General features: G+C 43.0%; 1 long non-coding RNA gene across 4 annotated transcripts; it reads right to left on the bottom strand.

The window, feature by feature from the left end:
- Positions 1-13266: 13266 nt before the first annotated feature.
- LOC127294959 (uncharacterized) lies at positions 13267-55627 on the bottom strand. Of its 4 annotated transcripts, none has more exons than XR_011743361.1 (6): positions 55377-55627; positions 54491-54559; positions 53506-53564; positions 14294-14352; positions 13656-14001; positions 13267-13465 (listed from the first exon to the last, which is right to left on the bottom strand). It is a non-coding gene; the product is annotated as an uncharacterized lncRNA (long non-coding RNA). The 4 variants fall into 4 exon arrangements; XR_011743362.1 differs by having other exon boundaries at positions 13656-13966; XR_011743360.1 differs by lacking the exons at positions 53506-53564; positions 54491-54559; positions 55377-55627 and having other exon boundaries at positions 14294-15659.
- Positions 55628-72089: the final 16462 nt, after the last annotated feature.

Here is a 72089-nt window from a genome sequence, read left to right as displayed (position 1 = left end):
CCTTCAGCGTTCTCCTCAATCCGATCAAGAAGATCCCACCTAGCTTCAACCTCCTTGCTTGTGAAAGATCCCTCCGAACAGGCATCCAGATAGTCCTTGTGTTGTCCTGAAAGCCTCGCATAAAAATCATTAACAATAACATTACGGGGGAGCTCATGAATGGGACATTTGAGCATTAGTGACTTCAATCTCCCCCACGCTTGAGAAATACTCTCTCCATCACGAGGATAAAAGTTATAAATATAATTCCTATCAATATGCACTTCATAAGGAGGGTAAAATTTAGAATAAAAGAGAGATGCAATTTCCTCCCAACCAAGAGAATGACTATTCTCCAACAATTTATACCAATGCGCCGCTTTACCAGTCAGCGAGAAAGAGAATAGCTTCTTCTTCACTTCATCCATAGAGATACCTGCACACTTGAATAACCCGCATAATTCATGCAAAAACTGTAAATGATCTCCAGGATGGACAGTTCCATCCCCTTTATAGCGGTTATCCATAACACGTTCAATAATTTTCATGGGTATCTTGAAAGAAGTACTTGCAGTTGGTGGATTTAAAGTATCACAAGCATTATTAGAGTTATCGCATATGGGAGATAAAGCATTATCAGAACAAAATTTCTCCCCTAAAGATGGGAAGCCAAAAAGATCATAGAAACTAGCTTCCCCAAGCTTAGACTTATTCATAGCATTAGCAGTGATTGCGTTCATACTAATAACATTGCTACTAGCATGCAATTGAGGCTCCATAGGTTCTTTAATTTTCGCATCACACAATTCATGTCCTAACTTAGGAAATAAATCAAAAAGCTCATAGTTGTATTCCATTATGCCTAACTAGTGTAAACAAGAAACAAAAAGTTGCAATTGCAGGATCTAAAGGAAATAGCTTCGAGCACAAACACAATGGCGCCGTAAAAAGTACTGTTACACGGAACCGAAGTATGAGTGCCTTTTACCTTTCCTCCCCGGCAACGGCGCCAGAAAATAGCTTGATGTCTACGCCCCCTCCTTTTCCTGTAGACAGTGTTGGGCCTCCAAGAGCAGAGGTTTGTAGAACAGCAGCAAGTTTTCCCTTAAGTGGATCACCCAGGGTTTATCGAACTCAGGGAGGAAGAGGTCAAAGATATCCCTCTCATGCAACCCTGCAACCACAAAGCAAGAAGTCTCTTGTGTCCCCAACACACCTAATAGGTGCACTAGTTCGGCGAAGAGATAGTGAAATACAGGTGGTATGAATAAGTATGAGCAGTAGCAACGGCACCAGAAAAGTGCTTTGCCCAGGACAGTAAACAAGCAGTAGTAACGCAGCAGTAGTAACGCAGTAAAACAGTAAACAAGCAGCGATAGCAGTATTTAGGAACAAGGCCTAGGGATCATACTTTCACTAGTGGACACTCTCAACATTGATCACATAACAGAATAGATAAATGCATACTCTACACTCTTTTGTTGGATGATGAACACCATTGCGTAGGATTACACGAACCCTCAATGCCGGAGTTAACAAGCTCCACAATTCAATGTTCATATTTAAATAACCTTAGAGTGTAAGATAGATCAACACAATTACACCAAGAACTAACATAGCATGCACACTGTCACCATCACACTATGTAGGAGGAATAGATCATATCAATACCATCATAGCAATAGTTAACTTCATAATCTACAAGAGATCATAATCATAGCCTACGCCAAGTACTAACACGGATGCACACACTGTCACCATTACACCGTGCAGGAGGAATAAAACTACTTTAATAACATCACTAGAGTAGCACATAGAATAGTAGTGATACAAAACTCATATGAATCTCAATCATGTAAAGCAGCTCATGAGATTATTGTATTGAGGTACATGGGAGAGAGATGAACCACATAGCTACAGCGGAGCCCTTAGCGTCGGGGGTGGATTACTCCCTCCTCATCATGGAGGCAGCGATGGCGGTGAAGATGGCGGTGAAGACGGCGGTGGAGATGGCTCCGGGGGCAATTCCCCGTCCCGGCAGGGTGCCGGAACAGAGAGTTCTGTCCCCCGAATTGGACTTTCGCGATGGCGGCGGCTCTGGATGGTTTTCTCTGTTTTTCGTCGGACTCCCCGATGTTTTTAGGTCCAGGGGCTTTATATAGGCGAAGAGGCGGCGTCAGGAGGTCGAAGGGGCGACCACAATATAGGGGGGCGCGGCCCCCCCTTGGCCGCGCCGGCCTAGGGTTTGGTGGGCCTGTGCCCCCTCTCTGGCGGTTCTCGTGTGTTCTGGATGCTTCCGGGCAAAATAGGAACCTGGGCGTTGATTTCGTCCAATTCCGAGAATATTTCTTTACTAGGATTTCTGAAACCAAAAACAGCAGAAAACAGCAACTGGCACTTCGGCATCTTGTCAATAGGTTAGTTTCAGAAAACGCATAAATATGACATAAAATGTGCATATAACATGTAGATATCATCAATAATGTGGCATGAAACATAAGAAATTATCGATACGTCGGAGACGTATCAGATGACAGGATGGAGAAGCTAGAACAAGAGGTCTTCAATTACAAGAAGATGGCTGAGCGTGAAGTGGACATCTTCCACAAGATTGTGTCTGAACTTATTGATGCACACAAGAAGGAGACTGCAAGGTTGTGGGACGACATCCTCTCGCTTCACGACACCACCAACAAACTCCAAGCTCAACTCTATGACGTTCAGAATCAGAACTGTGAGTATGAAAACAGGTTTAAACACATAAGCTATGCTGCTAGTTTCAGGATTCCCGAGACCAAGATGTCGTTTGTCGATGGAGAGCCTCTTCCTTGGAAGTCTGATGATGGGAATTCATCACCACCACCGCCGAAGGAGTAATTCATCATCAGTATTGGCATCCCCTTGGTTTGTTCCAAGCTTGGGGGAGTGCCGCGGTATCACATCATCACTATCTTTTACTTTTTACTATCAAGTAGTGTCATATCATGAGTAGGGAAGTTATCATATAAGATGGGTTGCAGTATGGAAGTATCTCTCCTTTAGTTGGTTGTCTATGTATCCCTTGGTGTGAGTTATCGTTATGAAATATTAATGAGAAGTCTTATCATTTACATATTACACATCTTATTTTAGTTTGCAATCTCTATTATATGATTGATCTTGTTATTAGTATTGGTATCACTTTGGGAGCATTGAGTAAATCTATTTGGTTTTGGCAAACTTAGCATTGGTCAATAGAAACAACACTTTGAGGTTTAAGTAGAAAAGAGAAATACATGTAGTTGTTTCATTGTCTTCCTTTCTTGTTAGCTCATAGTTTATTATTCTGAAGTTAAAATTGTTTGTGCTTACAAGGAAGGTGCATGATTGTTTCTATCACATGTATATTTGTTTGTTTCCCTCAACTCTTATGCTTGCTAATTAACCTTGCTAGCCAAAAACCTGCACTGAGAGGGAATGCTTCTCGTGCATCCAAACTTTAACCCAAACCTATGCCATTTGTGTCCACCATAACTACCTACTACATGGTATTTCCTGCCATTCCAAGTAAATACTTCGTGTGCTACCTTTAAACAATTCAAAAGTTATTACCTCTTATTTGTGTCAATGTTTTATAGCTCATGAGGAAGTATGTGGTGTTTTATCTTTCGATCTTGTTGGGCAACTTTCACCAACGGACTAGTGGCTTCATCCACTTATCCAATAACTTTGCAAAAAGAGCTAGCAATGGGGTTCCCAGTCCCAAATTAATTAACTTTCATAATTTTACAAATAGACACTCCTCCATGCTATGTGATTGTTGGACGGCACCCGAGGATTCGGTTAGCCATGGCTTGAGAAAGCAAAGGTGGGGAGGAGTGTCATATAAATAAAACTAAAATAAAAAGACACTCCTTCATGGTATGAGATTGATTGGAAGGCACTCGAGGATTCGGTTAGCCGTGGTTTGTGAAAGCAAAGGTTGGAAGGAGTGTCAAGCAAAAATAAAACTTTATGGGAGCCGCTCTTCGAGAGTTTGTCTGGCAAGGGGGTTAGAGAACCCGCTACCATTCGTTGACAACAACAAACACTTCTGAAAATGTTACTTTTATTCTCTTCATATGATTTCAAAACTGAAAAAGCTCTAGCACATGATTTAATCCCTGCTTCCCTCTGCGAAGGGCCTGTCTTTTACTTTATGTTGAGTCAGTAAACCTATTTCCCTCCATCTTAAGCAAGCATTTGAGTTGTTGTGATCAAACCATTATATTGTGATTTACTTCATCATGTCTTTTACTCTTCCTTGTTTAGTACAAGTTTTATCTGAATGAATATAGCTTTGAAAGTTATCAATGATTATGAGGAGATCATTATAATTGAGTATGCAAGTTGTGCCTTATAAGCTTTAACATAATATGTTAATTGTTCTCTGACTAAGAACGAAGTTTGCCATCACCAATTATGATTTCTTATGCACCTTTATTTGTGATTACCTTTTACTTGTTTCAAGTTGAATTATTTGAGGAAGTTGTGTACTAGAATGTCTTGTGTGAATTGGTATGATGCTTCTTGTCCGTATTTTATTTATCGACTCTTCACTCCATAAAAATGAGGTCCTGTTTACCGAGTTCAGTTTCGCTTGGGGACAAGCGAAGTCTAAGCTTGGGGGGAGTTGATACGTCCATTTCCCATCACTATTTTATATCATAATTTGCTGTTATTCATTGATATATTTCATATTTGGAGATGATACTTATGTTATTTCATCTATTTTGCATGTTTCATGATTATTGGAGGATCGCGCACCAGAGTCAGGATTCTGCTGGAAAAAGCGCCGTCAGAATGCAATATTTCGGAAGATCAACAATTGACGGAAATTATATGAAAAAATCCTATTTTTCCAGAAGACGACGAGAGCCAAAAGGAGGAGCCGAGGAGGGTCGCCATGGGCCCCCCTCATAGGCCGGCGCGGGCCCTGCCCTGGTCGCGCCGCCCTGTGAGGAGGGGGCCCACAGCTCCCTCTGGCCTCCTCTCTTTCGCGTACATCTTCGTCCCGAAAACCTAAGCTCCAGAGGATAGTCGCGAAGAGTCACAGCCGCCTCTGCGGGGCGGAAAACACCAGAGAGAAAAGAGCTCTCCGGCAGGCTGAAATCTGCCGGGGAAATTCCCTCCCGGAGGGGGAAATCGACGCCATCGTCACCAACATCGAGCTGGACATCACCTCCATCGTCATCATCATCATCTCCATCATCATAACCGCCGTTTCCACCGCTGCACATCGTCACCGCTGTAACAATTTGGGTTGGATCTTGATTGTTTGATAGGGGAAACTCTCCCGGTGTTGATTTCTACTTGTTATTGATGCTATTGAGTGAAACCATTGAACCAAGGTTTATATTCAGATTGTTATTCATCATCATATCACCTCTGATCATGTTCCATATGATTTCTCGTGAGTAGTTCGTTTAGTTCTTGAGGACATGGGTGAAGTCTAAATGTTAGTAGTGAATTATGGTTGAGTAATATTCAATGTTATGATATTTAAGTTGTGGTGTTATTCTTCTAGTGGTGTCATGTGAACGTCGACTACATGATACTTCACCTTTATGGGCCTAGGGGAATACATCTTGTATTCGTTTGCCAATTGCGGGGTTACCGGAGTGACAGAAACCTAAACCCCCGTTGGTATATCGATGCAGGAGGGATAGCAGGATCTCAGAGTTTAAGGCTGTGGTTAGATTTATCTTAATTACTTTCTTGTAGTTGCAGATGCTTGCAAGGGGTATAATCACAAGTACGTATTAGTCCTAGGAAGGGCGGTGCATTAGCATAGGTTCACCCACACAACACTTATCAAAACAATGAAGATTAATTAGCTATATGAAGCGAAAGCACTAGACTAAATTCCCGTGTGTCCTCAAGAACGTTTGGTCATTATAAGTAAACAAACCGGCTTGTCCTTTGTGCTAAAAAGGATTGGGCCACTCGCTGCAATTATTTCTCTCGCACTTTACTTACTCGTATTTTGTTCAACTGCTACATCAAAACCCCCTGAATACTTGTCTGTGAGCATTTACAGTGAATCCTTCATCGAAACTTCTTGTCAACACCTTCTGCTCCTCGTTGGGTTCGACACTCTTACTTATTGAAAATACTACGATACACCCCCTATACTTGTGGGTCATCAATTAGCCACTCCTTCAATCCACACACCATTTACATCCTTCAGTTTTTTCACCATATTCTTCTTCCTTCGTTGATTTGCAAAATTATGAAAGTAAGACGTATTTTTATCCCCATGTTGTAACCAATTCAGTCTACTTCTTTGAGCCCAATGTATCTCTTCTTTTTATAACATGGATTCGATTTCTTTTGCTATCTCTCGCTGTTCAGCAATGTTTGCATCAGTCAAGGAGTCTTCCGCAACCTGTTCCAAATCACGCTGCGCTTTTCGAATTTTTTTCTTTGTTTTCTGTAGAACAGCTCTATCCCACTTATGTAATTGATCATGAACAAAGGCGAGTTTTCCCGCCAGCGTGCTATTTTGAACCATGGGCCCGGCCCGCTCCCATGCATCCTCGACAACCTGTCGGAACTGGGCCTCCTTCAGCCACTTCGCCTCAAACCGGAGTACTGTAGACACAGTAGCAGTATAGTTTTCTTCCTTGTCAAATTCCATCATAATTGGGCGATTATCAAAATGACTATATTCCATGTTTAGCAGAGCTGCATCCCCAAATTTTGTATTCCAAGCTTCATTTGTCAATGCCCGATCCAAATGTTCTCGAATTTTTCCTCTATGCCATATAAACTTAGGTCCAGTATACCCAAAGTCTGACAAGTTACACTCCTCCATCGCATCTCTGAAAGCCTTAATATAATGTTGAGGTCTCGGATTTCCTCCCTCCTTCTCAAAAGAATACATAATCTCATTAATATCACCCATCACTAGCCAAGGCAAGTTCGCCGCTGCATGGAGATCATAGAAATACTGCCAAGTAAGTTGCTTATCCTGCCATCTTGGTTCTCCATAGAAACCAATAAAACGCTACACATTCTCTGCCCCAACCCCAACCATAACATCAATATAATTGCTTGCTTTATAAAGAAGTGAAATAATAATTTCTTTCTTCCACAACAGAAGCAGTCCACCACTTCGTCCATCGCTACGTACGACCTCCTTGCAGTCCATCTGCAACCTTCTCTTCAGACATTCTGCCGGCCACTCCTCTAGGTGAGTTTCAGACAGAAATAAAACATCCGGGCGACTCCGCTGCGTGAAGTTCAGCAGAGCCCGGACGGCCGCGTCCCTTTGGAGGCCGCGACCGTTATATCCTATGATTTTCATTGCTCCCGGCGATCCTCCAACACGGAGGTCGCCGATCTCAAATTATCATCCATATCCACTCTTTCATCACCGTTCATCCTTATTCTTTTTGTAACTTGCACCTTCTGCGGGGTTGTCATACCGAGGCCCCGTATTCCAACATCTTAATTTTGTCAGCAACAGTAGCATTGTCCTTCTCCACCTGACTACTAGATGGGGAGATAATCTGACCATTGGCATTAAACAGTCTTTTACGGAAAGCTAGTCGTTTTTTACCTTCATCATCAAGGTCATCAAACCCTACATCCATGCCTTCTGTTTCGTATGTGTTTGGATCTCCAGGTCTTCCTCCAGCCCCACGACCCCTGCCTCCAAAACCTCCACGAGAGCCTCTTCCCCTACCATCTGCAGCAACCACTGGTTCATATTTTACCAGCAGATTATCACCCCCACTCACATTTATCAGGCTCATGAATTCCATCACCGCAATCAGTTACAATATGCCCCATCAGACCACAGAAGTGACAAAATTCTAGAAGTCTCTCATAGTATACAGGATATTTCTTCCTCTCCTTCAGATTTATTGGGACAAACCGCACAAGCGGTTTATTCAGATCCAGATGTACCCTAGCTCTCAGGTATTTTGAGGTGTTAATTCTCCCTTCATTGACGATAACATTGAACGGTGGTTCACCCACTTTCTTAGCAACCTTTTCCGCTAGGTCCTTCTTCTTCATCAGCCCATCGGGAATTCCTTGGATCCTAGACCAGACCGGGAGTTTGCCGAGTTTATAGTCTTGAACGTTTGAGAATCCATCATATTCAGCGAGAACAATAGCAGAGGCACGGAAAAGCCACGGACCACCATCCATGACTCGATTCCAGTCTCCCAAACACTGAAATTGGACGAGAAAGAGGTTCGTCCCCATCGCTTTGAAAGTAACATCCTGGGCAGACGCCCACGCATTGCGCATCTGCTTAAACATGGCGGCATGGCTGAAATCTTTTGTTGTATGAACCCTAAAAAGCGCTAGCCAGCGAAGATCTCCAATCAGATCATCTAGCTCCTCAGAGAAATCTAGATCAATCTCTTCTTCTCCACACAACTTCAGGCCATCAAAACGATCCTCTAATTCATCCTGGGAACAAGCCTTCGACCCACTCCCTTCATCCTCTACCAGTGGCGTCACCGGCGGGATAGCCAATGGATCGCGTGGATCCTCCATGCAGCAACAGGAACGGGGACTCTAGCAAACTTTGATCTTACCTCGATAGTCTAGATCGATTGTTTCTACGACAATCGGTGGACTCCAGCGGCGGTGCCGTCAGAGGAAAAAACGGGAACCCTAGAGGCCTAGGGGAAAAAACTACTCTCTGGTGGTGTACTTGTCACGAGCACAACAATCTATCCAATCGACCCTATTTTGCTAAAAGGCTAACAAAATGAATAATTTAAAATATTTTTAAAAAAATACAAAAAGTATTTTGCTTTATACGGGGATTTGATACCTGGTCTCCAATAGCAGCAGGGGAGCTGACACCACTACGGTATGTCGCTTTGAAAGGGTGTAGCGACGGTTCCATGTACACAGCATATGGACAACGCTAGAGTTCTAACTGCTAGGCAGTTATCCTAATGAAAATCCTAACTTCCTAATTACTCCCTCCGTCCAGGATTAGTAGGCCTCTAGTGGAAATCTATTTGTCCAGAAACTCCACCTCCACAAGGCTTGTTAGAATTAATTGCTCCTAAATCAGTGGGCCTAATTATGGCTAATCTCCTCCACCACCGCATGGTTTCCTCTCTCTCCCTTAATTCTCTCCACCGCATGCATGTGAGTCCATGTGAGACACAAACCGTGGAGGTTCCTGCCATGGAGGAGGTGCAAGGCGTGCTCAAGGTTCCTGGCGTGGAGGTGGTGCAAGAGCAAGATGGCGTCCATGGCGATGTCGATGGCGTACAAGGCGAGGTGGAGAATGTCGATGACGATGTGGAGGTCACAGAAGAACTAGAGGATGAATTTGAGAGGCTTCATACAAACATCCAAGATCTTTTTGAGAGAGTGGATCGTGCAACCAATGTTGGAGCTACAGAGGCAAGGATTTCAGCTACTCCAAGGTATATCCGCACTACTAACCTTGCACAAGATGTGGATTCATCCGGCTTCATCAGAACCTACTCCAACCCGAGCTCAACTTGCGAGGTGTGCATTCATCCGGCTTTGTGCCTCAAGTGTGGCGTCCGCGGTGAGCTCAAATTAAAACAGATTTCATCTAATCTCAAACAGAATTCATCTAAATTAAAATAGAATTCATCTAAATTAAAACAGAATTCATCTAAATTAAAACAGATTTCATCTAAAACAGATTTCATGTAAAACAGATTTCATCTAAAACCCTAAAATAGTAAAATAGAAATCATGTAAAAAGGAATCATGCACATGAACTTGATGTTAACAGTAAAACCCTAAACCATCTAGCTCTCAACAAAGTACGTACATGAACTTGATACCAGGGAGTGCATCATGTACAGAATCATCTAAAACAGAAACTGCCAGGGAGTGCATCATCTACACAATCATCTAAAACAGAAACTACCAGGGAGTGCATCATCTAAAACAGAAACTACAGTGATCAAGTACCTCTAGTGTTGAAGAAGCTGGAGTGCATGTCGACGCAGAAACCCCCTCCGAAGTTCAGAGGAGGGTCCACGGCGACAGGGACGACGTTGTTTGCCCTAGTTTCTTCACGGCGACGTCGACATGGTCCGCGCGTCCCTGTTCGGCTCGCACTGCCTTGTCCGCTGCCGCTCCCTTGTCCACCGCCGCTCCCTTGTCCATTGCCGCTGCCGCTCCCTTGTCCCGCCGAAGGAAAAGAAAAAGGACTGCCGCTGCCGCCGATGAGAGAAGAGCCGTGCGGGCGCATCAGGCCGACACGCAGCACAGGAATCGACGGTGGAGCGCCTGTACGGCGAACGGGCCTCTCCAGCAAGGATCCATTGACGAACGGCGCCGCTGATCGTAGACCAGACAACCCGAGGGTTCCAGTACTCCGCCGCGACGAGCTCTCTGGTGGTTGTTCGGCCATTGGGGACGGGAGAGGAAGCGAGAGGAGAGGACGCGATGAGATGCAGAAGAGAGGAGACGAGGAGATGCCGTATATAACAGCGATCGATTTGGAAATCAAAACAAAAAGTGCCGCCATGATTTTCGGCAGACTGCGCGCGGAAGGAAAGCTCAGCTCCGCGGGGAAGGAAGTTCTGCCTCGCGGGGAAGGAAGGAGAGACCGAAAAAATCCAAACTGCCAATGCATGCCACGAAAAAATAGCGCCAGAAATTTCTCTCGCCCGCGCAGATTTCGTTCGGGTTTTTTCCTGCATCGATGCGACGATTTGCATGGCCGTAATTATTGGGCTTGTATGGAGAAAATATGGAAACTGACGCTGATTGGTTGAAACTGCTGATTTTGGCTCCAGGAAACGAACCACTAATCTGCTGCCTTGGTGGCGCTGTTTTTCCTTAGAAGCCTAGTTATTCTGGATGGAGGGAGTAGCTTAATTGTAACGCTAATTTATTCCTAACAGATTCCTCTTACCTGATGTTTTATAAACAAATCTAGAAACCAAAACAGCCAGCGCCTCTTTCAGCCAAACTGCGTCACAACGGTTGTTGTTTCGCCCGAGAACGAGCGAGATGGGCCCACAATGCTCATTGGTTTTTTGCATTGGCGAGTTTGACTTTGGAGCAGAAGGTGCTCTGTTTATTAATTTTTTTATGGCACCGGTTGGATAGTGTAGGGCATCAGTGGTAAAACAACAAAAGAAAAAGAATATGGCGCCAACAAAACCATATGGTGTGGAAGGCCTAATTGCATTGAGTTAGATGGCGGTCCTATTTCTTTCGCTGAAATGTCAACCAAGTCCTAAATCTTTGAAAATGTACATCACATTACTAATTGCTTTTAAGTTGTTCCTCTGAGGTTCTATTTTACTATTAACCGTGAATCTTGAGGTCGTGGGAAACAGGGTCTTGGAGGCACGATTGCCATCACAACGTACTCAAGGTCTTGGTAGAGCTACTCGAGGACATGGTGTAAACATTTGTACACCCATTATTTTTGGGAAACAATCTTGATTGCCTATGTATAGTTCACATATGTAGAATGATACACATCAAAGAAACTAGAAACTCTTAGTAAAACAACGATTTTAGTATGATATGTATACACATTATTTTGATGTTGGCTCCGCCGCAGCTCGAGGAGGTTCCCTATGATGGTAGGGTGACTCGGGAATGCATGGCGACGAGGCCATGAATGACGATAGTGGTGTCGGATCCGACCATGGTGGCGGTTTGTAGGGGTTCGCAGTAGAAAACAAAAAATTCTAACTTAACGCAAATCCTAATATGCCCAAGATATATCCCTCGAGTAATGCATTAACGGAGATGATATCAGTAACGTACCATCGTACACCGATATTGGTTAACGTTCCGCTAGAACATGGTTGATGTAGACGTGCTTCCGTCGCCGACCTCAGGGTCATGTAGAAATCCTCTCCCACGACATCGAGTTCCGTAGGTGCAACACCTCGTAGTTTCGCACACGTACGGTGCTCAACGACGCTCCCGTCTCCGATCCAGGGAAGTTGCGGAAGTAGATCTTCTGGATACGGATCCCAGCTGCGCTCACACGTACTGGGTGGAGTTGTCTTCCTCATGTGCAGTTTTTCGGGGAACCGCACGGAGAAGAAAACTAGAGAGAGATATTTCTCTATTTAATTGTGTACTTAATTTGCCTCTATGAGTCTCTTTATATAGGGGGCAAAGGGGGGCAATACTTTATAAGTGTGCAAGGTGGGACAAAAGGAGGAGGTTGGAATTGGGGAGGCAGCAAGCCGGCCAAGGCCTACCCCCACTGATGCAGCCCGACCTTCGGTCTCCACCGCATCATGTACATCAACGACAAGAACCACACTCAAGACCAAGGTCACGGAGACATGGAAGAGAAGAAGGAAGAAGAGCGCCCAAGGTCGCCAAGAAGAGACGATGCATGAAGCACGACTGCTAGGACGGATTATCTGCCCCACTAAGGCCGGACAATCCGCCCCTATGCGTCCAAGCATTTTCGTGCCAAGTCCCAGGTATCCCTATGTATGCCTAAACTACCCCTCCTTTAGTGGCTCCCTATATATAGGCTCCCACCTCCCCCTTCATTAGTTAGAGTTGTTGAACTTGAGAGAATTTGGCTCATGCCTCCACCATTCCTTTGGGATTAGGGAAACCCCCTCCTTAGATTATCACATCTATTGTATCAAGGCACTCCTTATATGATTTATCTTTCGCACTTGTGATTCTACCGCGGCCTCTCACATGTGTGACTCTATAGATCGTATACCGGTAATTCTCTCGGGGATTCTACCTCGTGTCTCTCCCTTGAGAGATTCTATCGGGATAGTGGTTCGGGCTATCGGGAGTAAACCGAAATTGTATCGGGTTGGTGTGTGTTTGCGTGCGTTCATCGTATGTTCGTCGTGTTCTTCGCTGTGTTCTTTGTGTTCTTCCTCTCCCCCGCCTTTCACTCGGTCAATTCGTGAGATCGGGCAACCCACGTGACCTTAGGCCTCATCATATGGTATCAGAGCAAAGGTTGCCACGAATTTGACCCTCCAATTCCACCAATTTCACCCAAAACATTCCCAAAAATTTTTGCCCCAAAAATAGCTCGAAATATGATCTGCGAATTTGTTGAGTTTTTTGTGATTTTGATCCAGATCTGGTGTTATTGTGGTTGATCTACCTTTTCCTCATCTTTTCCCATCAATTCCTTCCAATTTGGTGCGAATTTGAGCGATTCCACGGGAGTGTCTAACTGTCATCTAGCTGAAATTGCAATTCGGCATAAGTCAGATTTTGACTTCATTATTCATTAACTCATTCATGCCCCGCTTCAATATTCATACCGATCAGTTTAGAGACGTGACAAAATCAATCCGTTCATTATCATTAAGTCTGGTTTTTTTTGCTTTGTTTTTTGACCGCGAATAACCAGCTCCCAATCAGTTCAGTCTTAAACAGGATGGCTGCATATAGGTACTTTTCGGCTTTACAAAAAAAATAGAAAATTGGGCCTTGTATATCTTGGCCCTCAACTGCCCCACACAGCCACACGTCTCTCTTCTTCCTGGACACGCAAAGATGACAGCAGCCACCACACCTGCTCAGGACACACATGAAAACGAGGGAAAAACAAGAGGATTGTAAGAAAAGAGAGGGTAGAACAAGAAATCGATCCACCGAGCAAAAAAGGAGGCGATGGAAGGCAGTGAGGAAGAAGACATCAGGACGAAGAAGGAAGTACGAGATGGGAAAACCTTTGGATCTCGTAAAGCATAGCATAGAATGTCCCCCACTTTTCACTCTTATCTCTCTTCTAGCTCTGTCTTGATCAAGCAAGTAGATAGGTAACCTCTCCCCTTTGTATGTCCATGCCTATTTTTACTGCAGCAAAAATGGTCAAGTATTAGAAAACAAATAGAAAACATGAGAACTGAAGATTTCATTTAGCTGAACTTTTCGGCTTGTGATCTCTAGGCATTAATCATGTAAATGTCGAGTGCTAAGAACCTATACTGTGATTACATCAGCTTCCAAGTTTATTAGGGTCTACCTCCACTACACCAGACTGCACCAAACATACACGCACAATGAGATACATACCTGCACATCATGTATGAAAAACGAAGATAGTAGCAGTGGCCAAAACTAGAAGAAATAAAGCCGACTCTAAAGCAAAACTCGAGATCAATTGACAAATGAGTTAAAAATACACTTGCAATAGCTATGGTTCGTCATTGGCTAATTAATGTAAGACTAGAGTAAAGGGATGGCAAGATAATATCACCACGCCACTAGAACTAAATGTTGTGATACAGATTTGCAGTGTGCTACTAGTACAGAGCAGGATTGTCAGTTATAATCCATGAAAAAAAGAGCGGTGGCATGTCCATACCAGAGAATGGACTTGAAAATATCTTCTAAAGGAGTAGCAGTCCGATGCAAGAAAACATCCTACCAGTAAGAAACAATTGCGTTCAGACTCACACCACAATTCCCTATGTCAGAAACTCTATGCTGTAAGACAAAAGTACATTCAGACATGCATGTAAATTAAGCTAGCAACAAGCAAATGAATTCATTGGAAGCTACACTAAACTGTAAGTTGCCTGACAGTTTCAGTTTAACCTAAATCCATTGGAAGCGGCAACAAAATTCTACTGAATTTGCATAGTTCATGTAAAATATGTGTACAATATAGATAGCGTAAGAAAAGAGTGATAGAAAAACAATAGGAGTGAGGAAAGAAGAAGACAGAGTATTGAGAGAAAGGGGAAATGAGAGAATTGAAGCCTGTAATAAAGAAAGAAGAAGAAAGGAATGACCAAAACAGAATTAGCTCAAGAAACAAACACCTATACTTGAAAACCAATAACAAGAAAGAGTGACAAAAACTAAAGAAAGAGAAGACAATTGAGTTGAATCATCAGCTTGTTCATCCTATGGTCTCTTGAGTTGAACATCAGCTTGACCAGCCTTCTATGGTCTCTTGTTCTGCCCTCCATACAAGTCCGCGCCGAATCCACTGGCTTCTTCCACCTCCTCAGTATACTATGATCAAAACGGGCCCAAACACCTCATCCAACATGTGCGGACACAGGGAAAATACATGCAAATTTATTCGGCCAAACACCTAAATAGGATATCACTTGTATGCCACCAGCCGAATACTTACTCAGATAATACATCAGCACTACAATGAGAAACTAAGAGACTAAGAGACACAGAGCAACCGAGAAAAATGCTAACATAGACAAGACAAAATGAAAAAGACTAAACTGCAGAAAAAAATAAGGACTGGAAATTAATAAGGGCGGAGATGAATGAAGAAAGAGACTGCTTGGGTAATGAAAAAAGGAAGAAGAAAAGGATTGGCGGAAGAGAAAAAAACTTAAGAAATAGTAAAAGAAGAAACAACAAGACACCTTGGAAACTGAAGAAAGAGCAAAGATAAAGTAATGATAAGACTGAAGACGGAGACTTAAGATAAACTGAGAGAATTAAGATAAACTAAATAAGGGAGAAAGAGTCAAAGAATACCGAGAACAGAGAATTAAGATAAACTTATGAACTGAGAAAATCTAACTGAAAGCTGAGACTGAAGAAATAGTTAAAGAAACAAAACAAATGGTGAAAGAAAAATAAGAAAAGGAAAGAGAGACAGAGAATGAAACAGTAAGGCTGAAGAAACAAGACAAAGAGTTAAAGAGGAACTGAGAAAGAGAGGAGAGAGAAAATAAAATACTGAAATAATGAAGAATTAAGAATCAAGAAAAATAAAATTGAACAGAAAGGACTCAACAATGAAGTTGGACAATGAAATACTAATGTCTAAAGGCTAACGAAAGAGAAAACCAAACTGAAACCTGAGACTGAAGAAAGAGTGAAAGAAAAAAAGACAAAGAGTGAAACAAAAAAAAAGAGACGAAGCATGAAACACTATGACTGAAGAAAGACTCAAAGAAACAAGATAAAAGTTAAAAGAGGAACTGAGAAAAAAGAGAGAGGGAGCGACAAAAAATTATAATAAAATACTTAAATAATGAAGAACTGGGAAAAATAAAAATAAACTGAGATAGTGAGCAAAATGACTGAAGTAATGACTAAAGAATAATACTTTCACATTTATGTAGATGTGCGTTGTCGGGCTGGTAAACAAGGACCGAAGAAAGAGGCAACAACATTGCAACTTGAAGCACATTTGGTCAAAACAAATATCTGGCAGGAAAAACAAGCAGTTAAATGAATGACTTGCTAGCAAAAGAAATAGAAAAAATGATATCAGAGGACCTCTACAGTATTACCAAAGAGTTAGCAAGTGTTGACTAGAACCAGGGTTGCAAAGTGTTGATTGGCAGTGCATGCAGTAAAACATCCACAAATGCGAGTAGAGGTATGAGGGAGAGGACTAGCTAACTGATGACCCACAAGTATAGGGGGTGTATCGTAGTATTTTCAATAAGTAAGAGTGTCGAACCCAACGAGGAGCAGAAGGTGTTGACAAGCAGTTTCGATGAAGGATTCACTGTAAATGCTCACAGACAAGTATTCAGGGGGTTTTGATGTAGCAGTTGAATAAAGTACGAGTAAGTAAAGTGCGAGAGAAATAATTGCAGCGAGTGGCCCAATCCTGTTTAGCACAAAGGACAAGCCGGTTTGTTTACTTATAATGACCAAACGTTTTTGAGGACACACGGGAATTTAGTCTAGTGCTTTCGCTTCATATGGCTAATTAATCTTCATTGTTTTGATAAGTGTTGTGTGGGTGAACCTATGCTAATGCACCGCCCTTCCTAGGACTAATACATACTTGTGATTATACCCCTTGCAAGCATCCGCAACTACAAGAAAGTAATTAAGATAAATCTAACCACAGCCTTAAACTCTGAGATCCTGCTATCCCTCCTGCATCGATATACCAACGGGGGTTTAGGTTTCTGTCACTCCGGCAACCCCGCAATTGGCAAACGAATACAAGATGTATTCCCCTAGGCCCATAAAGGTGAAGTATCATGTAGTCGACGTTCACATGACACCACTAGAAGAATAACACCACAACTTAAATATCATAACATTGAATATTACTCAACCATAATTCACTACTAACATTTAGACTTCACCCATGTCCTCAAGAACTAAACGAACTACTCACGAGACATCATATGGAACATGATCAGAGGTGATATGATGATGAATAACAATCTGAACATAAACCTTGGTTCAATGGTTTCACTCAATAGCATCAATAACAAGTAGAAATCAATACCGGGAGAGTTTCCCCTATCAAACAATCAAGATCCAACCCAAATTGTTACAGCACTGACGATGTGCAGCGGTGGAGACGGTGGTGATGATGATGGAGATAATGATGATGGTGATGGAGATGATGTCCAGTGTCGCCACCCCGGAGGTCAGGGCTAGACAAACCCAGATATCACATCTGGCATAAGCCTAACCTAGATCTCTAGGGCCTACAGGGTGAGAATCGGTAACACAACAGTGACTCTACGACTCAAAGCAAATATATTACAACTCTTAGCAGAGTTAAGATCCAAATTTATTACACGCAGAGGTCACTGACCACAATCCAACAAGCAACGGAAAGCAAATTATGTTATCTATATAACAAGACTGCAAAGGGCCTAAGAGGCCATAACATAAGGCGACGTCCCAGCCCATAATTCTCAGGCTGCCGCCTGAGGAACTCCGAACTACTAGTCGACGTCGAGGTAGAAGCCACCATCAGTTGGAAGGATTTCCTCTGAAACAAAACATGCAAGGCTGAGTACAGGGACTCAGCAAGACTTAGTACAACCTGTTAGCAAAGCGGGTATGCGAGGCTTTATGTGGAGCTTATTTTGCGGAAAGCCAGTTTTCCTTTGTAAACAGGAGGGAGCAGAAGCTCGTCTATTCAGATCATTTTAAAAAGAGGTAAGAGAGCGATATCAACTCTAGCTCTAAGATCATCATGTTGAATCCACCGAATCTTCATCATTACCTGAACCTATCACCTAGGATCACCCCCTCGACACCCTGAGAAGAGATCCTTATTCACACATAGATATCAAGTTTTACGATTAGGTTCAAGTTGTCTATGATCACAGAATCCATCACCAAGTCGTCCGTAACCGTGGACACGGCTTTTCGAAAAGATTTACCCTGCAGGGGTGTACAACTTTACCCACACGCGCCGACCGACTCTTAGTGCCACTAGATTAACACACTTCCTTGGTGTGCCAGCAGAGGGTGGTCGACCAAAACCTTCCCCTTACTTCGCCTATTCCATGAGTAAAACTAACTGGGGAGCTCCGTCATCGTAGGTAGCCATTCTCCGAGGCGGTCCTGGTCATTGTGTGCAGGGGATCCAGTTCAATGCCTCCAGCATCCTTCACCCTAGCCACGCCCTGTATGATGCACTTTGAAAACCTTTTCCACCTTTCCCCCATGCGTATGGCAAATGGAACTTGCAAACTAATTGACTCATGGGTAAGCTAGGTAAGTTAGGGCCAAGGGGTTCCCATGGGCCCCGTGTGGTTGTACGCTCAGTCTTGGTTCCGAAGGCGAGAACTCAGGTCCTAGTATCGGCGAGAATGAGTCAAATCACCACATCCCCATGTGGCGGCCCATCCAAGCCTTTAGCATCTTTATTAACATCATCACTGATCTTACCACGTCATCCTATCAAACTAGGTTCATTCGTAGCTCTGATTCATCAACCGGATGGATCAGACTTCAATAGCTAAGCATGGCTAAGCATAACACATATACGGCTCTAGCGATGCGAACAAGCTCAGACCTAGTTTTGCTGGGAGCGGTGGATCAGTAACTCTTGGCTACAAGGATGGAATATGCACACATAGGATATCTAGAACTGCCGATAAAACATATTTGAAGCGGATGCAATATGTAAGAACCAGAAGTAAAGCATTTCGAAACCATATATGAACCAGGTTAGGGCTTGCCTTGTCCCTCGTTGTTCGGGTGCTGCTCTTCGGGGGCGTTGATCTCAGGCTCGCGTTCGGTCCCTATCGAGAAGAACCAAATACCGGAAAGGAAGAGCACAATCAAGACAAGGTACAATGTAATGCACCTAAAATATGATGACATGTCATATTAAAGGGGTTTGGGTAACCCTAGGTGCATCGATGGAAATTAAAGGGGTTCGGCTTCGAACCCCGACATATGAGAGGGGTCAAATTAGGGTTTCTACTAAGGCTCATATTTAATTGGTTCAAAGATGTATGAAACATGGATAAACAACTAGGATTTGTTTTTCTGATCATTTTGATATATAATTTTATATTTTTCTGATTTAAAATGAATTATTTATGAATTTCCCAAGTTTAATTCATTTTAAATCAATTTCAGAAAATTATATAAATAATAATAAAGTTGGACCCACATGTCATAATATTATTCTTTTCTAAAATATTTATGAAATTATTAAAATCCTGACCAGGGGACCCACATGTCAATTTATTTCTATTTACTGAAATTACAGAAATAGAAAAAAGGAATTACAGAAAATAAGAAAAGTAAATATGGCGTCATGCTGACGTCATGCTGACGTCAGCATGGCCATGAGCTCACAATTGAGCTCGGCCGGGATGCAATCCGGCGATTGGGCGGGTTGCAGGGGCGCGCGCGTGGGGGAAAAGTAGCGGGCCGACGCAGGGAGCCTTTTGGGGGCGGCGCCGCCTCGAATTGGTCGCCGGAGCTTCGCCGGAGACGAAGCTCGACGGCGGCCGGGGCAGGTGGTGCGGCGTGGCGGCGATAGAGGGGGCTAGGGGGCGAGGCGAGGGTGCAGGAAGATGGAGCGGCTCACCCTGAGCGCCTTGGCGTGGTCGGCGACGGTCGGGGGAGCTCGCCGGCGCCGGAATCGATGGTGGCCGGCCGGCTACTGCAAGGTTAGGGTTAGGGTTCTTGGGGCGCCAGGGATCGTGGGGAGGGGAGAAATGGGGAATTAGTGTTAGGGCGGCGGCCGGCGGGGTACTTGTAGGCGCTAGGGGGCGGCGGCGGCGATCTTGGCGCGGCCGAGCTCGCAGCTGCTGCCAGCGAGCTGCTTGCTCGAACGGAGGAAGGGGATGACCCCGACTATTTTGCAGATACCCCCTTGGAAAGATTTCAGGATGGTTTGGGCTGTGGTGGGTTGATGTTGGACCGAGTTGGGCTGCGGCCAGTGAGAGGAGAGAGGGAAGGAGAGGTGGGCTGCGGCCCAGGGGAGAGAGAGAGAGGTTTCTCTCCTTTTTTTTCTGGTTTCCTTTTTCTATTGTTTATTTCTCCAAATCTAAACCAAATTCAAATCTGTTTTTGAATAGTGTTTGAAAACTCAAATTTCCAGAGCACAATAGAAAACACACATGGGTTTATTGAGTAACAACAAAACCATGCATGTGGTTTAGTTTAGAAAATCTTGTTTGAATTTGAGACAAGAAATAGAGAAGGACTTTGCATAATTAGAAAATGCAAATGCAAATTTTTGCTCAAATGCAATCTAAATGCATGAAATGCACATGATCACTCCTTTATTTAGATAAACAAGGTTGGGATGTTACAACTCTGCCCCCCTTACAAGAATCTCGTCCTCGAGATTCCTAGATTTTAGAAAAGAAGGAAGGGTACTCAGATCGTAAACGATCTTCGCGTTCCCAGGTTGCTTCTTGCTCAGAATGATTAGACCACTGAACTTTCAGGAACTTGATGCTCTGACGTCGAGTTTTACGCTCGGCTTCATCAAGGATACGAACAGGATGTTCTCGATAAGTCAGATCCTCTTGAAGGTCAAGAGTCTCGTGATCAACACCACGGATAGGATCTTTGAAGCAACGCTTGAGTTGGGACACATGGAAGACATCATGAACTTCAGGAAAATTGGAAGGTAACTCCAACTTGTAGGAAACATTACCACGTTTGGAAAGGACGCGGAAAGGACCAACATAGCGAGGTGCTAGTTTGCCTTTGATACCGAAGGGACGGACACCCTTGAGAGGAGTGACCCGAAGATAAGCTTGATCACCAATTTCATACTTCACTTCTTGATGATGGCGATCATAGTAGCTCTTTTGACGTGACTGAGCAGTTTTCAGACGCTCGCGAATGATGCGAACTTGATCTTCTGCTTCATTGATTATATCTGGTCCAAAGAACTTTCTTTCTCCAGTTTCGGACCAGTTCAAAGGAGTTCTACACCTTCTGCCATACAAAGCTTCAAAAGGTGCCATGCCCAGGCTAGATTGGAAGCTGTTGTTATAGGTGAACTCGGCAAATGGAAGGCACTTTTCCCAATCTTTACCGAAGGATATAACACATGCCCTGAGCATGTCTTCAAGTATTTGATTCACTCTTTCGGTTTGACCACCGGTTTGAGGATGATAGGCTGTGCTGAAGGAAAGACGAGTTCCCATAGCTTGTTGAAAGCTAGACCAGAACTTTGAGGTGAAAAGACTTCCACGATCAGAGACGATCTTCTTAGGAACACCATGGAGAGTGACTATCCGTGAGATGTATAGATCTGCTAGTTGACTAGCTTTTATGTCTTCTCGGATAGGAAGGAAGTGAGCAACCTTGGATAGACGGTCAATGACTACCCATATAGCATCTCTTCCATTTTTGGTCTTGGGGAGACCAGTAATGAAATCCATGCCAATTTCATCCCATTTCCACTCTGGAATTGATAGAGGTTGTAGAGTGCCAGCAGGTCTTTGATGTTAAGCTTTTACGCGACGACAAACGTCGCATTCAGCAACAAACTTAGCGATCTCTTGTTTCATCCCAGACCACCAGAATCTTTGGCGGAGATCCCGATACATCTTGGTACCACCAGGATGGATGGAGAGTGGTGATTCATGAGCTTCTTTAAGGATTAGCTCCTTGAGATTCGATTTATCCGGCACGACTAGACGCTTACCGAAATAAACGGTACCTTGATCATCAATGGAGAAACATTTAGCAACTCCGCTAACAATGTTCTTCTTGATCTCGGTAATGCCAGAATCTTGCTTCTGAGCCTCAGTGATCTGGTCTTCAAGAGAGGGCTTCACCTCTAGATTAGCAAGGTATCCACTAGGAACAATCTCAAGGTTGAGTTTTGCAAGTTCCTCATAGAGAGAAGGTTGCGCTTGCTTAACCATCAGATTGTTGCAATAGGACTTCCGACTTAGCGCATCAGCAACGACATTGGCTTTGCCGGGCTTATAGTTGAGACCCAAGTCATAATCTTTGATGACTTCCAGCCATCTTCTCTGTCTGATATTCAGATCTGGCTGGGTGAAAAGATACTTCAGACTTTGATGATCTGTGTACAACTCGCAACGATTACCATAAAGGTAAGGTCGCCATTGCTTAAGAGCATGGATCACAGCTGCAAGCTCGAGATCATGAGTAGGATAATTGAGCTCATGTGGTTTCAACTGTCGAGAGGCATAGGCCACCACATGACCATCTTGCATCAACACACATCCGAGCCCTTGGAGAGAGGCATCGCAATAGACAACGAAGTCTTTGCTGGTGTCCGGAAGGACGAGCACAGGAGCAGTAGTCAGCTTGGTTTTCAAAACCTGGAAACTCTCTTCAGCCTTTTCTGACCATTCGAACTTCTTATCTTTCTTGAGAAGATCGGTCATTGGTTTGGCAATCTTGGAGAAATTTTCAATGAATCGGCGGTAATAACCCGCCAGACCGAGAAAACTCTGAATCTCCTTAGCTGACTTAGGTGTCTTCCAGTCAAGAACGGCTTGAACTTTATCTGGAATGACTGCAACACCTTTTTCAGAGATAACATGACCAAGGAATATGAGCTCTTTTAACCAGAACTCACATTTGGAAAATTTGGCGTAGAGACGGTGCTAACGAAGTTTGGTTAGCACCAGACGGAGATGCTCCTCATGTTCATTTTCAGTTTTGGAGTAGATCAGAATATCGTCGATGTAGACCACGTCGAACTTGTCAAGATACTCCATGAAAACAGAGTTCATGAGCCGCATAAATGTGGCTGGAGCATTTGTAAGGCCAAAGGACATGACAGTGTACTCGTAAAGACCATAACGAGTTGTGAACGCTGTCTTTGGAATGTCCTCCTTGCGGATTTTGATTTTATGGTACCCTGATCTCAAATCCATCTTTGAGAACACTGTGGCACCGGACAACTGATCAAAAAGATCATTGATGATAGGAAGAGGGTATTTGTTCTTGATTGTCACTGCGTTGAGCGGACGGTAATCAACAACCAGCCGCGGAATGTTGGTATCTCTCTTCTTGACAAAGAGGGCAGGGCAACCCCAGGAAGAAGTACTGGGTTGTATGAAGTTCTTCTCTTCTAACTCCTCTAACTGCTTCTTCAGTTCAACCAACTCTTCCGGAGGCATACGATATGGTCTCCGGGAAACAGGGGCAGTTCCAGGAACCAGCTCAATGACAAAGTCCACACTTCGATCAGGTGGCATGCCAGGTAACTCTTCAGGGAAGACATCTGGAAAGTCACGGACTACCCAGACATCGGAGATTTCTGGCTTAGGTAGGGCTTCAATGGCATATAACTCGGCTTCAGGGGTAAACCTTGCCGACAGAGGTATTGCGGATGGAGCCCAGTACAAAACACTTTTGCCAGAAAGATTGGTCAGCACAATAGACCTAGCTGCGCAATCAATGACTGCCTTATGCTTTACTAACCAATCCATGCCCAAGATGATATCAATGTCAGTTGACTTGAGGGCAATGAGAGAGGTGGGGAACCACACTGGCCCTATAATGATTATAACCTCAGGGGTAATCCAGATAGTTTGCCAATGAGAACCAGGAGTTGTGATCTCTAGCGGGGAGGCCATTGTCTCGAAGGGTATATCATGCTTTTGTGCAAACTCTTGAGATATGAATGTATGCGATGCTCCGGAATCAAACAAAACTGTAGCTAGGATTGAGTTTATGTAGAGCGTACCCACTAGGACGCTTGGATCCTCTTCAGCCTCATCAGCAGAGACATGGGTCAGACGGGCACGACCAGAGGAGTATTTGTCATTCTTCTTGGGCTGGGAATATCCACGACCAGCAGGCTTATGGGGGCACTCCTTTGAGTAGTGGCCAGGCTGACCACAAGAGTAGCAAGCACCACTAGGCACAGTACCCATAGCAGGACGATAGCTTGAACCACCAGAGGGTGGCTTTGAGTTATTTCCAGAAGACCTTGGTGCATAGGGAGCACGAGGTACAGCACTGTAAGGGATCCAGACTCGGCGCTTCTTGTTGTGAGAGGAAGACGCACGAGAATCACCTTCTTCACGCTTCTTGGATTTTTCCATATCCTTCCTCCCGTTCTCCATCAGAAGAGCACGGTTATGCAGGTCTTGGAATGACTGGAAGGTGAAAGGCAGCATCTCATATCGAAGCTCAGGGTTAAGTCCCTTGCGGAACAGATCTTGCTTATCAGCATCATCAACCACATCACGGGGTGCATAGCGAGACAGCTGAGTGAACTCACGTCCATATGTCTCCACATCCAGCTTCCCCTGAGAAAAGTCCAGGAATTCCCTCCTTTTGATGTCCATGACAGTCTTGGGGATATAGGCTGCACGGAAAGCTGTGACGAACTCCTCCCTGGTAACATCATGTCCTGGCGCTTGAAGAGCCAGAAAACCTTCCCACCAAGAACCAGCGGCACCTTCTAACTGGTAGGTGGCAAAGTTCACGCGTTCACCTGGTGGAACATGAAGAGCGTTGAACTTGCGCTCGATGGTGCGAAGCCAATCATCAGCATCAAGAGGCTCCTTGGGGTGGGTGAAGACAGGAGGCAGTGCACGGATGAAGTCCCCAAGTGTGACACAGTTGTCGGGACGACGCTCTGTGTTTTGAGCTACACGCTCCAGGAGTTGTTCATTCCTCAGGCGGTTTGTCTCAATGTTGTTAAGAACCTGCGCCATTGTGGGAGGTGGCGGCAGTTCCTGTTCAGCATTGTTTTGTCCACGTCGGTTACGACCACGACCACGACCAGCCATCCTGAAGAGAAAGATAAAGACCATGAGAAACAAATTCCTTGGAAAGAGTTCAACGGACTGATAACATTCACTGAATGGAAGGAGCAAGATTCATATCAACTGATGTAACTTTAGGAACACTCAGTTAAGCAACCAAGTACGGAGTACTTTTAGTGAAAACAACCCAAACCCGTAGATCCTATAAGTTTGGAAATAACAGGGTAGAGGTAAACCTTTTTCAATCAAAGCAAGGTAAGATGACTCAGCATTAGAGTGACACCAGATAAGGAGTAAAAAGAATCCTATTCAGAATTTCAGATATTTTTGCAAATACATTTAGGTTTCAAATAGTTTTCACAACTACTAGACTCAACATCGACCAGTCGAAAGGGTTTCCTATAGGCAGTCCTGCTCTAATACCAAAACCTGTCGCCACCCCGGAGGTCAGGGCTAGACAAACTGTAACACCCCAAATTTCAATAAAAAGAAAGTTAGAGAATTCCAGAAAACAAAATTTCAAACCAACAAAAACTTTTTAATTTGCATATAGTACCATGCATAGGACTTGTGCATTTGATTGATATGCCATGATGATTGTTATTACTTGTATTTGATATGCTCTAAAACCCTAATGTGATCATATGAAGATCACCAACCAAATAAATCAAAGAGGAAGAAATTCCATAAAATGCAAAACCCTAAAAACCCTCACATATGCCCTATGGCATTTGTATAAATTTTGACCCTAGACCTATTTGGTCTCCACCATTTGTTGAGTAATGTTATTAAACACTTACTACAACTTTTGGAATCAAAGATTCACAATTCAAATGGAATTCAAACACAAATCTAGCTCACATATGATAATGGTCAAATTGGACAATTCTAGTCTGATCACCACTTTGAGCCCTTGCCATTCAATTTTCCCAAACCAACTCTTGCTAACTCTTTGCACCATTTCAAAGTCAACATCAAGGTGAACAATTTTGGTGAAGAGCACCATGCCAAAATCATCTTGGATCATGAGCAAGGCTCATCCCAAGTCACAACTTTTTCACATATGCAACATTCTACACTTAGCCATTTTGGCCAATTCTTGAATTCTAATTTTTCCATCACCACCTCAAATCCTCTCTGGTCATTGACAACTTATATCAACACTCACATTTCAAAAACTTTCACCATTTGAATTATTTCAAATTTGGTTATTTTTGCATTTTACAAATTCGGGCACTATTTGCAACTATTGCAAATAGTGAATCTACCTCACCTAAACTACCCTAACCTATCACATTGTGTTCCCTGGTCCCCTTAAACCTTAATTGAGGCATAGTGATGCTAAGGGAGAGAGAGAGCAAGCTAGGGCATGGCCATGCCGGCCATGTCCCCGAGCCCGTCGACCTCCCCTCTCTCCCCTTGCACCCCAGCCCTGGCCACTTCGCCACCGTGCGCCAACGCACCTCCTACGCCACCCTAGCATCGCCATTGCCACGCTCGAGGACGACACACGCCGGCCGACGCGCGCCCTGGACGCCGCTCGCGTCGCGCATGACATGCACGCGGACGTCACAGTACACGCGTCGCGCCACAAACTCGCTCACGCCCTGGACCAGCTCTCGACGCGTTGAGCCTCCACTCGCCACCTGGAAGCCGCCAGACAACAGCTCGACCAGACCCTGGACTGCCGCCGCCGTGGACGGGGAAGAAGATCCCGCGAGCGCCGCCGCCAAACACGGAAGCAACACGAGCGGTTCCGACGCTCCCTGATACGTCCAATTTGCATCACTATTTTATATCATAATTTGCTGTTATTCATTGATATATTTCATATTGGGACACAATACTTATGTTATTTCATCTATTTTGCATGTTTCATCATTATTGGAGGATCAAGCACCGGAGCCAGGATTCTGCTGGAAAAAGCACCGTCAGAATGCAATATTTCGGAAGATCAACTATGGGAGGAAATTATACCAAAAATCCTATTTTTCAAGATGACGAAGGAAGCCAGAAGGAGGGACCAGGAGGACCCAGGGTGGGCCCACACCCTAGGGCGGCGCGGCCCATGCCCTGGCCGCGCCGCCATGTGGTCTGGGGGGCCCACAACCCCTTTCGCCTCCTTTTCTTCGCGAAATCCTTCGTCCCGAAAACCTAAGCCACAGAGGGTACCTCGCGAAGAGTTACAGCCGCCTCTGCGGGGCGGAGAACACCAGAGAGAAAAGAGCTCTCCGGCGGGCAGGAATCCGCCGGGGAAATTCCCTCCGGGAGGGGGAAATCGACGCCATCGTCACCGTCATCGAGCTGGACATCATCGCCATCACCATCATCATCATCTCCACCATCATCACCGCCGTCATCACCGCTGGACACCGTCACCGCCGTAGCAATTTGGGTTTGATCTTGATTGTTTGATAGGGGAAACTCTCCCGGTATCGATCTCTACTTGTTGTTGATGCTATTGAGTGAAACCATTGAACCAAGTTTATGTTCAGATTGTTATTCATCATCATATCACCTCTGATCATGTTCTATATGATGTCTCGTGAGTAGTTCGTTTAGTTCTTGAGGACATGGGTGAAGTCTAAATGTTAGTAGTGAACTATGGTTGAGTAATATTCAATGGTGTGATATTTAAGTTGTGGTGTTATTCTTCTAGTGGTGTCATGTGAACGTCGACTACATGACACTTCACCATTTATGGGCCTAGGGGAATGCATCTTGTATTCGTTTGCTAATTGCGGGGTTGCCGGAGTGACAGAAACCTAAACCCCCGTTGGTATATCGATGCAGGAGGGATCGCAGGATCTCAGAGTTTAAGGCTGTGGTTAGATTTATTCTTAATTACTTTCTTGTAGTTGCGGATGCTTGCAAGGGGTATAATCACAAGTATGTATTAGTTCTAGGAAGGGCTGTACATTAGCATAGGTTCACCCACACAACACTTATCATAACAATGAAGATTATTTAGCCGTATGTAGCGAAAGCACTAGACTAAAATCCCGTGTGTCCTCGAGAACGTTTGGTAATTATAAGTAAACAAACCGGCTTGTCCTTTGTGCTAAAAAGGATTGGGCCACTCGCTGCAATTGTTACTCTCACACTTTATTTACTCGTACTTTATTCAACTGTTACATCAAAACCCCCTGAATACTTGTCTGTGAGCATTTACAGTGAATCCTTCATCGAAACTGCTTGTCAACACCTTCTGCTCCTCGTTGGGATCGACATTCTTACTTATCGAAGATACTACGATACACCCCCTATACTTGTGGGTCATCAAGACTATTTTCTGGCGCCGTTGCCGGGGAGTGAAGCGCTATTGGTAAGTGGAATTGGTAAGGAAAACCTTTACTGTTGTGCTGATTTTATTTCTGCTGCCGCTATAAGTCATTATGGAGAGATCTTCTCTTCAATTTTTATTTGGGAAATCTACTACTACTGCAACGGTAGTGGATGAGGCGCCAGGTGAGGAAGTAATACCATATAAAATACCTATGAAAATTATTGAACGTGTTATGGATAACCGCTATGAAGGGGATGGAACTGTCCATCCCGGTGATCATTTACTGTTTTTGCATGAATTATGCGGGTTATTCAAATGTGCAGGTATTGCTATGGATGAAGTGAGGAAGAAACTATTCTCTTTATCGCTGTCTGGTAAAGCGGCGCATTGGTATAAATTATTGGATAATGGGGATTCTCTTGAATGGAATGATATTGTGCCCCGGTTTTATTCTAAGTTCTATCCTCCAAGTGAAATTCACAATTATCGGATCGCATATATAATTTTTGGCCTCATGATGGTGTGAGTATTGCCCATTCTTGGGGGAGATTGAAGTCTTTAATGCTCAAATGCCCCATTCATGAGCTTCTGGTAATGTTATTATTGATAATTTCTATGCAAGACTTTCTTTTCAAGACAAGACCTTGCTGGATACTTCTTGTTCTCGGATCATTTACACGCAACAAAGAAGAGTTTAAAAGGGACCTTCTTGATCGGATCCAAGAAAATACTGAAGGTTGGGAGAACGACAAGGATAGAGAATCGGTATAATTTATGATTATAAATGCATTGAAGCTTTTATGGATCTTGATAAATTTCGTAATATGAGTGCTACATATGGTCTTGATTCTCAAGTTCTTTGTAAATCTTTATAAAGCTTTTGCCTCTCATTATGAATTGCCTAAGAAGAATTTTGATAAGTATCATGAACCGTATAAAGATAAAATTGATTCATCTATTAATAAATGCGTTGTAGTTGAAACTGCTGATCATGTTATTCCTGAAGCTTATATTGAAAAAACTCCTTTCCCTGCTAAAATGAAGGAGTACTCTGTTATAAATAGTGCGGTTCATAAAAGTGAAAAGAAACCTGTAGAACCTGAAGAACAAATAAAAGTTGAACCTGCTGTTGCAATAGTTAAAGATCTTGTGACTGAAAATGTGGAGGATGGTCATATTATTTTCTGTGAAGATGCTTCTAATATTGTTTCACATCCTAATAAACCCAAACAAGCTAGTGTTCCTATGCTATCTGTTAGAATTGGTGATCATTGCTATTATGGATTATGTGATATTGGTGCAAGTGTTAGTGCTATTCCGTATGAGCTTTACACGGAGATTATGCACGAAATTGATTCTTGTGAACTTGAAGATATTGATGTGGTTATTCAGCTGGCTAATAGAGAAACTATTTCTCCAATTGGTATTGTTCGAGATGTGGAAGTATTATGCGGTAAGATTAAATATCCTGCTGACTTTTTGGTACTTGGTTCTGCTGCTAGTGATTATTGTCCTATTATTTTTGGTAGACCTTTTCTAAATACTTGTGGAGCTATTATAGATTGCAAGAATGAGAAAATTTTGACTAAATTTGCTGGTGAATCTTATGAGTTTAACTTCTCTAAATTTACTAAAACTCCTTATAAAGCTGATTTGCCTAGTAATGATTTTAAAATGGAGCAATGTGCATCTATTGTTCTTGGTCCTAATAATCCTTTGCAGCAACATTTGGAGGATAGCGAGAGTGAAATTTTTAGGAAAGAAAGAGATGAGCTTGAGGAAATTTTTCTTCGCCAACCTATTCTCAAGCATGATTTACCGGTGGAAGATTTGGGTACAACACCGCCACCAAAGGAAGATCCTGTTTTTGATTTAAAGCCTTTGCCTGATAATCTTAAATATGCTCATATTGATGATAAGAAAATATATCCTGTTATTATTAGTTCTAAGCTTTCAGAGATTGAAGAAGAAAGGTTATTGGAAATATTGAAGAAGCACCGAGGCGCTATTGGCTACACTCTTGATGATTTGAAAGGGATTTCTCCTTCTATTTGCCAACATGCTATTAATATGGAAGATGATGCAAAGCCTGTTGTTGAACATCAGCGTCGTCTAATTCCGAAGATGAAGGAAGTGGTAAGGAATGAGGTATTACGACTTCTTGAAGCTGGTATTATATATCCTATTGCTGATAGTAGATGGGTTAGTCCTGTGCACTGCGTTCCCAAGAAAGGAGGAATGACTGTTGTGCCTAATGATAATGATGAGCTCATCCCTCAAAGAGTAGTTGTAGGGTATAGAATGTGCATTGATTTTCGAAAAGTTAACAAAGTTACTAAGAAAGATCATTACCCTTTACCATTTATTGATCAAATGCTAGAAAGATTATCTAAAAATACTCATTTTTGTTTTCTTGATGGTTATTCTGGGTTTTCACAAATTGCTGTTAAAGCTAAAGATCAAGAGAAAACCACTTTTACTTGTCCCTATGGAACTTATGCTTATAGACGCATGCCTTTTGGTTTATGTAATGCTCCTGCTACTTTTCAAAGATGCATGTCTGCTATTTTTCATGGTTTTTGTGAAAGTATTGTAGAGGTATTCATGGATGATTTTTCCGTCTATGGGAATTCTTTTGATAGTTGCTTGCGAAACCTTGATAAAGTTTTGCAGAGATGTGAAGAAACTAACCTTGTTCTTAATTGGGAGAAATGCCACTTTATGGTTAATGAAGGAATTGTATTGGGGCATAAAATTTCTGAGAGAGGTATTGAAGTTGATAGAGCTAAAGTTGAAGCAATTGAGAAGATGCCCTATCCGAGGGATGTTAAAGGTATTCGTAGTGTTCTTGGTCATGCTGGGTTATATAGGAGATTTATTAAAGATTTCTCCAAGATTTCAAAGCCTCTTACTAATCTTCTTCAAAAGGATGTACCATTTGTTTTTGATGATGATTGTAAGGAAGCTTTTGAAACTCTTAAGAAAGCCTTAACAACTGCTCCTATAGTTGAACCTCCTGATTGGAACTTACCCTTTGAGATTATGTGTGATGCTAGTGATTTCGCTGTAGGCGCTGTTCTTGGACAGCGAGTAGATAAAAAACTGAATGTTATTCATTATGCTAGTAAAACTCTTGATGCTGCTCAAAGAAATTATGCTACAACTGAAAAAGAATTATTAGCTGTAGTCTTTGCTTGTGATAAATTTAGATCTTATATTGTTGATTCAAAAGTTACTATTCATACTGATCATGCTGCAATTAGATACCTAATGACAAAGAAAGATGCTAAGCCGAGGCTTATTAGATGGGTACTTCTTTTGCAAGAATTTGATTTACATATTGTAGATAGGAAAGGTGCTGATAATCCTGTTGCTGATAATTTGTCTAGACTGGAAAATATTGCTTATGATCCTGTTCCTGTTAATGATAGTTTTCCAAATGAACAATTGGCTATAATAAAGGTGAGCTCGCGAGACAGTCCTTGGTATGCTGATTATGCTAACTTTATTGTTTCCAAGTACTTGCCTCCAACCTTTTCAAATTTCTCAGCAAAGGAGGAAATTCTTTTATGATTTGAGGCATTATTTCTGGGATGACCCACACTTATATAAAGAAGGAGTGGATGGTATTATGCGAAGATGTGTCCCCGAATATGGACAACAGGAGATATTGAGTAAATGTCATGGTAGTGCTTATGGAGGACATCACGCCGGAGAAAGAACCGCGCAAAAGGTTCTACAATCAGGTTTTTATTGGCCAACTCTCTTCAAGGATGCGAGAAAGTTTATTTTATCTTGTGATGAATGCCAAAGGGTTGGTAATATCTCCAGACGCAATGAAATGCCCATGAATTATACTCTTGTTATTGAACCGTTTGATTGTTGGGGATTTGACTTCATGGGACCTTTTCCGTCTTCGGAAGGTAACACTCATATACTTGTTGCTGTTGATTATGTTACTAAATGGGTGGAAGCTATACCTACAAAAAGTGCTGATGGTGAGACCTCTTTAAGAATGCTTTTAGATATTATTTTTCCTAGATTTGGAGTACCTAGATATATTATGACTGATGGAGGTTCTCATTTTATTCATGGAGGTTTTAGAAAAACTCTTGCTAAGTATGGTATTAATCATAGGATTGCTTCCGCTTATCATCCTCAAACTAGTGGTCAAGTAGAATTATCAAATAGAGAGATTAAATCTATTTTGGGAAAGACCGTTAATAAAACTAGAAAGAATTGGGCTAGTAAATTGAAGGATGCACTATGGGCTTATAGAACTGCTTATAAAAATCCCATGGGAATGTCACCTTATAAAATGGTTTATGGGAAAGCTTGTCATTTACCTTTAGAACTAGAGCACAAAGCTTATTGGGCTGTTAGAGAATTAAATAAAGATCCTAAACTTGCCGGTGATAAGAGGTTGTTGCAATTGAGTTCTCTAGATGAATGGAGAAGTGAAGCTTATGAAAATGCTAAACTCTTTAAAGAGAAAGTTAAAAAATGGCATGATAGGAGGATTATCAAAAGAGAATTTAATATTGGGGATAAAGTCCTATTGTATCGGTCTCGTCTCAGATTCTTTGCAGGGAAATTACTCTCGAAATGGGAAGGACCATATGTTGTCGAGGAGGTGTATCGTTCAGGAGCAATCAAAATTAGCTCTCTCCAAGGCAATGCTACGCAAGTGGTGAATGGACAAAGACTCAAGCATTATATCTCAGGTGATTCCTATAATGTTGATGTTGATATTATTCAAGTGGAAACACCGGAAGCTTTCATCAAAGGGCAAATTGACAGTCCGCCAGAACTCGACTTTGAATAGGTAACAGTACTGGTAATGAAAAGTACGCAATTTATTTTCCGAACAATATTTTCGCTGTTTTTGGAAAATATGAAAAATTACGAGTTCGAAACGGAGTGGAAAGGACGCACGAGGGCGTGGCACCATAGGCCGGCGCGGCCAAGCCTGGGCCCGCGCCGACCTATGGTTTGGCCGCCCCGTCGCCCCTTTCCAACTCTGGTTCGATCTGGTACTTTCCTTTTGTCGAGAAATTTTTTGCTATATAATCCCCCGGACCCCTGGAGGTCCGTATATCGTGTTCTCGACGTGTTTTGTTTCGAGCTGTTTCTGCCAGGATCTGTTTTCGGTCTAGAAGCACCATGGCCTACAACAACAAGGGCAAGGGGCTTTCGGAGGAAGAAGTGAAGGAGGTGCCATCAAGACAAGAGCAGCAAGCCGGAGGGAGCAAGCAAATCTTGGTGGGATCTGTTGACACTCGACGTTCTTTTTCTCATAACCTGCAGGGACCTTTACCACCCGCTCTTAGCCTCGACTCCTTTCCCATGATGGAAGAAGTGCTACGGATTACCGATGAGTTTTGTGATCAATATCGGGCTCTAAGAAGAGAAGTGGAGATACTCCAGGAGGAGAATTGCCGTCTCCGAAGAATGATTGAATACCACTCGATTCGCATCACAAGGACGTCATCGCCAACTTCAGATAACAATGAATCTCTCCAAATCTTAGTGCAGAATTGTCAAGCTGAGAAACTGAAGACGAAAGAGCTTATTAAGAAGCGCGGGAGGAGTTCATCACCACCATCTCCGCAGGAGTAATTCATCATCGGTATTGGCATCCCCTTGGTTTGTTCCAAGCTTGGGGGAGTGCCGCGGTATCACATCATCACTACCTTTTACTTTTATTGTCGAGTAGTGTCATATCATGAGTAGGGAAGTTATCATATAAGATGGGTTGCAGTTTGGAAGTATCTCCCCTTTAGTTGGTTATCTATGTATCCCTTGGTGTGAGTTATCGTTATGGAATATTAATGAGAAGTCTTATCATTTACATATTGCACATCTTATTCTAGTTTGCAATCTCTATTATATGATTCACCTTGTTGTTAGTATTGGTATCACTTTGGGAGCATTGAATAAATCTATTTGGTTTTGGCAAACTTAGCATTGGTCAATAGCAACAACACTTTGAGGTTTAAATAGAAAAGAGAAATACATGTAGTTGTTTCATTGTCTTTCTTGTTAGCTCATAGCTTATTATTCTGAAGTTAAAATTGTTTGTGCTTACAAGGAAGATGCATGATTGTTTCTATCATATGTATATTTGTTTGTTTCCCTCGACTCTTATGCTTGCTAATTAACCTTGCTAGCCAAAGACCTGTACTGAGAGGGAATACTTCTCGTGCATCGAAACCTTAACCCAAACCTATGCCATTTGTGTCCACCATACCTACCTACTACATGGTATTTTCTGCCATTCCAAGTAAATACTTCATGTGCTACCTTTAAACAATTCAAAACTTAGTATCTCTTATTTGTGTTAATGTTTCATAGCTCATGAGGAAGTAGGTGGTGTTTTATCTTTCAATCTTGTTGGGCAACTTCCACCAATGGACTAGTGGCTTCATCCGCTTATCCAATAATTTTGCAAAAAGAGCTGGCAATGGGATTCCCAGTCCCAAATTAATTAAACTAAATAGACACTCCTCCATGGTATGTGATTGATGGACGGCACCCGAAGGATTCGGTTAGCCATGGCTTGTGTAAGCAAAGGTTGGGGGAGTGTCATCATCATAATAAAACTAAAATAAAAAGGCACTCCTTCATGGTATGAGATTGTTGGCAGGCACCCGAGGATTCGGTTAGCCATGGTTTGTGAAAGAAAGGTTGGAAGGAGTGCCACACAAAATGAAAATAATATGGGAGCCGCTCTTAGGAGGTTGTCTGGCAAGGGGGTTAGAGTACCCGCTACCAGTCGTTGACAACAACAAACACCTCTCAAAATGTTACTTTTATTCTCTTTATATGATTGCAAAACTGAAAAAGCTCTAGCACATGATTTAATCCCTGCTTCCCTCTGCGAAGGGCCTGTCTTTTACTTTATGCTGAGTCAGTAAACCTATTTCCCTCCATCTCAAGCAAGCATTTGAGTAGTTGTGATCAAACCATTATATTGTGATTTGCTACATCATGTCTTTTATTCTTCCTTGTTTAGTACAAGTTTTATCTGAATGAATATAGCTTTGCAAGTTATCAATGATCATGAGAAGACCATTATGATTGAGTATGCAAGTTGTGCCTTATAAACTTTAACATAAGAGCGCTGCTCAATGAGATAAATATAATCTGTTAATTGTTCTCTGACCAAGAACGAAGTTTGCCATCACCAATTATGAGTCCTTATGCACCTTTACTTGTGATTACCTTATACTTGTTTCAAGATGAGTTATAAGAGGTTGTTTACTATAATGTCCTGTGTGAATGAATATGATGCTTCTTGTCCGTATTTTATTTATCGACTCTTCACTCCATAAACATGTGGTCCTGTCTATCGAGTTCAGTTTCGCTTGGGGACAAGCGAAGTCTAAGCTTGGGGGGAGTTGATACGTCCAATTTGCATCACTATTTTATATCATAATTTGCTGTTATTCATTGATATATTTCATATTGGGACACAATACTTATGTTATTTCATCTATTTTGCATGTTTCATCATTATTGGAGGATCAAGCACCGGAGCCAGGATTCTGCTGGAAAAAGCACCGTCAGAATGCAATATTTCGGAAGATCAACTATGGGAGGAAATTATACCAAAAATACTATTTTTCAAGATGACGAAGGAAGCCAGAAGGAGGGACCAGGAGGACCCAGGGTGGGCCCACACCCTAGGGCGGCGCGGCCCATGCCCTGGCCGCGCCGCCATGTTGTCTGGGGGGCCCACAACCCCTTTCGCCTCCTTTTCTTCGCGAAATCCTTCGTCCCGAAAACCTAAGCCACAGAGGGTACCTCGCGAAGAGTTACAGCCGCCTCTGCGGGGCGGAGAACACCAGAGAGAAAAGAGCTCTCCGGCGGGCAGGAATCCGCCGGGGAAATTCCCTCCGGGAGGGGGAAATCGACGCCATCGTCACCGTCATCGAGCTGGACATCATCGCCATCACCATCATCATCATCTCCACCATCATCACCGCCGTCATCACCGCTGGACACCATCACCACCGTAGCAATTTGGGTTTGATCTTGATTGTTTGATAGGGGAAACTCTCCCGGTATCGATCTCTACTTGTTGTTGATGCTATTGAGTGAAACCATTGAACCAAGTTTATGTTCAGATTGTTATTCATCATCATATCACCTCTGATCATGTTCTATATGATGTCTCGTGAGTAGTTCGTTTAGTTCTTGAGGACATGGGTGAAGTCTAAATGTTAGTAGTGAACTATGGTTGAGTAATATTCAATGGTGTGATATTTAAGTTGTGGTGTTATTCTTCTAGTGGTGTCATGTGAACATCGACTACATGACACTTCACCATTTATGGGCCTAGGGGAATGCATCTTGTATTCGTTTGCTAATTGCGGGGTTGCCGGAGTGACAGAAACCTAAACCCCCGTTGGTATATCGATGCAGGAGGGATCGCAGGATCTCAGAGTTTAAGGCTGTGGTTAGATTTATTCTTAATTACTTTCTTGTAGTTGCGGATGCTTGCAAGGGGTATAATCACAAGTATGTATTAGTTCTAGGAAGGGCTGTACATTAGCATAGGTTCACCCACACAACACTTATCATAACAATGAAGATTATTTAGCCGTATGTAGCGAAAGCACTAGACTAAAATCCCGTGTGTCCTCGAGAACGTTTGGTAATTATAAGTAAACAAACCGGCTTGTCCTTTGTGCTAAAAAGGATTGGGCCACTCGCTGCAATTGTTACTCTCGCACTTTATTTACTCGTACTTTATTCAACTGTTACATCAAAACCCCCTGAATACTTGTCTGTGAGCATTTACAGTGAATCCTTCATCGAAACTGCTTGTCAACACCTTCTGCTCCTCGTTGGGATCGACATTCTTACTTATCGAAGATACTACGATACACCCCCTATACTTGTGGGTCATCACTCCCCGACCACGCTGTCGCTGCCAGTAGCATCGCCTGGACCCGTAGAGCATTGCCATAGCCTCGCCTAGCTCGACCAGCCGCCGGAGATGCCGCGTCCATGTCGACCACCTCACTGCCCCGCAACCCTCATGCGATTCTATAAATAGGGAGTTCCCTGGACCAAACCAACCACACCATCTCACTCCCCACCTCTCACTGCTTCTCCACCACCACTCCACTCACTCGATCGTCGCCGGAGCTGCTCCAATTTGGAGATCGGAGCCACCAGTACCTGGTGGACGCCGCCGTCGATTGGAGCCACCCCAGGACGAGCCACCGCTACCAGTCGACTCGTCGTCATCCACACCTTCACCGCGCACATTGCCAACCCTAGCTGGAGCCACGGTAAGCCCTCCGACCCCCTACCTGAGCCGCCGGTGAACTCCTCTCTCGCCGGCGGGACGATGAACCACAGCCGTTTGATCTCGTTCTAATCCAACGATCCAATTTAAAACGTACCGTTTCGGTGATGCTGAGTCACTGACGCACGGACCCCACCCTGTCAGCGCGCCGCGCGTCTGTGGACCGTGGTTGGGCTGGACTGGGTTGGTTTGGGCCGTTTTCAAATCTTTTAGCCCAACTAGCTTTTCCCGCCGGCCCTTTTAATTCAAACTAGTTTTAATTAATACAAATGAATTTCAATACTGCTGCCACTTTGAAATTCAATAGAATTAAATTGGCTAAACCAAATTTGATGAACTTTATATGGTTGGAAAGCTAGAGAAATTATCTAGCCAATGCCACTGGTCCCATGGCCAGATTCTTTGTAGAATTAATGTGATAAAAATAACAAGACAGGGACTTTTCCCTATTCAAATAATTCTTAAAAATCAACCAAAATAGATATTAAGTTAATTCCAACTCTAATAGCTCACATTTGACTTACACTAATTGTTTATGCAATAAAATGGTGTGGTCACTATGCATGATCATGCCCTAGTTTAATTAATGGATATTATGGCTAGTTTAACTAGTTGATATTGTCCAAAACTATTAAAGTAAATTATGTGGAGTCTTATACTTCATTTAAACTTGTCTCACATGAACTCATGGGATGTTTGGACCCCTGGTTCCAAACTCTTTTATATGAATTACTTGAGATTTAAATCATATGTAGTGATATTAAATGATATGAGGTGATCTACCTCACTTAAATCATTTTCCCAAATGATGATGATGAACATTTGACTTAGGTCAATATGAGTTCATATATGATTGTTGGAGAAATTAAATCTTAAGAAGATTTCAATGAGAGGAAATTATTTCTCAAGAACCCTATGGAAACTATCATTTACATATTAAATACAAAGAAGTGAATTCTTTTCAAACAACACAACCCATGCACCCTAGTTAATTTATTTGTGTGCATAGAATAGTTTGTGTGTTATATGTGATGTATGGAATAGCCATTGAATTAGTGAGTAATTATACTCGTATTCAAATTTAGACGGTAGCACCGGAGAGTACGCCGAAGAAGAAGGTTGCTACCAAGAGGAGGAGGAGGAACAGTTTGAGAACAACCAAGGCAAGCTAATATTCTTGCAAAGTGCAAAGCTCCTTTGGGCAAGGCACCATGATTCTTATCTTTTCTTACATGAACCTATCCCAAGTTTTTACTTTACAAGCTTTACTTGTTTTCTAAATGAGTTACTTTTATAGTTAACTTTGGTCAAAGTACAAGTTGGTTACTAGAGTAGTGAGTTAGTCTCTTCCAAGCAAAGCAAGATAGCACCCCTCATGATTTAGAGCTAGTGCTAATGAAATAAAACTTGACTACTCTAGATGGGAACAATGTGAATTTGAAATGAATTTGAAACCTTGGAATGATGATACATTCCATTGAATGATTTTTGAAGGTGAATGTGAACAAGAGAAGATGGTGATTTTTTTTGATAAACAATGATGTTGGTTTGAATGCGATACCTTTCCAATTATTAAGTACCCCCACAATACCTGATTATGGGTAGGGCTTAACTGGAAGTTTATGCGTCTTAGTATGGGTTCCCTCTGAACACACGTCATAGGGGTTACGCTTGAGGCTGCCTCCGTTGTTGAGAAATGATGTGAAATTGAGGTGAATTGTACGGCCAAGCCCTGTGCAGTTCCCAGGTTGACAGTTGGTCTTCACTGGGAGGCCAAGCTCATGGGGAGAGGTGCTCATACTAGGATTTGTAAGTGAAAGGTTATGGTTGATGATCCGCGTACTGTGTTACGATGATTCGGGGTAATCCCGACGGATGAAATCAAATGTTGTGGCACAAGTGTGCAACCTCTGCAGAGTGTAAACCTATTCGAATAGCCGCATCCACGGTTACGGACGGTTGGAAAGGCCATACAGTTTCCGATGTCATATCTTTGAAAATGATGTTGAAAAGAGGTGATGGTGAAATGACTTGTGGTGAATTGAATTGAAATCACCACTTGAATGGTGGGAATGACACTAATGTTCCCACTTGAGTTAGTTAGCACTTGAATAAGCTTTTCTCAAATATTGTGAAGTAAAACTAGCTTTATGCAAATAAACTAGAGCTTAGCGAACCATACTAGAATGTCTAGCACTTACTTTAGTATTAGTTTGCGAGTACTCAACGTACTCACGGCTTTGTCCCTGGCTATTCAAATGGCCAGAGTATGAAGAGGAACAAGGAGATGATCAGCAGGACGCCTACGACAACTAAGCGCCTTCCGACGTCAAGCGTTGGCCTGTGGACTAGAGAGTCCTTGTATCTTACGCTTCCGCTATGTTGAACTATGAACTTGTGTTTGTTCGTTGATCGATAGATCAACTATTCGTGTAATATGGATCATGTGATTCCAAATTTGTAAGACTTATGGTTTGTAATGAATGATGACTATGATACTTAACTATTATGCCTCGCAACAACAATATTCCTAGGATTGCGATGTATGACATAATAGGCATCCGGACCTAAAAATCCGGGTGTTGACACAAACCCAGATATCACATCTGGCATAAGCCTAACCTAGATCTCTAGGGCCTACAGGGTGAGAATCGGTAACACAACAGTGACTCTACGACTCAAAGCAAATATATTACAACTCTTAGCAGAGTTAAGATCCAAATTTATTACACGCAGAGGTCACTGACCACAATCCAACAAGCAACGGAAAGCAAATTATGTTATCTATATAACAAGACTGCAAAGGGCCTAAGAGGCCATAACATAAGGCGACGTCCCAGCCCATAATTCTCAGGCTGCCGCCTGAGGAACTCCGAACTACTAGTCGACGTTGAGGTAGAAGCCACCATCAGTTGGAAGGATTTCCTCTGAAACAAAACATGCAAGGCTGAGTACAGGGACTCAGCAAGACTTAGTACAACCTGTTAGCAAAGCGGGTATGCGAGGCTTTATGTGGAGCTTATTTTGCGGAAAGCCAGTTTTCCTTTGTAAACAGGAGGGAGCAGAAGCTCGTCTATTAAGATCATTTTAAAAAGAGGTAAGAGAGCGATATCAACTCTAGCTCTAAGATCATCATGTTGAATCCACCGAATCTTCATCATTACCTGAACCTATCACCTAGGATCACCCCCTCGACACCCTGAGAAGAGATCCTTATTCACACATAGATATCAAGTTTTACGATTAGGTTCAAGTTGTCTATGATCACAGAATCCATCACCAAGTCGTCCGTAACCGTGGACACGGCTTTTCGAAAAGATTTACCCTGCAGGGGTGTACAACTTTACCCACACGCGCCGACCGACTCTTAGTGCCACTAGATTAACACACTTCCTTGGTGTGCCAGCAGAGGGTGGTCGACCAAAACCTTCCGCTTACTTCGCCTATTCCATGAGTAAAACTAACTGGGGAGCTCCGTCATCGTAGGTAGCCATTCTCCGAGGCGGTCCCAGTCATTGTGTGCAGGGGATCCAGTTCAATGCCTCCAGCATCCTTCACCCTAGCCACGCCCTGTATGATGCACTTTGAAAACCTTTTCCACCTTTCCCCCATGCGTATGGCAAATGGAACTTGCAAACTAATTGACTCATGGGTAAGCTAGGTAAGTTAGGGCCAAGGGGTTCCCATGGGCCCCGTGTGGTTGTACGCTCAGTCTTGGTTCCGAAGGCGAGAACTCAGGTCCTAGTATCGGCGAGAATGAGTCAAATCACCACATCCCCATGTGGCGGCCCATCCAAGCCTTTAGCATCTTTATTAACATCATCACTGATCTTACCACGTCATCCTATCAAACTAGGTTCATTCGTAGCTTTGATTCATCAACCGGATGGATCAGACTTCAATAGCTAAGCATGGCTAAGCATAACACATATACGGCTCTAGCGATGCGAACAAGCTCAGACCTAGTTTTGCTGGGAGCGGTGGATCAGTAACTCTTGGCTACAAGGATGGAATATGCACACATAGGATATCTAGAACTGCCGATAAAACATATTTGAAGCGGATGCAATATGTAAGAACCAGAAGTAAAGCATTTCGAAACCATATATGAACCAGGTTAGGGCTTGCCTTGTCCCTCGTTGTTCGGGTGCTGCTCTTCGGGGGCGTTGATCTCAGGCTCGCGTTCGGTCCCTATCGAGAAGAACCAAATACCGGAAAGGAATAGCACAATCAAGACAAGGTACAATGTAATGCACATAAAATATGATGACATGTCATATTAAAGGGGTTTGGGTAACCCTAGGTGCATCGATGGAAATTAAAGGGGTTCGGCTTCGAACCCCGACATATGAGAGGGGTCAAATTAGGGTTTCTACTAAGGCTCATATTTAATTGGTTCAAAGATGTATGAAACATGGATAAACAACTAGGATTTGTTTTTCTGATCATTTTGATATATAATTTTATATTTTTATGATTTAAAATGAATTATTTATGAATTTCCCAAGTTTAATTCATTTTAAATCAATTTCAGAAAATTATATAAATAATAATAAAGTTGGACCCACATGTCATAATATTATTCTTTTCTAAAATATTTATGAAATTATTAAAATCCTGACCAGGGGACCCACATGTCAATTTATTTCTATTTACTGAAATTACAGAAATAGAAAAAAGGAATTACAGAAAATAGGAAAAGCAAATATGGCGTCATGCTGATGTCATGCTGACGTCAGCATGGCCATGAGCTCAAAATTGAGCTCGGCTGGGATGCAATCCGGCGATTGGGCGGGTTGCAGGGGCGCGCGCGTGGGGGAAAAGTAGCGGGCCGACGCAGGGAGCCTTTTGGGGGCGGCACCGCCTCGAATTGGTCGCCGGAGCTTCGCCGGAGACGAAGCCCGACGGCGGCCGGGGCAGGTGGTGCGGCGCGGCGGCGATAGAGGGGGCTAGGGGGCGAGGCGAGGGTGCAGGAAGATGGAGCGGCTCACCCTGAGCGCCTTGGCGTGGTCGGCGACGGTCGGGGGAGCTCGCCGGCGCCGGAATCGATGGTGGCCGGCCGGCTACTGCAAGGTTAGGGTTAGGGTTCTTGGGGCGCCAGGGATCGCAGGGAGGGGAGAAATGGGAAATTAGGTTAGGGCGGCGGCCGGCGGGGTACTTGTAGGCGCTAGGGGGCGGCGGCGGCGAACTTGGCGCGGCCGAGCTCGCAGCTGCTGCCAGCGAGCTGCTTGCTCGAACGGAGGAAGGGGATGACCCCGACTATTTTGCAGATACCCCCCTGGAAAGATTTCGGGATGGTTTGGGCTGTGGTGGGTTGCTGTTGGACCGAGTTGGGATGTGGCCAGTGAGAGGAGAGAGGGAAGGAGAGGTGGGCTGCGGCCCAGGGGAGAGAGAGAGGTTTCTCTCCTTTTTTTCTGGTTTCCTTTTTCTATTGTTTATTTCTCCAATCTAAACCAAATTCAAATCTGTTTTTGAATAGTGTTTGAAAACTCAAATTTCCAGAGCACAATAGAAAACACACATGGGTTTATTGAGTAACAACAAAACCATGCATGTGGTTTAGTTTAGAAAATCTTGTTTGAATTTGAGACAAGAAATAGAGAAGGACTTTGCATAATTAGAAAATGCAGATGCAAATTTTTGCTCAAATGCAATCTAAATGCATGAAATGCACATGATCACTCCTTTATTTAGATAAACAAGGTTGGGATGTTACATCCAGCTCGATGTTGGTGACGATGGCGTCGATTTCCCCCTCCGGGGGGGGGGGGAATTTCCCCGACAGATTTCAGCCTGCCGGAGAGCTCTTTTCTCTCTGGTGTTTTCCGCCCCGCAGAGGCGGCTGTGACTCTTCGCGACTATCCTCTGGAGCTTAGGTTTTCGGGGCGAAGATGTACGCGAAGGAGAGGAGGCCAGAGGGGTTTGGGCCCCCTCCTCACATGGCGGTGCGGCCAGGGCATGGCCCGCGCCGGCCTATGAGGGGGGCCCATGGCGGCCCTCCTCGGCTCTTCCTTCTGGCTCCCTTCGTCTTCTGGAAAAATAGGATTTTTCATATAATTTCTGTCAATTGTTGATCTTCCGAAATATTGCATTCTGACGGCGCTTTTTCCAGTAGAATCCTGACTCCGGTGAGCGATCCTCCAATAACCATGAAACATGCAAAATGGATGAAATAACATAAGTATCATCTCCAAATATGAAATATATCAATGAATAACAGCAAATTATGATATAAAATAGTGATGCAAAATGGACGTATCAACTCCCCCCAAGCTTAGACTTCGCTTGTCCCCAAGCGAAACTGAACTCGGTAAACAGGACCACATGTTTATGGAGTGAAGAGTCGATAAATAAAATACGGACAAGAAGCATCATATCAATTCACACAAGAAATTCTAGTAAACAACTTCCTCATATAATTCAACTTGAAACAAGTAAAAGGTAATCAGAAATAAAGGTGCATAAGAAATCATAATTGGTGATGGCAAACTTCATTCTTTGTCAGAGAACAATTAACATATTATGTTAAAGCTTATATGGCACAACTTGCATACTCAATCATAATAATCTCCTCATAATCATTGATAACCTTCAAAGCTATATTCATTCAGATAAAACTTGTACTAAACAAGGAAGAATAAAAGACATGATGAAGTAAATCACAATATAAATGGTTTGATCACAACAACTCAAATGCTTGCTTAAGATGGAGGGAAATAGGTTTACTGACCCAACATAAAGTAAAAGACAGGCCCTTCACAGAGGGAAGCAGGGATTAAATCATGTGCTAGAGCTTTTTCAGTTTTGAAATCATATAAATAGAATAAAAGTAACATTTTGAGAGGTGTTTGTTGTTGTCAACGACTGGTAGCGGGTACTCTAACCCCCTTGCCAGACAAACTCTCAAAGAGCGGCTCCCATAAAGTTTTATTTTTGGTTGACACTCCTTCCAACCTTTGCCTTCACAAACCATGGCTAACCGAATCCTCGGGTGCCGTCCAACAATCACATACCATGAAGGAGTGCCTTTTTATTTCAGTTTTATTTAGACGACACTCCTCCCCACCTTTGCTTTCTCAAGCCATGGCTAACCGAATCCTCGGGTGCCATCCAACAATCACATACCATGGAGGAGTGTCTATTTGTAAAATTATGAAAGTTAATTAATTTGGGACTGGGAACCCCATTGCCAGCTCTTTTTGCAAAGTTATTGGATAAGTGGATGAAGCCACTAGTCCATTGGTGAAAGTTGCCCAACAAGATTGAAAGATAAACACCACATACTTCCTCATGAGCTATAAAACATTGACACAAATAAGAGATAATAACTTTTGAATTGTTTAAAGGTAGCACACGAAGTATTTACTTGGAATGGCAGCAAAAACCATGTAGTAGGTAGTTATGGTGGACACAAATGGCATAGGTTTGGGTTAAAGTATCGATGCATGAGAAGCATTCCCTCTCAGTACAGGTCTTTGGCTAGCAAGGTTAATTAGCAAGCATAAGAGTTGAGGGAAACAAACAAATATACATGTGATAGAAACAATCATGCATCTTCCTTGTAAGCACATACAATTTTAACTTCAGAATAATAAGCTAAGAGCTAACAAGAAAGGAAGACAATGAAACAACTACATGTATTTCTCTTTTCTATTTAAACCTCAAAGTGTTGTTGCTATTGACCAATGCTAAGTTTGCCAAAACCAAATAGATTTACTCAATGCTCCCAAAGTGATACCAATACTAATAACAGGATCAATCATATAATAGAGATTGCAAACTAAAATAAGATGTGCAATATGTAAATGATAAGACTTCTCATTAATATTCCATAACGATAACTCACACCAAGGCATACATAGACAACCAACTAAAGAAGAGATACTTCCACACTGCAACCCATCTTATATGATAACTTCCCTACTCATGATATGACACTACTTGATAGTAAAAAGTAAAAGATAGTGATGATGTCATACCGCGGCACCCCCCCCAAGCTTGGAACAAACCAAGGGGGTGCCAATACCGATGATGAATTACTCCTTCGGCGGTGGTGGTGATGAATTTTTGACAAGCTTCTCAACAAGCTCCTGACGCTCATCAATCTTGTACATGAGGTTGCGGATCATCTCCGAATTGTGCTCGACGCGGTTAAGAAGTATGTCTGACGGCGAGTCCCAACTCTTGGAGTTATTTCCCCACTCTTCAGCTTTAGGCTTCATCCTTCCTGCAGTGTTAGAACGATCTATATCCCAATTGCTAGGCAATGCTGCCTTGGGAATCCTTTCAATTTGACTATTGTAAATTAGATTGCGGAAGGGGTTGTAGGTGCCTGAAGAAGATGTCTTTGGAGCTAGGTAGTGATGTGGAACCTTCCCTCCGGTGCGAATCCTTGCGCTCCTCTTGGCACTGAAAGGGCTCTCCACCACCTTGATGCTTGCTATGGTAGCACGCGGGTACGCACGCGAGTCTTCCTCCACTTCTTCTTCATCTTCTTCCTTGACGCTCTCGTCCACCTCTTTCCGCTCGGGGTCTTGAATATTTTCATCCGAAAGCCCCTTGCGCTTGTTGTTGGAGACCATGGTGCTTCTAGATCGAAAACAGATCCTGGCAGAAAACAGCTCGAAACAAGACACGTCGAGAAAACGATATACGGACCTCCAGGGGTCCGGGGGATTATATAGCAGGAATTTTTACGACAAAAGGAAAGTACCAGGTCGAACCAGAGTCGGAAAGGGGCGACAAGGGGCTCACCTCATAGGGCAGCGCGGCTAGGCTGGGGCCCGCGCTGGCCTATGGGGGCACGCCCTCGTGCATCTCCTCCACTCCGTTTCGATTTCGTAATTTTTCATATTTTCCAAAAACAGCAAAAACATTGTTCGGAAAGTAAAACGCAAACTTTTTATTACCAGTACTGTTACCTATTCGAAGTCGAACTCTGCCGGACTGTCAATTTGACCTTCAATGAAAGCTTCCGGAGTTTCCACTCGAATAACATCAACATCTTCATTATAAGAATCACCTGAGATATAATGCTTGAGTCTTTGTCCATTCACCACTTGCGTGGCATCGCCTTGGAGAGAACTAATTTTAATTGCTCCTGAACGATACTCCTCTGCAACGACATATGGTCCTTCCCATTTCGAGAGTAATTTTCCCTGCAAAGAATCTGAGACGAGACCGATACAATAGGACTTTATCCCCAATATTAAATTCTCTTTTGATAATTCTTCTATATGCCATTTCTTAACTTTCTCTTTAAAGAGTTTAGCATTTTCATAAGCTTCACTTCTCCATTCATCTAGAGAACTCAATTGTAGCAATCTCTTCTTACCGGCTAGTTTAGGATCTTTATTTAGTTCTCTTACCGCCCAATAAGCTTTGTGCTCTAGTTCTAAAGGTAAATGACAAGCTTTTCCATAAACCATTTTATAAGGTGACATACCCATGGGATTTTTATAAGCAGTTCTATAAGCCCATAGTGCTTCCTTCAATTTACTAGCCCAATTCTTTCTAGATTTATTAACAGTCTTTTGCAAGATAGATTTAATCTCTCTATTTGACAATTCTACTTGCCCACTAGTTTGAGGATGATAAGCAGAAGCAATTCTATGATTAATACCATATTTAGCAAGAGTTTTTCTAAAACCACCATGAATAAAATGAGAACCTCCATCAGTCATAAGATATCTAGGAACTCCAAATCTAGGAAAAATAATATCTAAAAGCATTCTTAAAGAGGTCTCACCATCAGCACTTTTTGTAGGTATGGCTTCCACCCGTTTAGTAACATAATCAACAGCAACAAGTATATGAGTGTTACCTTCTGAAGAGGGGAAAGGTCCCATGAAGTCAAATCCCCAACAATCGAATGGTTCAATAACAAGAGTATAATTCATAGGCATTTCATTGCGTCTGGAGATATTACCAACCCTTTGACATTCATCACAAGATAAAATAAACTTCCTTGCATCTTTGAAGAGAGTTGGCCAATAAAAACCTGATTGTAGAACCTTTTGCGCAGTTCTATCTCCGGCGTGATGTCCTCCATAAGCACTACCATGACATTTACTCAATATCTCTTGTTGTTCATATTCGGGAACACATCTTCGCAGAATACCATCCACTCCTTCTTTATATAAGTGTGGGTCATCCCAAAAATAATGCCTCAAGTCATAAAAGAATTTTCTCCTTTGCTGAGCTGAAAAGTTTGGAGGCAAGTACTTGGAGACAATAAAGTTAGCATAATCAGCGTACCAAGGACTATCTCGCGAGCTCACCTTTATTACAGCCAATTGTTCATTTGGAAAACTATCATTAACAGGAACAGGATCATAAGCAATATTTTCCAATCTAGACAAATTATCAGCAACAGGATTATCAGCACCTTTCCTATCTATAATATGCAAATCAAATTCTTGCAACAGAAGCACCCATCTAATAAGCCTTGGCTTAGCATCTTTCTTTTGCATTAGGTATCTAATTGCACCATGATCATTATGAATTGTAACTTTTGAATCAACAATATAGGATCTAAACTTGTCCCAAGCAAAGACTACAGCTAACAATTCTTTTTCAGTTGTAGCATAATTTCTTTGAGCAGCATCAAGAGTTTTACTAGCATAATGAATAACATTCAATTTTTTATCTACCCGCTGTCCAAGAAAAGCACCTACAGCAAAATCACTAGCATCACACATAATTTCAAAAGGTAAGTTCCAATCAGGAGGTTCAACTATAGGAGCAGTTGTTAAGGCCTTCTTTAGAGTTTCAAAAGCTTCCTTACAATCATCATCAAAAACAAAAGGTACATCTTTTTGAAGAAGATTAGTAAGAGGCTTTGAAATCTTGGAGAAGTCTTTAATAAATCTCCTATAAAACCCAGCGTGACCAAGAACACTACGAATACCTTTAACATCCCTGGGATAGGGCATCTTCTCAATTGCTTCAACTTTAGCTCTATCAACTTCAATACCTCTCTCAGAAATTTTATGTCCCAATACAATTCCTTCATTAACCATAAAGTGGCATTTCTCCCAATTAAGAACAAGGTTAGTTTCTTCACATCTCTGCAAAACTTTATCGAGGTTCCGCAAGCAATTATCAAAAGAATTCCCATAGACAGAAAAATCATCCATGAATACCTCTACAATATTCTCGCAAAAGCCATGAAAGATAGCAGACATGCATCTTTGAAAAGTAGCAGGAGCATTACATAAACCAAAAGGCATGCGTCTATAAGCATAAGTTCCGTAGGGACAAGTGAAAGTGGTTTTCTCTTGATCCTTAGTTTTAACAGCAAATTGTGAAAACCCAGAATAACCATCAACAAAACAAAAATGAGTATTCTTAGATAACCTTCCTAACATTTGATCAATAAAAGGTAAAGGGTAATGATATGTCTTAGTAACCTTATTAACTTTTCGATAATCAATGCACATTCTATACCCTACAACTACTCTTTGAGGGATGAGCTCATCATTATCATTAGGTACAACAGTCATTCCTCCGTTCTTAGGAACACAATGCACAGGACTAACCCATCTACTATCAGCAATAGGATATATAATACCAGCTTTAAGAAGTTTTAATACCTCATTCCTTACCACATCCTTCATCTTAGGAATTAGACGACGCTGATGTTCAACAACAGGCTTTGCATCATCTTCCATATTAATGGCATGTTGGCAAATAGAGGGAGAAATCCCCTTCAAGTCATCAAGAGTGTAGCCAATAGCTCCTCAGTGTTTCTTTAATATTTCCAATAACCTTTCTTCCTCAATCTCTGAAAGCTTAGAGCTAATAATAACAGGATATATTTTCTTATCATCAATATGAGCATATTTAAGATTATCAGGCAATGGTTTTAAATCAAAAATAGGATCTTCTTTTGGTGGCAGTGTTGTACCTAGATCTTCTACCGGTAAATCATGTTTAAGAATAGGTTGACGAAGGAAAATTTCATCAAGCTCGTTTCTTTCTTCCCTAAAGACTTCACTTTCACTATTCTCCAAATGTTGCTGCAAAGGATTATTAGGAGCAAGAGCAATAGATGCACATTGTTCAACTCTAAAATCATTATTAGGCGAATCAGCTTTATAAGGAGTTTTGGCAAATTTAGACAAATTAAACTCATAAGATTCACCAGCAAATTTAGTCAAAATTTTCTCTTTCTTGCAATCTATAACAGCTCCACAAGTATTTAGAAAAGGTCTACCAAAAATGATAGGACAATACTTACTAGCAGCAGAACCAAGTACCAAAAAGTCAGCAGGATATTTAATCTTACCACATAGAACTTCCACATCTCGAACAATACCAATTGGAGAGATAGTTTCTCTATTAGCTAGCCGAATAACCACATCAATATCTTCAAGTTCACAAGAACCAATTTCATGCATGATCTCCGTGTAAAGCTCATAAGGAATAGCACTAATACTTGCACCAATATCGCATAAACCATAATAACAATGATCACCGATTCTAACAGATAGCATAGGAACACTAGCTTTCCTAGACTTATTAGGATGTGAAACAATATTAGAAGCATCTTCACAGAAAATAATATGACCATCTTCCACATTTTCAGTCACAAGATCTTTAACTATTGCAATAGCAGGTTCAACCTTTATTTGCTCTTCAGGTTCTATAGGTTTCTTTTCACTTTTATTAACCGCACTATTTATAACAGAGTACTCCTTCATTTTAGCAGGGAAAGGAGTTTTTTCAATATAAGCTTCAGGAATAACATGATCAACAGTTTCAACTACAACACATTTATTTATAGATGAATCAATTTTATCTTTATACGGCTCATGATACTTATCAAAATTCTTCTTAGGCAATTCATAATGAGAGGCAAAAGCTTTATAAAGATTTGCAGCAACTTGAGAATCAAGACCATAAGTAGCACTCATATTACGAAATTTATCAGTATCCATAAAAGCTTCAATGCATTTATAATCATAATTTATACCTGATTCTCTATCTTTGTCGTTCTCCCCTCCTTCAGTATTCTCTTGAATCCGATTAAGAAGGTCCCTTTTAAACTCTTCTTTGTTGCGTGTAAATGATCCAGAACAAGAAGTATCCAGCAAGGTCTTGTCTTGAAAAGAAACTCTTTCACAGAAATTATCAATGATAACATTACCAGGAAGCTCATGAATGGGGCATTTGAGCATTAAAGACTTCAATCTCCCCCACGCTTGGGCAATACTCTCTCCATCATGAGGCCAAAAATTATATATGCGGTTCCCGTCTTTGTGAATTTCACTTGGAGGATAGAATTTAGAATAAAATCGGGGCACAATATCATTCCATTCAAGAGAATCCCCATTATCCAGTAATTTATACCAATGCGCCGCTTTACCAGACAGCGATATAGAGAATAGCTTCTTCCTCACTTCATCCATAGCAATACATGCACACTTGAATAAACCGCATAATTCATGTAAGAACAGTAAATGATCTCCAGGATGGACAGTTCCATCCCCTGTATAACGGTTATCCACAACACGTTCAATAATTTTCATAGGTATTTTGTATGGAACCTCTTCCTCACCTGGTGCCTCATCCACTACCTTTGCAGTAGTAGTAGATTTTCCAAATAAAAATTCAAGAGAAGATCTCTCCATAATGAATTATAGCAGCAAAAAGTAAATAAAATCAGCACAAACAGTAAAAGTTTCCCTTACCAATTCCACTTACCAATAGTGCTTCACTCCCCGGCAACGGCGCCAGAAAATAGTCTTGATGACCCACAAGTATAGGGGGTGTATCGTAGTATTTTCAATAAGTAAGAGTGTCGAACCGAACGAGGAGCAAAAGGTGTTGACAAGCAGTTTCGATGAAGGATTCACTGTAAATGCTCACAGACAAGTATTCAGGGGGTTTTGATGTAGCAGTTGAATAAAGTACGAGTAAGTAAAGTGCGAGAGAAATAATTGCAGCGAGTGGCCCAATCCTTTTTAGCACAAAGGACAAGCCGGTTTGTTTACTTATAATGACCAAACGTTCTTGAGGACACACGGGAATTTAGTCTAGTGCTTTCGCTTCATATGGCTAATTAATCTTCATTGTTTTGATAAGTGTTGTGTGGGTGAACCTATGCTAATGCACCGCCCTTCCTAGGACTAATACATACTTGTGATTATACCCCTTGCAAGCATCCGCAACTACAAGAAAGTAATTAAGATAAATCTAACCACAGCCTTAAACTCTGAGATCCTGCTATCCCTCCTGCATCGATATACCAATGGGGGTTTAGGTTTCTATCACTCCGGCAACCCCGCAATTGGCAAACGAATACAAGATGTATTCCCTAGGCCCATAAAGGTGAAGTATCATGTAGTCGACATTCACATGACACCACTAGAAGAATAACACCACAACTTAAATATCATAACATAGAATATTACTCAACCATAATTCACTACTAACATTTAGACTTCACCCATGTCCTCAAGAACTAAACGAACTACTCACGAGACATCATATGGAACATGATCAGAGGTGATATGATGATGAATAACAATCTGAACATAAACCTTGGTTCAATGGTTTCACTCAATAGCATCAATAACAGGTAGAAATCAATACCGGGAGAGTTTCCCCTATCAAACAATCAAGATCCAACCCAAATTGTTACAGCGGTGACGATGTGCGGCGGTGGAGACGGCGGTGATGATGATGGAGATGATGATGATGGTGATGGAGATGATGTCCAGCTCGATGTTGGTGACGATGGCGTCGATTTCCCCCTCCGGGAGGGAATTTCCCCGGCAGATTTCATCCTGCCGGAGAGCTCTTTTCTCTCTGGTGTTTTCTGCCCCGCAGAGGAGGCTGTGACTCTTCGCGACTATCCTCTGGAGCTTAGGTTTTCGGGACGAAGATGTACGCGAAGGAGAGGAGGCCAGAGGGGGCTGTGGGCCCCCTCCTCACATGGCGGCGCGGCCAGGGCAGGGCCCGCGCCGACCTATGAGGGGGGCCCATGGCGGCCCTCCTCGGCTCCTCCTTCTTGCTCCCTTCGTCTTCTGGAAAAATAGGATTTTTCATATAATTTCTGTCAATTGTTGATCTTCCGAAATATTGCATTCTGACGGCGCTTTTTCCAGCAGAATCCTGACTCCAGTGCGCGATCCTCCAATAATCATGAAATATGCAAAATGGATGAAATAACATAAGTATCATCTCCAAATATGAAATATATCAATGAATAACAGCAAATTATGATATAAAATAGTGATGCAAAATTGACGTATCACTGACTATAAAAGAAATTACAGTTGACCGATTTCATTTAAACATTTTATCCACTAGTTGCAGTTTCACAATTTTAGGTACAAGGCATTTCTATGTGCTACATCTGCTTGCTAATGAAGACTACATACCAAAATAAAATAATGAACTTGAAACACAACGTAGGCAGAACAAATTACAATGCAAAGATAACAGAGCCAACACACGAGGTTTACAACTGACTAGTTCAATCCATGATTCAAACAGTTGGCAGCCATATCCTCGTGGAAACGTTACTCTAGGCAAATATGATTAACATTTTACTCCCTCCGTTCCTTTCTATAGTGCCTATAGATTTTTGGCATTTGTTTCGGAATATAATGTTGTAGCTTGGATTTTTTTCAATTACCCCCTCCCCCGTTCAGCTTCCACACAACATGCGTGAGAAAAATCCATACAAAATTGGAAACAATTAATTGAGATTTCTAATGCATGGCCCAACGATTCCTTAAAATTTGGCAGCAATGTTTTACTTTCATTAATTGAACTTGGCCGCACATATATGGAGAATCAACAAGAGAGATTTGTGGGATTTGTTATGGTAAGTTAGGAAGATATGGATTTCCCAAATTTTACGTTGATCCCAAATCGTTCAGCTAGGGAGTCTTGTGTAAAAAATAATCTTTCGCTAATTTCCGTGCCAAAATACTATAGGCACTCTAGAATGGAATAGAGGGAGTATATTTTTATCCAATGCACTGATAGACATGTTTAAAACGGCAAAAAAATGTAGGACCACTCACTTTGGTTTTCGGTATGCACATTCTCTGTTCTCCAACAACCCCAGAAGGCCTTCAAATATCTGAAAATAAATTAATTACTAACTAAGAAAAGAGTGAGAATGAAAAATGAAGAAATAATGATGTGACTGACCACAGAGAAAATCTGAGATACACAGCTGAAGAAAGAGAGGAAGAAACTAAAGTAACTGAATAATAGAGAGTAATAATAATGTCACTGAAGACAAATAAAGCCCACTTCTATTAATTTCAGCAAAGTGGAGGTACAGTTTACAGTTTGAGAGTTTAACAACACTTTCAGGGAGCATTTGCTCTGCAGTTCAGTAGCCTGCCAGTGTGATGCTATATTTTGTACAGATTATTGTAAATTTCTGATAAAAACCGTTGACAATGCAAACGAACCCATTTAGAAAAAGTACAGGTTATTTAGGACTAAATTTTCCACAGATGTAGATTCTCAACAACTAAATTTTCTGATCATATTGAACCAAAAACGGGTTAATTGTTATTCTGTGAAAAATCCTGCGCTCACTGTAATGTTGTTCACACAGAGAAAAAAACAGCATCGCTGCCCTTGTTGTGCAAACAGTACAAGACATCCACACAATCGCAGAAAAACAGGAAAAGAAAAATGATCTTTCTTCACTGCGTCTTTTTCCCCTATTTGATGGTGATCTCTATGGTACAACCTATGGCTCGACAATGACAGGAATCTATGTAAAACCACAACAATGGTATACAAAAATCTTACACAGCGCAAATATGTATACTCCGCTTCCACATGCTGCTACAGCTACAGGTCTTTTGCTGGTCTTAATCCTTTTAATAGCTGTGAAATTGCAAAAGGGAAGAGTGGGAATTTTTCAACCCCTATCAGCAATATAATTGACTTGAAATTTTTACCGACACTGAAACAAATATGTAAGAATTTTGCAAGGTAGAAGATAAAAAACGAGAGCTATTTTGCTATAGAAAATGGAAGCCATACCTTCAGCATAGTCTAGCTCCAAAGACCGCAGAAACCAGCAACAAGGGCATTCCCTCCAGCTTCGATGACCTGTCATTTAGCAAAGCAAAGGGAATGGGGAAAATCAGTAATTAGCTGAACAAAATGGTTAGTCAAGAATTATGGCATACACTCAGGCCACACAAGGGAGGGCACAAGGAAGATGACAATGGGAAAATCAGAGGTAAAGCTAGTGGCGCTATAGTAACAGAGGTAGTAGAAACTTGGTCACCTTATCCATTTTTGGGACTAACTCCGCCATCAAGGATATGACACATGAACAAACTTCCTATCAACTCATGACTCGAAAATATGGAGTGCACACAAGACATAGTATCAGTGATCAGCCCAACTTGTACCAGGACCAAGCTAGATTTGAACAATTGCCAACAAATGAGGACTCTAAAAACAAAGGAGCTGATAACTTGATACCAAGTTGCTTATCTGAACTTGCAAAGGCCACTTAATCACTTATCTGACAAGAGCATATATTATCTGATATAAAGAGCATATAGTAAACCATAGGAACTACTTCAACCTCAAGTCTCCCATGTCGACTTCACCCTTGTCCAGTACATGAATAGCTCTAACTCCCTACAAACCCTAAAAAAATTGGAGATTGGGGGAAAACAGGAGAACACCGATAGAGACGAAATATCCATGAAATTGACCTCCCCATGTACATAATTGCATTCACGTGTCCACGTAACCCTACAAAGCCACCACTAATCCACACAAATCTCCGCATGTGAGTTGGATGCACCAGGCGATCCTACGAGGGAAAAGGGCGCACGAACAGAGTGAAGGGCGCCCACGGCGACTTACATCAAGTGCGACGAAGAAAATGAAAGAGGAGACAAGCGCACACCTGATCCTCCCACGACGCCTTCCGCCATCTCTGTCAAAAGCAGCTCTGTCACAGCCATGGAAGAACCTCGACCTTCGGCCTCCTCCAGGACCCATCCGCCCCACTTCCGTCGAGGGAGAGCCTAGCACAGCCCCATCACAACCCCCTCCTCACCTGGATATCCCTCTCCCGGCCCCGGCACATCCCCTTCCTCGACTGGATATTCGTCTCCCTGCCAGCGGCATAGGTCGGGTGGAGAAATGGAGAAGACCCAAAAAAAAAAAACGGCTCAGGAAGAAAGAGAAAAAAATTGCAATTGGGAGGAAAAAACCCGGAACAAACCGAGATTGAAGGGGCACCAAGTACCTGGAATGAATGGACCAAGATCTGACTTGAAGCGAATTGCAATTTCAGCTAGCTGGAAATTAGGAAATGTGGTTTTCTATCAAGAGGTGTGAAGAACAGCTTCTTCTCCAACGACTCCCCCGCGCTGCCACCTCCACCCAGCGCCGCCTGGCCCCACCGCCGCTCGCCTGCACCCCCCGGCCCACCTCTGCGCAGCCGCCAGGAACCTGCTCCCGCACGCCTGGCTCCCAACCTCGCTCGCCGTTGACCCACCCTCAACCGAGCCGCCGCTTCATCCCCGCATCACAACAGCGCGCCTCCGCTCCCGCATTTGCCCCGCGCGCGCAGGCCGCATCCCAGGCCGCCCTTCCGCTCAGCCTGGCCTCCAGCTCGACCGGCCACCACCGAGGCCCGCGAGCCGCTCCGCTCCATCGATTCCGCTTGGCCCCGCACTGCCCCAGGCCCCCAAGCCACCATCCGCGGGGCACCAATTCTCTTGCACGCACCAACTGCGAGCTGCCGCTCGATTCCCTGCTCCCGGCCGCATCCCGCAGCAGCGCCTGTGCTCGCGCCAGCACCTGAACGTGGCTCCGCACGCCACCAAGCTCGCCTCGCTCCAGCAAGGACGCGGCCGACCACCAAGGGCGCCCAACCACCTGTGTCGCTCGCTCGCCTCACTGCCTGCCGCCGCTTGCCATGGATTCAGCCGCGCGCCAGACTCCCGTCGTCTCTTCACCTCGCAGCAGCCAGGCGCCGCCGCAGCTCCAATCCATCGCGCACGCATCGCCGCAGCTAGCCTGTTCCCAAAGAAATATAGCAGCACGCTGCACGCGCCCGCCACCATCAGGTTCTATCTCAATTTCACGTGCAGCACTCAGCTTCCACGCTCGCGCAAGAATGGCGCATCAATTTCAACATCCCCACTGCTCAATCGAGCCCGCCTCCGCTCACCAATCTTGATTTTCCAGAAAAATCTCACCGGTACTACCGGCCGGCTCCCAGCGGTACCACCGCTCTTACTACCGCTCACACTACCGGCAATTCGACTCTGCTTACAGTATAGTCTGCCTTCTTTTCCGGTACCACGGGCGGTACCTCCGGCGATACTACCGCTCAGATACAATTGTGTCCACAGTTTTGACTCATATTTTTTTGCCCCAAATTTTGTTTTCACACAGTTTTGACTAACGTTTGCCCCAAATTTGACAACTTTTCGAAGGCCGTTTGACTCCAGATTTTCACAGCTATCTCATACCATTTAGACTCTAATTTAGACACCTTTTCCGAAATTTTTCGGCTACAAAATTTTGACAACTTCGATCGCTCATGGTGACCCAACTTTTCGGCATTGACTTAATTGCCCGGTTTCCGATTTGGAGTGCATTGGTTGTCTCTTACGCTTCCGCGCCTACATCAACACCGACGACACCTTTGGCACCCTGGTTTCCGGCGCACTTCGACACCATCGTTATCAACATCATCGCAAGTTCGTGTGCTTGACACCGCCTAACGTCAATAGGTACAACTTACCTCCTCTACACCTTGTAGCCTCATTTCTTTCTTTGTGTACCTATCCCTTTGAGAGTGGCTTTCCGAGTGTTGCGAAGCATTGCACAAGTGTCACGACCGTGAGAGGGTATGTGTGTGTGCGTTGTGTTGAGCGAAACTCCGAAGCAAGCTCGGTGAGAAAGATACACAAAAGAAGAAAAAGTGGGTCATATACATAGAGAAAAATAAAGTTTCTAAGCATAGAGAAAAAAAGAACAAAAAAAGAAAAGAAAAAGAAATAGAAAAGAGTGTGTGTGCCACCGATACCGAGAAGTGCAAAGCTTGTGAGCACTAAGGGAGATAAGAGAAGAGTGACATCTTGTGCAAATCTTGTTGCTTCTCTCATATGCAACCAAGCTACGGTCTCTCTTGTGTTGGCGTGACACCGAGCATATAGTTTTCGTTAGGACCATCTTTATCACTTGCTCACTTCCTTGGTCGCGCTAACCTCATTGTTCTCCGTTGTGTGTGTTTCCGTGTTTCCTTGACATAGATCACCACTTTTGATATTTGACTTTGGATCTTACCCACATTTGACAATAGACTTTTCCGTTGATCTTTTTCCTTTGCTATCCACTCCACTCCTACCACATATAGAGTTCTTAGCATTTTGCGTGTGTTTTGAGTGTGTGTGTGTGAGTAACCCCAATACATTTCGACTTTGCTCTTGACTTGAACCATTTTTCTGATACTTTCTTGAAAGGTTGGATACTTGTGTAGTTTTTCTTCCACCATACATATACACCTATCCTAGTGAGATATACATGATGAACCCACAAGAAAAAACCGAGATGAGAACATACTTCGCCGAGCTAGAAACTCTAGAAGCCAAAATGACACCCAAAGATAAAGCCGAGTGCAATGCATACTTCAAACACCTTGAGAGCAAGAGTGACACACCCCATGAGTCGAGTGAGGATGTTTTGATTTCTAACAACTTAACCTCTACTCCTCTTGTGTTGTCTTCCTCTTTGCTAGGTTGCTCGGAAATCGGCGACGCCATTGCCATGGAGATGACGGACTCCACTATATGTGAGATGAGCGACTCCACTATATGTGAGATGAGTGAATCTACTATATGTGAGCTTGAGAGCCGCCACTTTGAGGACATGAGTGATACACCGAGTGAGATGAGAGTGGTAGTTGATAGGTCATGTGAGGCCATTTCGAATTCTAACAACTTACCCTCTACCTCTAGTGTGTTCTCTTGTGTTTCATTAGGTTCCATGGATGACGAGATGCCGATCATGGAGAAGATGTACATGGTGCATGAAGATGATGATATCACACCATGCTTGCTTGAAGATGAACATGGAGGCCACATGGAGCCTCCCACTTCCACAACACCTACCTCATATGAGTGGGAATACAAAGGTACCTATATGGGTGTTGATGATGCCATGATCCCACTAGTGGACATGATGATTTGTGAGTGCATGCATGATGATGATGATACAAATGCTATGTCATATGCTTCTTTCATTTTCCCATGTGATGCTTTCCTTGATAACATTGTTGATCATGTGGACTTGATTGCTTGTGATAACATAACCATGCCATGCTATGAGTGTTTCAATATATCTCCCATTGCTTGCAACTTGTCGAACAATTTCTCTTTCCCATGTGTTGATTGCAATGAGGACATTGATGCTTGTGTTGTGACAACCTTGATGACCAATTGCTCTTTCCCTAGGTTTGTTGACAACCATGATAAAATGTTGAACATGTTTTGTGCTACATGCTTCCAATATTCTCCCATTAATGCAACCAAAATGATGAACAATTTCTCTTTCCAATGCTTAGCTTGCAATAGTGTTAATATGCTTGTAAATGAGATTGCCCCCATAGCTCTCTCAAATTTTGGAGACTTTGCATATATCCATGTTGAGCATGTTCCTAAGTTTTCCCGCATATTCACCATGTGTACTATAATATCTTGCTTACCGCTAATGGTGATGTGCAAAAGAAATGGCGCATCATGATGGATGATGTGTTCATATACCATGCACACACGTTGTTCTTGTTGTCTAACATGTGTGTAGGTACCCAAACTCCAATGTCAACCTCGATTGAGCACGAGTTGACAAAAAGAGCTCTTGAGAGCATGATACAAGTGAGCTCCAATGAGTGGTTTTGCCCGCACACTTCCACTACACAAGATCTCTCAAGGAGAGCACACCGACACTTTGATAAGGTGACCTCCTTCTACTTGCACCCTCTTCCTAAATACATTGAACTTTGGCTACGCTTTGATTCCTCCTTTTCTTTTCTTGTGCTATTTATAGGGCTCTTGACAAGTGAAGGGACATTCAAGCGTTGGTGTCATCTACCTCCTCTACACTTTCATGAAGACTCATCGTCGAGGATGACTCTTTTTCAAGTGAGGGGAGATGATGCAGCCCGACCTTCGGTCTCCACCGCATCATGTACATCAACGACAAGAACCGCACTCAAGACCGAGGTCATGGAGGCATGGAAGAGAAGAAGGAAGAAGAGCGCCCGAGGTCGCCAAGAAGAGACGGCACATGAAGCACGACTGCTAGGCCGGATTATCCACCGCACTAAGGCCGGACAATCCGCCCCTATGCGTCCAAGCCAATTCGGGCCAAGTCCCATGTATCCCTATGTATGCCTAAACTACCCCTCCTTTAGTGGCTCCCTATATATAGGCTCCTACCTCCCTCTTCATTAGTTAGAGTTGTTGAACTTGAGAGAATTTGGCTCATGCCTCCACCATCCCTTTGGGATTAGGGAAACCCCCTCCTTAGATTATCACATATATTGTATCAAGGCACTCCTTATATGATTTATCTTTCGCACTTGTGATTCTACCGCGGTCTCTCACACGTGTGACTCTATAGACCGTATACCGGTCATTTTCTCGGGGATTCTATCCCGTGTCTCTCCCTTGAGAGATTCTATCGGGATAGTGGTTTGGGCTATCGGGAGTAAACCGGAATTGTATCGGGTTGGTGTGTGTTTGCGTGCATTCATCGTGTGTTCGTCGTGTTCTTTGCTGTGTTCTTCGTGTTCTTCCTCTCCCCCCGCCTTTCCCTCGGTCAATTCGTGAGATCGGGCAACCCACGTGGCCTTAGGCCTCATCACCCACCCCCACACCAATAGGCCCAGGTGGGCTGACCCACTTGGCCCGCCTGTCCACCCCTCTTCCTTTCCCATGGGCCTCTTTCCATATGGGGCCCAATAAAGGTAGGGATGCCCTTTTTAATTAATAAAACATATTTTTCAGTAATTAAATGTATTAAACATATTAATTCATTAAATTAACATATTACTCATATCCTTTAATTGCCATTTGTCAGATACACCTCCTGAACTATTCCGAAAAACTCTCGAATAACTTCGGAAACATATTCCGAGTATACCTCTCAATTTCGATGAATCAAAAACTATCTGAAGTTTTGTTGAACCCTTAAGTGCGTTACCCTATGGTTCGAGAATAACGCAAACATGATCCGAGACAATTCTTTGGTCAATCGATCACTAGGGGGTCTGGATAACCATGGTGATCTCTAATGCTTTCTACGAAGATATGATCATCGTTTGAACCATTGCGTTGAGTCATTTTCCTTTTGTTCATTCGATATCAGCACTTATCGGAGATATGATCATCGGTATCTTAATACCTAGTTCGATCTCGTTACCGACAAGGCTATTCAACTCGTTCGTGTGTGATTCCATCCTTATGACCTAGTCATACACTGCGAAGCTTTCATGGAGGTGCTCTCACAGAGTGGTCCCTTTGTATCTCTCTTTCACATGGGCGAACAAATCCCACTATTGATGCATACGTCGCAACCCACCCTATTGGAATACCCAACTACACCTTTATGATCACCCTGTTAGGGTGTGAAGGTTGATGCAGCCAAAGCTGCCTCTAGTGATAATGATTAGATATGATCTCACAGTCTAAGGATTTAGTCCCTACGCCTTTGATAAAAATCATAACATTAAACTTGATGTGACTTGATCATGTCACAATACTTACGTTCTGCGAATGTCCATCATATCATTTATCCAAACGATGTGATCTCATTGTCAATGACATGTATGTCCATGATCGGGAAACCTCGATCAACAATTGACTACAATGAGCTACTTGTGCACATCTGTGCTCGCTAGGGATCCTGTTGTTTGTTTACAATACCACACGTGTATTAATCTCTCCGCTTGATACAGTTTTTGCATGGTACGAAACTTCTTCTGAACATTTGACATATAATAATAAATACTCATTATTATTTTCCTCTAGAGCGGTATATTTTTATCTTCATGGCATCCACACTTGACTCCAACACATGAACTACAAGTAATATCAATGGAATATTCATTTATGTAAAACTCAAAGAATACATTAGTCCATAGGGATTTTCATTAATATGAGGATGACATGTGGGACCAACCTGCCAGCAGCGTCCTCATCGTTTCAACGGTGTCAGGGGATCTAAAGAAAAAGGCAAATAACCATAAATTAGGGGTAAAAAATAAATCCAAGAAAAGAAAGGTTTATTGTTCATAGAGGCTAACATGTGGGACCCATGAGCCAGCTGTCCTCAACGTTTCAAAGGCAGCAGGGGATCAAAACAAAAAGGCAAATATCCAAAACTTAGGGGTCAAAAATAAATCCAACAAAGGAAATGTTTATTGTTCATAGAGGCTAACATGTGGGATCCATGAGCCAGGAGCGTCCTAACCGTTTCAAAGGCGGCAGGGGATCGAAAGAAAAAGGCAAATATCCAAAAATTAGGGTTCAAAATAAATCCATCAAAGGAAACTTTTGTTGTTCATAGATGACATGTGGGACCGACCTGCCAGCAGCGTCCTCATTGTTTCAAAGGCGGCAGGGGATGGAAAGAAAAGGCAAATAGCCAGAAATCTAGGGTAAAAATAAATCCAACAAAGTAAATGTTTATTATTCATAGAGGCTGACATATGGGTCCCATTTTGCAGGAGCGGTCTCAACATTTCCAAGGCGGCACGAGATCGAAAGAAAACATAAGTAGCCAAAAATCAGCGGGTCAAAAAATCCAACAAAGGAAAGGTTTATTGTTCATAGAGGCTGACATGTGGGACCCATGTACCAGCAGCGTCCTCAACCTTTCAAAGGCGGCAGGGGATCGAAAAAATGCAAATAGCCAGAAATTAGGGTTCGAAAATAAATCCAACAAAGGAAAATTTTATTGTTATTAGAGGCTAGCATGTGGGGCCTGATGAGGTCTTAAGCCTCGATTTGTGGCCCGATCTCACGAATTGACCTAAAAATTGAGGGGGTGAGGGATGAACACGAAGAACATGACGACGAACACGATGAACGCATGCAAAAAACACACCAGCCCAATACAATTCCGGTTTACTGCCGATAGCCCGAACCACTATCCCGATAAAATCTCTCGAAGGAAAGACACGAGGTTGACCCCGAGAGAAAGACAAGTATACGATCTATAGAGTCACACATGTGAGAGACCGCGGTAGAATCACAAGTGCGAAAGATAAATCATATAAGGAGTTCCTTCATACAACTCTAAGATTGATGTCTAACAGAGGAGGGGGTTTCCCTAATCCACTAGGGATGATGTAGGCATAAGCCTAAGTTGGTTCATCCTAGTCTACCTATGAAGGGGTGAGGGGGATCCTATATATAGGGAGCCACTAAGGAGGGGTAGTTTAGTCATACAAGGGGATAAAGGTACATAGTGCGGTGCATTCCGGTGGTAAGACCGGCAGGGCCAGGCTGGTCACCGGTTCGGTTCCGCGTGGATTCTGGCACGCTGGATTGGACGTTGGCTTGGCTCGGCGTGGGATCCGGTAGTGCCGGTTCGTGCGTCGGTTTGGCCTGCTGATGCCGATTATTCTTCCTTCACCTCTTCCATGGTTCCGTGACATTTGCCTTGAGTCCTCGGGTCTCCATGACATCCTTGCTTCCCTCTGTACTTGTCGAAGTGTCCCTATGATAGACATAAGACGAAGTAGCATACCATTCCATATAGGCGATTGTAGGCACTCATCAAGGAGAAGATTCACCTTTGCGTGATGTGTCGATGTTGACGCACATGATGCAGTGGAGACCGAAGGTCGGGCAACATCATCCCCCCTACTTGAAAAAGATGTGTTCTCGACGATAACTCATTATGATAAGGGGTTGCCCGATCTTTTCAGTAAGCGAGGTGGATGGTGATGAACACACGATGAACACAACGGAGATACATGATGATGAAGTGGACATAACTTGTATGACGCCAACGAAGTCTCTCGATTGATTCCTATCGCCAATGCAACATCTCTCACCCTGCAAGATATTCGCAACTCCACAAACTTGCGCACGTAGCCACCGACCACGAAGCAGTAAATTGCAATCTTCTGATTCCCAATGGAACAGTATCACACAACCTTTCAGTAGCAAAACACCAGATTGATGCAAATTGGTGTATAGAATTCAATAGAGTTGCATAGCAATCAACTATGAACTAGGGTTTATCTTAAACATGGTCTAAAACTATTTTGGGGGCGTCCTGGGCACTTATATAGGGGTTCAGGATGACCAGGGGTCGGAAATAACTAATACAAACTGACCCAAAACGGGATTCGGTCGAGGTTGTTTCGGACTTGGCCGGCGTGGGGTCCGGTAGAACCGGGCCAGGGGCCGGGCGGGCCGAGAGTGACCGGGCCAGGCACCGGGTGGCCACCGGGCGGGCGAGCCATCATCCCTGGATCGGAACTGGTGTGCACCGGTCCAGGGTCTGGTCGGGACCGGGTCATCCGGCACAGGGGCCGGCGCCGCCGGGCGTGGCGCCGAGACGCCCAGACTTGGCGCTGGTCTTGACGTCTCCTTCTCCCTCCTTCGCGCATGACTCCCTCTCCTCCCTCGCACGTCCATGGGATGTCTTCACGTCCAACACCATGTCCAGTCCAGCTGCTCCTCTCCTCCTCGTGCGATGCTTGCTCCATCTTCATACCCGATCATACATAAGTGAAAAGACTTAGGCAGCATAAAGTTCTCATCGATCAAGGTATCATTCAAGAGCGAATTCACCTATTGTTTTAGTAGCTTCGCACGAGCCCTTGTAATGGGTCCAATCCTAACTTCATTGGACTTGAGCTTCAGAGCAACACCGTCTTCATCTTGCAATGACGAAGGTAGTAGTTCGCTAGGGATGTCCTCATCATCTCCCCCCTTCAAAAGGCGTCGACCTCGACGCTCCAAGGTCTTCTCCGTCATACGGTGTCAAATCAGCAACATTGAAAGAATTACTGACACCAAACTCATCAGTTGGAAGATCTATAGCATATGCATTGCCATTGATCTTGGCAAGCACTTTGTAAGGACCAGCACCACGAGAAATCAACTTGGACTTCTGTAGCTTGGGAAACTTGTCCTTGTGAAAATGAACCCAGACCATATCACCAGGCTTGAACAACATCTCCTTGCGCTTCTTGTTCACCCTTGCAAAAAAAATCTTCCTTTCTTCTCAATCAGCTCTTTAGTCTTCTCATCTTCCATACAAAATCTGCCCTCTTTGATGCCTCCATATTGACTGTCTCATGTATGGGTAGAGGCAACAAGTCAAGTGGAGTAATGTGTTTGAAACCATACACCACCTCAAACTGACACAGCTGTGTGGTAGAATGTACCACCCTGTTGTAAGAAGACTCCACATGCGGCAAAAATCTTCCCATTCTCGCAAGTTCTTCTTGATCATGGATCTCAACAGTTGTGACAATGTCCTATTCACCACCTCAATTTGACCATCAGTTTGGGGATGACAAGTAGTGTTGAAAAGTAGCTTCGTCCCCAGCTTTCCCCAAAGTGTCTTCCAGAAGTAGCTCATGAACTTGACGTCACGATCAGAAACAATAGTCTTCGGGACTCCATGTAGACGTACAATCTCCCTGGAAAACAGGTTAGCAATACGCGACGCATCGTCGATCTTGTGGTAGAAAATCTATCCACTACCATAAATATAGAATCATGGCCTCTTTTAGTACGTGGCAAACCCAACAAAAAATCCATACTAATATCTTCCCATGGTGTAGTAGGTGCCGGTAAAGGAGTATACAAACTGTGAGGCTTCAGCTTGGACTTGGACTTGTTGCAAGTAATGCATCTCTTCACATACTTGTCCACATGCCGCCTCATCTTCGGCCAATAAACGTAATCAGCGAGCATGAGTAGCGTCTTCTCACACCCAAAGTGACCCATCAAACCTCCAACATTTGATTCCTGCAATAAGAGAAAACGCACAGACGATTCTGGAACACATAGATTGTTAGCTCTAAACAAGAACCCATCATGTATGTGATATTTTCCCCATGCTTTACTGATACGTCTCAAACGTATCTATAATTTCTGATGTTCCATGCTAGTTTTATGACAATACCTACATGTTTTCCTCACACTTTATATCGTTTTTATGCATTTTCAGAAACTAACCTATTAACAAGATGCCGAAGTGCCAGTTCCTGTTTTCTGCTGTTTTTGGTTCCAGAAAGGCTGTTCGGGAAATATTCTCGGAATTCGACGAAACGAAAGCCAAACATCTTATTTCACCGAGACGGACCAGAACACCGAAGGGGAGCGGAGAGGAGGCCCAGGGCCCCCAGACCACAGGGCCGCGCGGGTGGACCCCTGGCCGCGCCGGCCTATGGGGTGCCCCCCAGGCGCCTCCTTGCGCCGCCTCTTCGCCTATAAGACCCCTCGTGATCTAAAACTTCGATACCAATTGACGAAACTCCAGAAAGACTCCAGGGACGCCGCCGCCATCGCGAAACTCCGTTTCGGGGGACAGAAGTCTCTGTTCCAGCATGCCGCCGGGACGGGGAATTGCCCCCGGAGTCATCTCCATCGACACCACCGCCATCTTCATCGCCATTGCTGTCTCCCATGATGAGGAGGGAGTAGTTCTCCTCCGAGGCTAAGGGCTCTACCGGTAGCTATGTGGTTCATCTCTCTCTCCCATGGTGTGATCTTTATGTGATCATGAGCTTTGTATCACTATTAATCTATGTGCTACTCTAGTGATGTTATTAAGGTAGTCTATTCCTCCTCCATGATGTAATGTTGACAGTGTGTGCATCATGTAGTACTTGGCGTAGGTTATGATTGTAATCTCTTTGAGATTATGAAGTTAACTATTACTATGATAGTATTGATGCGATCTATTCCTCCTTTCATAGCTATTGTTGACAGTGTGTATGCTATGTTAGTACTCGGTCTAAATTGCAACGGTCTATTATGCACTCTAGAAGTTACTTTAATATGAACTCCGGATGTGTGGAGCTTGTTTACTCCGGCTTGAGGTGTGCTTTTGTAGCCCTACACAATGAATGGTGTTTGTTATCCAACAAGAGAGTGTAGAAAGTAGCATTTATTTATTCAGTTATGTGATCAATGTTGAGAGTGTCCACTAGTGAAAGTATGATCCCTAGGCCTTGTTTCTAAGCATTGAAATACCGTTTCCAACAAGTTCTGTTACATGTTCGCTTGCTGTCATCTTTATTTCAGATTGCAATTACTACTCATATTCATCCATATCACTTGCATCTTACTATCTCTTCGCCGAACTAGTGCACCTATACATCTGACAAGTGTATTAGGTGTGTTGGGGACACAAGAGACTTCTTGTATCTTAATTGCAGGGTTGCTTGAGAGGGATATCTTTGACCTCTACCTCCCTGAGTTCGATAAACCTTGGGTGATTCACTTAAGGGAAACTTGCTGCTGCTCTACAAACCTATGCTTTTGGAGGCCCAACACTGTCTACAAGAATAGAAGCGTGCGTAGACATCATTTACCAATAGCACACAAGCGATATGGTTCAGCAAAATCATGATCAGTAGCATACAAATCACATAGAATCTCTAATCCAGGAATTTTAACATCAAGTTGAGTTAATAGCATGTTATTCCTAGATAAAGCATCAACAACAATATTATATTTTCCCTTCATATGCTTAATAATGTATGGAAAAGACTCAATGAACTCAACCCACTTAGCAAGACGCCTATGCAAGTTAGATTGAGCTTTCAGATATTTTAAAGCTTCATGATCAGAATGTATGATAAATTCCTTTGGCCACAAATAATGTTGCCAAACCTCAAGAACTCTAATTAAAGCACACAATTGTTTATCATATATAGGATAGTTCAGCTTAGCACCAGCAAGTTTCTCAGAACAATATGCAATTGGGCAACCCTCTTGCATGAACACACCACCAATTCCAATACCACTAGCATCACATTCAATCTCAAATTGCTTATTGATACCAGGAAGTGCAAGCAACGGTGCAGACATTAACAATCGTTTCAGTTCATCAAAAGCATGATCTTGGGCTGTTACCCACTAAAAAACAACACCCTTTTTAGTCAATTCATTCAAAGGTGTAGCAATAGTACTAAAATTGGGCACAAAACGTCTATAGAACCCAGCAAGACCATGAAAACTTCTTACTTGACTCACTGGGAGTAGGCCAATTTTGAATTCCTTCAATCTTAGATGAATCCACTTCTACTCCATGCTTAGGGACAACATAACCCAGAAATATGACCTTATCTTTGCAAAATGTGCACTTCTCAAGATTACCATAAAGTTGATTATCACGCAACACTTGCAAAACATGTCGAATATGCATAGTATGATCAGATTCAATGCGGCTGTAAATTAATATGTCATCAAAGTACACAACCACAAACTTGCCAATAAAATCACGCAAAATATGGTTAATCAATCTCATGAAAGTACTAGGTGCATTAGTTAAACCAAAAGGCATCACTAGCCACTTATATAAACCATATTTTGTTTTAAAGGCTGTTTTCCATTCATCCCCCTCTTTAATTCTAATTTGATGATAACCACTACACAAATCAATCTTAGAGAAAACAACATCACCACTCAATTCATCTAACGTATCCTCTAAACATGGAATATGATGACGATATCGAATAGTAATGTTGTTTATCGCTCTACAATCTACACACATGCGCCATGCACCATCTTTTTTAGGAACTAAATTAAAAGGAACAACACAAGGACTTAGGCTTATGCAAATATATCCTTTGTCGAGTAGCGCTTGCACTTGTTTCTGTATTTCCTTCATCTCTTCGGGGTTTGTCCTATATGGTGCCCTATTGGGCAGCGAGGCGCCGGGGATCAAGTCAATTTGATGCTCAATACCACGCAATGGTGCCAATCCTGCGGGTATCTCCTCCGGAAACACGTTGCTGAATTCCTGCAAAACATGAGAAACACCAAGAGAAATAGGGGTCATATCGTTAGAAACCAAAACCTCATCCTTGTACATGAGCACACGAGGCATGGCTATAGGATCCTCACTAAATTCTCTCATATCCTCTTTGGTAGCTGATACGTCTCCAACGTATCGATAATTTCTTATGTTCCATGCTTGTTTTATGATGATACACACATGTTTTATACACACTTTATGTCATTTTTATGCATTTTCCGGCACTAACATATTAACGAGATGCCGAAGAGCCAGTTGCTGTTTTTTGCTGTTTTTGGTTTCAGAAATCCTAGTAAGGAAATATTCTCGGAATTGGACGAAATCAACGCCCAGGATCTTATTTTCCACGAAGCTTCCAGAAGTCCGAAAGGGAAACGAAGTGGGGCGACGAGGCGACGCCACAGCAGGGCGGCGCGGCCCAGCCCCTGGCCGCACGGCCCTAGCATGTGGGCCCCTCGCGTCGCACCTAAACCTACCTCTCTGCCTATAAGAAGCCTTCATCGGTAATAACTCCAGTACCGAGAGCCACGATACGGAAAACCTTCCAGAGATGCCGCCGCCAATCCCATCTCGGGGGATTCAGGAGATCGCCTCCGGCACACTGCCGGAGAGGGGAATCATCTCCCGAAGGACTCTTCACCGCCATGGTCACCTCTGGAGTGATGTGTGAGTACTTCACCCCTGGACTATGGGTCCATAGCAGTAGCTAGATGGTCGTCTTCTCCTAATTGTGATATCATTGTCGGATCTTGTGAGCTGCCTAACATGATCAAGATCATCTATTTGTAATGCTACATGTTGCGTTTGTTGGGATCCGATGAATATGGAATGCTATGTTATGTTGATTATCAATCTATCATCTATGTGTTGTTTATGATCTTGCATGCTCTCCGTTATTAGTAGAGGCTCTGGCCAAGTCGTTACTTGTAACTCCAAGAGGGAGTATTTATGCTCGATAGTGGGTTCATGCCTCATTTAAATCTGGGACAGTGACAGAAAGTTCTAAGGTTGTGGATGTGCTATTGCCACTAGGGATAAAACATCAATGCTATGTCTAAGGATGTATTTGTTGATTACATTACGCACCATACTTAATGCAATTGTCTGTTGTTTGCAACTTAATACTGGAGGGGGTTCGGATGATAACCTGAAGGTGGACTTTTTAGGCATAGATGCATGCTGGATAGCGGTCTATGTACTTTGTAGTAATGCCCAATTAAATCTCACACTACTCATCCTAACATGTATGTGCATGGTCATGCCCTCTTTATTTGTCAATTGCCCAACTGTAATTTGTTCACCCAACATGCTATTTTTCTTATGGGAGAGATGATGTCTACGCCCCCTCCTTTTCCTGTAGACAGTGTTGGGCCTCCAAGAGCAGAGGTTTGTTGAACAGCAGCAAGTTTTCCCTTAAGTGGATCACCCAAGGTTTATCGAACTCAGGGAGGAAGAGGTCAAAGATATCCCTCTCATGCAACCCTGCAACCACAAAGCAAGAAGTCTCTTGTGTCCCCAACACACCTAATAGGTGCACTAGTTCGGCGAAGAGATAGTGAAATACAGGTGGTATGAATATATATAAGCAGTAGCAACGGCACCAGAAAAGTGCTTTGCCCAGGACAGTAAACAAGCAGTAGTAACGCAGCAGTAGTAACGCAAAGAAAACAATAAACAAACGGAGATTCGATGCTTGGAAGCAAGGCCCAGGGATCCTGCTTTCACTAGTGGACACTCTCAACAATGATCACATAATAGGACTACTCTACACTCTTTTGTTGGATGATGAACACCGCTAACTGTGTAGGATTACACGAACCCTCAATGCCGGAGTTAACAAGCTCCACAATATTCAATGTTCATATTTAAATAACCTTAGAGTGTAAGATAGATCAACACAATTACACCAAGAACTAACATAGCATGCACACTGTCACCATCACACTATGTAGGAGGAATAGATCACATCAATACCATCATAGCAATAGTTAACTTCATAATCTACAAGAGATCATAATCATAGCCTACGCCAAGTACTAACACGGATGCACACACTGTCACCATTACACCGTGCAGGAGGAATAAAACTACTTTAATAACATCACTAGAGTAGCACATAGAATAGTAGTGATACAAAACTCATATGAATCTCAATCATGTAAAGCAGCTCATGAGATTATTGTATTGAGGTACATGGGAGAGAGATGAACCACATAGCTACAGCGGAGCCCTCAGCCTCGGGGGTGGATTACTCCCTCCTCATCATGGAGGCAGCGATGGCGGTGAAGATGGCGGTGAAGACGGCGGTGGAGATGGCTCCGGGGGCAATTCCCCGTCCAGGCAGGGTGCCGGAACAGAGAGTTCTGTCCCCCGAATTGGAGTTTCGCGACGGTGGCGGCGCCCCTGGAGTCTTTCTGGAGTTTCGTCAATTGGTACTGCGTTTTTAGGTCGAAAGGGGTTTTATAGGCGAAGAGGCGGCGCAGGAGGGCTGACAGGGTGGCCTCACCCTAGGCCGGCGCGGCCAGGGTCTGGCCCGCGCGGCCCTATGGTGTGGGGCCCCCCTGGCTCTCCTCCGACTCTCCTTCGGTGTTCTGGAGCCTTCCGGGAAAAATAGGAGGTTTGGCGTTGATTTCGTCCAATTCCGAGAATATTGCCCGAACAGCCTTTCTGGAACCAAAAACAGCAGAAAACAGCAACTGGCCTTTCGGCATCTCGTCAATAGGTTAGTTACAGAAAATGCATAAATATGACATAAAGTGTGAACAAAGCATGTCGGTATTGTCATAAATCAAGCATGGAACATCAGAAATTATAGATACGTTGGAGACGTATCAGCATCCCCAAGCTTAGTTCCTACTCGTCCTCGAGTAGGTAAACGATAAAAGATAATTTCTGAGGTGACATGCTACCATAATCTTAATCATACTATTGTAAAGCATATGAGATGAATGCAGCGATTTGAAACAATGTAAATGCAATGAGTAAACAATTGAATCATATAGCAAAGACTTTTCATGAATAGTACTTTCAAGACAAGCATCAATAAGTCTTGCATGAGAGTTACTCATAAAGCAATAAATTCTTAGTAAAGGTATTGAAGCAACACAATGGAAGATTAAGTTTCAGCGGTTGATTTCAACTTGTAACATGTATATCTCATGGATATTGTCAATGCAAGGTAATATAACAAGTGCAATATGCAAGTATGTAGGAATCAATGCACAGTTCACACAAGTGTTTGCTTCTTGAGGTGGAGAGAAATAGGTGAACTGACTCAACATAAAAGTAAAAAAGAATGGTCCTTCAAAGAGGAAAGCATCGATTGCTATATTTGTGCTAGAGCTTTGATTTTGAAAACAAGAAACAATTTTGTCAACGGTAGTAATAAAGCATATGTATCATGTAAATTATATCTTACAAGTTGCAAGCCTCATGCATAGTATACTAATAGTGCCCGCACCTTGTCCTAATTAGCTTGGACTACCAGGATTATCGCAATGCACATGTTTTAACCAAGTGTCACAAAGGGGTACCTCTATGCCGCCTGTACAAAGGTCTAAGGAGAAAGCTCGCATTGGATTTCTCG

This window comes from Lolium perenne, chromosome 4 (assembly GCF_019359855.2).
Source record: "Lolium perenne isolate Kyuss_39 chromosome 4, Kyuss_2.0, whole genome shotgun sequence".
Taxonomy (NCBI): Eukaryota; Viridiplantae; Streptophyta; class Magnoliopsida; order Poales; family Poaceae; genus Lolium; species Lolium perenne.
This window is presented reverse-complemented; position numbering and strand designations above follow the sequence as displayed.